Raw genomic sequence first — 60,505 nt, forward strand, 5'->3', positions numbered from 1 at the left:
GACACCATGTAAGGACGCTTCTCAGCCTCTTGCCTGCCCTGCCGTCATCCTCCTCCCTCCCTCCCCCTCCCTTCCTTCCTGCCCTCCCATAGCCTCAGGACTCCTGCCATTGCCTGCCACTGTGTCACCAAGCCAAGACTGGACCATATGGAACACAACTGCTCTTGGGTTACATTATCATCACCCCCATTGTACAGATGAGGAAACCGAGGCTCAGAAAAGGCAAGCGTTTGCCTGCTCCCAGGTCACAGAACAAGACAAGGGCACAACAAGAGCTCAACCTTTGGCTGCCTGGCTCCAATTTTTCGTGCTTCAAAAGGATCGTCTGAACTTCCCTTTCATATAAGTATTGGTCAAAGGAGTCCGTTTCTCCAGTGCATGTACAGTAGGATTTGGGTCACAAAGAAACAGGAGGGTTGACACACTTTGCTTAGAGTAAGAGCTACTAGGGCCTTTCCTGGCCACCTGCCACCCATGCCACAGTTTCCCTTAGCAGAGTGCTTGGGTTGCCACCAGATAAACTTTCCTATTAAACCAGAATCCTGGTTCAAGAGGCACCACCAAGCCCCAGCCCCCCAGATCTGCTGGATTGCCCTGGCATTGTCCTCTTTCTCCCCCACTGAACCCCGGAAATGAGCTGTCATCAGGAGAGGGTGGCCACCACTCCCCCACCCCGGGAACAAGAGAAGGGTGGGCAGACTGCCCAGGCTGATAAAAGAACCCAGAGCCACCGATGGATGTCTCCTTATGCACGCAACACATGCTCATGAACTGTGCACAGTTCCTCGGGCTTGCGGACCTGCAGGCAGGCACTGTCTCTGCCGTGACTGGCTGTGCTGCTCTGGCCAAGTTGCTCGACTTCTCTGAGTTCAGCGGGAGTCACAACACCAATGCCTTAGGATGGGAAAGCGTGCTTGTAGACAGCACGCTCTTGCGCAGGCATCTCCAAGCTGAGGTTGCGGGGTTGGGCAGGAGAAGGGACCATTTTCCTTCGGTGCGGGGTTGGGCAGGAGAAGGGACCATTTTCCTTCGGTGTCAGCTGTTTGTTTAACGGAGGGCTGCGACAATCCCCAGGACACCCTCGAGGTGTAAACGTAAATATTTACCCCGCAGGAGGCCCCGGTCCTGGAGTGAAGCGAGGTCCTAAAGAACATCCCCCAGGGTGGAGCAGAGGGAGGGGGGAGAGGTGGAAGAGGAGGTGAAAAGAGGAGAAATCGGGCTTCCCTGGTGGCACAGTGGTTGAGAGTCCGCCTGCCGATGCGGGGACACGGGTTCGTGCCCCGGTCCGGGAAGATCCCACATGCCACGGAGCGGCTGGGCCCGTGAGCCACGGCCGCTGAGCCTGCGCGTCCAGAGCCTGTGCTCCGCAACGGGAGAGGCCACAACAGTGAGAGGCCCGCGTACCGCAAAAAAAAAAAAAAAAAGAGGAGAAATCACACAGAAATATTTCTGAAGGAGAACAAAATCCACACGTGGCAGAACTATTTAACAACCGTTCTGCTTGCACAAGAGCTGGCCACGCCGGCACCAGGGTCACGGCCTGGAGAGCGGGTGACGGTGGCTCTGGAGCAGAAACACACACATAGGGCAAACCAGGAGCTCGAAAGTCGATGAAGAGCTGGGCTTCTGCTCCTGGAGGCTTCCTTGTCACTTCACATGTAACGCAGAAAGTTAAGAGCAACGGGTGTCATCATGGAAGCCCAGCCCCATGCCAGGCACCTTCCCACGTGGGGGCAAGTGTGATCCCTAGTCTCGCTTCTCCAGGGGGCACCTGAGGCAGCCACCGGCCTCTCCTCCAGCACGTGTTCACTGGTATGGCCCGATGCGCCTAGGCCGGATGGGGTACATGAGTGAGACAAAGTTCCCGTCGCACGGAGACAGACCTGACTCAGAGTGTGACACCAGCAACGGAGAAAGTGGACAAAGGGGCGTGATCCCGGCCAGCGTGTGAGAGGTGGAGGGGAGTGAGGTGTATAGAGGGATCGTGATCCGGGCAGGGGCTCGGCAGGTGCAAAGGCCTGGAAGACCAAGCTGAGGGTATTTGGGGAATCGGGGAGCAGGGCAGAGTCGCTGGGATGTCCATAGTTAAGGGGACCATGGGGGGAGCAAGGCGGGGTCATATATGCAGCCCACCGGGTAAGGCAGGCCCTGGGTTCAACCCTGATCTGAGTCCAAGCGGGTTTCACGCGAGGGTGGAGGACAGGATTGGAGCGGAGGCCAGGGACTGAGGCTGCCCGGGCTGTGGGACCAATCCCTCCCAAGCCAGACCCACCCCAGCTGCCCTGCAGGACGAGGTGCCCCGAAAGCGGATCCTGGTGGGGTTCAGACAGCCCCCCGAGGAGGCCAAAGGGCCTGATGGCCTCTAAGTGGCCTTGTCTATTCACAGATCGGATGGTAGCCTCTCTCCTAGTCACCCGCTGGTCTCAGTTTCTCCCTCCTTCTCCCGAGAGAGGTGCTCATTCTTTTAACCCACTCAGCAGCTGCTGCTGACAAAGCCAGGGTCACGTTCATCTGTGCTGAGAGCCCCCATCTGCTTTGCCAGGGGACAAAGGACAGACCAGTTAACAAGCGGGGGGGGGGGGGGCAGTAAGACGGTGACGAAAAGCGCATCTCAACACAAAGATGACCCAAAAGCCACCCTCTGGGAGCTCCATCCACCTGGAGGCTGCCCTGTGCAAAGCCACATGGGGCTTATCCCCTGTCGGAGGAAACCAGAGACAGCAGAGCAATCGTCTTGGCCCTTCGAGGCAGGCCTCCCTCCCCACAAATGCACAGCGTGGCACTGGCAGAACTGCCTGGCAAGGGGGCTGAGTCTGTATGACTGGCTAAGGGTGGTAATCTCCCCACACTGAAACCCAGGAGGTCCACTTAAATATTCCGGTTGCCATGGCAACCTTCTGGGCTGGCTCTTTCCCTGTCATTCTCCATCGCAAACTGTGGTAGGAAGTTTTTGCTTCAGTTGGAAACTTATGGTTGCCAAGGCAACCACCTTAGAGCACACTGAAGATGCAGGTGGGCTGCAGGTGAGGCGGGGATCTGTCTATTGGGGGCCCGAGATGGCTGCATGATGGGCCGAGGAGGGGTCCAGGGCCATGATGGGCGGAGGTGAACACGTCTGGGGTTCTGGAAAGAGAGGACGATGGGCCTCCACAAACACATTCATTCACTCCCTCGCTTGTAAGTCATTCATTCATTCACTCACCTGCACACTCGCCACTTGAGCATCCGTTCTGTTTTCTGGCCCTTTTTTGCCTGCGGGCTGGGCGGATGGAGGCGCAACCAACCCTCCACACGTGTACAGCCCACGTGGAAAAGGGAACAGAGAGTGCCTGGCTGTGGAACCCGGCAGAACTGGGTTTTTGTTTAGACCCTTGACTCTCTCCTCTTATAAATGGAGTGTAAGACTAGGACCTGCTTCTGAAAATGCTGGAAGTAACAAACACCCAAGTGCCCATAACAAGGCATGGAGACAGGTCTTCTGCCCCTGAGGAGCATGTGGGCAGCAACCGTGGCTCCGGCGTGGTCCTCCAGTGGCAGGGGAGGGCTGATCCCGAGGGGGGGCAACTTGGAAACTGGGACTGGGCCAAGTCAGAGGGCAAGGCTGGTGGGGTCCTCACCCACTCGGAGAGAGAGACAGGAGCCCTTCCTTCCTCCCTTGAGGTCGGTCCCAGAAGGAAGCGAGAGGGGGGTGACATTCCAGGAGGGCCTCCTGGCCTTCGCTTCATCCCAACGACCCCACCAGGCAGCCTTCCTTCCCCCAGTTTTGCAGATGAGGAAACTGAGCCCCAGAGAGGTGGAATAAGGTCAACCGGAAAGCAAGCAAGTTGATCCAGAATTCAACCGTGGGCTGCGCTCCTTCCAAAATCCCTCCTGTAATTCTCACAACGGTCCTAGGAGGCGGATTCCATTCTCCCCAGTCCGTGGATTGGAAAGGCCGACCAAAGTGAGGCCACACAGCTCCCCCCGTGCCCGCTCGGCCCAAACCCCCAGACCTGGGGCCAGAGTAGGCCTGTCCAGCCCAGAAGTCACTGGGCAGAGGGGCGGAAGGGGAACTGACATCCACCTATTATTTCTGCCCCACCCTCAGCCCTCACCAGCCTGGCTTCGCTGGGACCCGGGCCTGGCCTCTGGTCCCGGTGCGAGATGGGGGAGAGGGGCTTGGGCGGGGCCCGCCGAGCTCCTGCGGCCACACGGGGGTTCACACAGGCTGGAAGCCAGGCAGGCAGCTGGGGCAGGACAGCCCCGTGTCCTGCTCCTTCACTGGAATTGTCAACGCCAGATGTCCGGGCGGCGCAGAACTGATCAGAAGCCCCTTAGAAGTGTGAAGGGGGCGGGTGGGAGAAGGGGGGAAGGAAGAAGGTGAGCCGGGGAGGTGCGGGAGTTGCATCTCCTCCCTACAGAGGAGGAAACCATGGTTCAGACACATGAAGCAATGCATGCAAGGCTCCCAGTGACCAAAGGACATGCAGATCTGAGACTCCAGCCGGGCCTCTGCCTCACCTCCAGGGTCCCTCCGGTTACAGGGGGGATGCTTCTGTTTCTGGGCCCCGTTCCTCTTCCCCCCCACATGCAGCGAGGGCAGCCCCGGGCAGCAGACCTTCAGCAGCACATCAGGCCACCAGTTCTTCCTTATTCCTCAAACCCTCCAGGCCTCATCCTTCCCAGGAACTTGGCCCTTGCTCACCATCCGGTCCAGAACGTTCCTCCCCCAGATGGCCACTCACACTCCATGCCGGACTTTGCTTAACGTCCCCTCCTCTGAGAGGCTTCCCCTGACCATCTTACCTGATGCAAGCACCCCCTTTGCTTAAAATAATCAGCTTTGGGGGCGGAGGAGGGGGTGCCAGACGAATGAGGTGAGGCCACTGTGCTAGGTGATGGGGGTCATCGATCAGGGGGTCATCGATCAATTCTCTGGAACTTTCTCTATGTTTGAAATTTCCCATAATCAAAGTTTTTAAAGGGAATTCCCTGGTGGTCCAGTAGTTAGGACTCCATGCTTTTACTGCTGTGGCCCATGTTCAATCCCTGGTCAGGGAACTAAGATCCCACAAGCTGTGCAGCGCAGCCAAAAAAAAAAAAAAAAAATTTAAATAACAAATACTAGGGGAGTACCCTGGCGGTCCAGTGGTTGGGACTTCGCCTTCCAATGCAGGGGGTGCCGGTTTGGTCACTGGCCGGAGACCTGGGATCCCACCTGCCTAGCGGCCAAGGGGCTGAGGCATGAAACAGAAGCTATGTTGTAGCAAATTCAGTAAAGGCTTTAAAAAAGTAAATAGATAAAATAAAATAACAAATACTAGAAACTGACATTCCTTCCCCCGACTCTATCCCATCACCCTGTTTTATTTCCATCGTCGTCTCTGACTGCACCTGACATCTCATCGTGTGTCTAGCTGACCATTTGTAGGCGGCTCCATGACAGCTGGGCTTTGTCTTGTTCACATCTGAATCCCAAGGGTCTGTGCCTGACACAGAGTTGGTGCTCTGTAAATATTTGCCCAGTCAGCGAAAGAATCAGACACGGCAATGGAAGTGCGTTCTGAAGAACAGAAGCGCCGTGGTTCGGGCTTTGGGCCTGGGCCAGTTTTAACCATAGATGTAGGATTGAGAGAGGGATGGATGCATTCCTCATTTATTCATTCCACAAATGTTTAGGAAACCCCTTCTTGCCAAGTCCTATGCTGGCGCTGGATTCACCAGGCTGGGTCTCCAGGGAGTGTGTTGGAGATAGGCCAGGTGCTATGGGAACCCTTGGAAGGGAAGCCTCACCCCGTCTCAGGCATCGGGGAGGGCCTCCTAAAGGGAGTGATTTCTAAGTTTAATCTTAGGATGAGTAGCATTTCTCCAGGGAAAGAGAAAGGATGCTCCAGGCAGAAGACACAGCCCAGCCAAAGGCCCAGCGATAGGACGGAGCACGGGCCCTGGGAGAACTGCCTACATCGGTGTGACTGGGGCCGAGAGCGCCCGGGAGGCGCCCAGGGGGCCAAGGCGGGGGTGTTCAGCATGGACCAGCGTGTGGAGGCCTTGATGGGCGGGCAGAGGAACCTGGCCCTGTACCAAGGGTGACGAGGATGACAGAGAGGGCACTCCTGTCCCACCTGCCTTTTTTTTTTTAATTGAGGTATAGTTGCTTTACAATGTTCTGTTAGTTTCTGCTGTACAACGAAGTGAATCAGCCACATGTATACATATATCCCCTCCTTCTCCTGCTACTTGTCGGTGCCAACGATGCAGCAGCTCATTCTCACTCCTGGCGTTTCACGCTCGGTGTTCCCTCCTCCTGGAATGCTCTTCCCTGTCTGCACACGGGCTCTCCTCCTCCTCCAGTCTAGGCACAAGCCTGGGCTGCTCAGAGAGCCTGACCGTGACCAGCCATCAGAAGTGGCCACCTCAGGCCACTTTATCTGTCTCAGCTCCCTCTCTGCCTCTTGCAAAGCCTGGGACAGTTTCCCTCACTGCTCCCAGTTCCTCTCCCTGCATCCACCCTGTGTGTCCTGTGGCTTTGCAGGGTCTCCCCACCCCAGAGGCAGGGCATCTTTTCCCAGCACACTGATGATGGACTTGCACATGACACTTGCTTTGGCCAGTGGAACGTGGGCAGAAGTGTCCTACTTCTGAGCCTTAAGAGGCCTTCCAGGTTGCTCTCTGCCCCCTCACCCTTCTGCCATCCCCAGGAAGTCAGGGACGAGAGAGACCTATGGAGCAGCCCTGAAGCCAGGCCCCACTGAGCCCGGGGGAAATCCACTGAGCCCCAGCAGATCCGCAGACTTGTGAGTGAGAATAAGTGACTGTTGCTTTAAGCCACTGAGTTTGGAGATTGTTTGTTAGGTGGCATTAGCATGAGAGTAAGTGACTGATACACAGGACTTAACACTTTCTCATTAGTCTACCCATTTCACCATTGTCTTATCTTACACTAGACCACTGCCTTGTCTTCAGTGCCTGGCATGGTGTCTGATGCGTGGGAGAACTTCAAATACGTGCTGAGTGAGTGAATAAATGAATGTGATGTCTGGAAGGGTCTTAGGCAAAGGAGAGGCATGAGCGTACAGGGGGCCCAGGAAGATGATTGACTGCTATAAGAGGAGACAGACGTGGTGGGGGAGGATTTTGCAAAGGGGCCAGGGAGGAAGCTCTCGCCACAGTCCAGAAGGGGACCAAGGTGCCGGGACCCAGGAGAGAGCAGAGAAGGGTAAGCACAAAGCTAAGCCTGACTTAGCCTGTCCTGTAGGCCAGGTTCTCCCTACGTCTCACCTCATTAAATCCGCACAACCACCATACCAGGCAGGGACTTTGATAATCCCCATTTTCAAAAAGAGGAAACTGAGGTACGGAGAGAGTCAGAAACCTTCCCAGGCCAGGCAGAGAGTGAACGGCCGTCCAGCCCTGGCAACCTCGTGCCACGCCTCGCCACCGCCACTCCAGTCTCACGGTTCAGAGCAAACCTCAGCAGACCCGACACACTGAGGGCTTTGTTGGGGACCGAGAAATTCACCCGCAGCACACGGGGGACAAGGGGATGGTTCCCTACTGGAGGGAAACCAGGGAGAGTGCGGTTGCTTTTTGTGGTTTAATTCAACCTGCTGGGTCATGGCCCTGGATTGTTTACTGGCCACAGATGCCAGGCTCCAGAGGCCCCTGACCCCGGGTGGGCTGGAGCGAGGCAGAGAGGCGGAGGGCTCCACAGCCCACGCGGCTGCCTTTCCCGCCTGTTCCTGTTTCCTTCCCACTCCCGAAAACAGCGCTACTCATTCGTTCACTCATCCATTGACTTCCAGGCTGTCTGGCAGCTCCAGGAGCTGGAGATGCAACAATGGCTGGACGAGGTCTTACGTATGGGCGGCGTGGGGGCCAGCACGGGGCGCAGGAGAGAGGGCTTCTTTTGCTCTCACACCTGGGCACCTGACTTTCTCGGTGGCGAATCCAGGAGCTAGCATGTTCCAGCCAAGAACTGGTCACAGCGGCCCACTCTCTCCTCACGGCAGCCTGGCATTCCCCAAGCAAGGCTTTGCTCCCCTTCCTCCAGATGTCGCTCCCTGTTAGACCTGCCCACCAAAGGAGAACACACTGGCCTCTGTCCATCAGTGACCCCTGGTGGGTCCTTGGTTTTATTTGTTCCAGTGCTTAGTACAGAGCCGGGCACGGAAGGTCACCGTGGGGTGTTTGCTGACTGGATACAGACAAATTCGTCTGTTCAGTAAATATCTAGGTGATGCCTGCTATGTGCAAGGCTCCAGGCCAGGCGTTGAGCACACCAAGGTAAACCAGAAACATCATCGCAGGCCTGCAAGAACACAGGGTCTGGGGCTGGTGACAGGCACAGATCGAAACATCGCAATACGACGTGATGAGGAACCACATCTGTGTGGTCGCTCCAAGTTTCCGAGTATCAGGTATCACTAAGAATGTCTGCTGGGGCTTCCCTGATGGCGCAGTGGTTGAGAGTCCGCCTGCCAATGCAGGGGACGCGGGTTCGTGCCCCGGTCCGGGAAGATCCCGCATGCCGCGGAGCGGCTGGGCCCGTGAGCCATGGCCGCTGAGCCTGCGCGTCCAGAGCCTGTGCTCCGCAACGGGAGAGGCCACAGCAGTGAGAGGCCCGCATACCACAAAAGAATGTCTGCTGAACTGAATTCAGGGGCTAAACGCCCCAAACTTTTCCAAAACACAGTCAAATGCATCTAACACCGTATTACATTTTCCTTTATGGCCCAGAAGGACCATTAGAACTGTGAGACACTCTGACTGCCATTTCCCAGGTGAGACAACTGAGGCTCAGGAAGGCCACACAGCTAGGACATGGCAGACCTGGAGGGCAAACTCAGATCAGTGTGACCCAGCAGCTATATTCTTTCCACGACAGCCCAGTTCCTGTTTTCCAAATAGCCTGGGCTTTCTCCTGCCTTGTCTTCCTCTACCAGTTGGAGAAGAGACCCATCCGCAGCAGGAGGGAAGGAGCCCGGCACAGGGACCCGCAGAGCCACGAGGTGCAGACCAAACAGGAAAACGGCAGCTTTCCCAGGGCCCTCCTAGCTGACTCCCATTTGCATCTCATGGGCCAGAGGTAGGTCACATGGTCAACCGAGCTGCAAAGGAGTCTGGGAGGTGGGTGTGTTCCCAGCCCCCAACACACCTGGCCTTCTTTCGAAAGGAAGAAGGAGGATGGACGTGGCTGGGCAACTTTGCTGTGCCTGCCTCGTTCTGGAAGATGGTGATGAAGATGATCACTATGGTGATTATCATTATTATTATGGCCATTCCCTGCCTGTCCCCAGCACACCTCCCAGACCCAAGCCAGGAAGGCACTTTCCCCATCCCAGCCCACCACACACACACACACACACACACACACACACACACACACACACACACAGAGACCCTGCAGAAGGGACTCCCAAGCCCCCATCCCAGCCACTCAAGGCATAGGTCACAGGGGCTCCCTGCCAGGCTCAGGACCACAAGAGCCCAGGTCCCCAGGATGTGTCCAGCCGGGTTCCCAGCCCTGCCCCTCCCCCAGCCCCAGCCCCAGCAGGAACAGCTATTTTGAGAGCAGCTGGCTGGCAGGTGGCACCTCGTGACAGAGCAGTTTTCATCTGAGCCAGGCGGACCCTGGCTGATGCCCTCTGCTCTCTCTGCCTCCCCCTCAGGCCACCTGGCAGCCTTCACTCCCCAGCCTCATGCCCCCTCTCTGAGTCCTCTCCCTCCCATAAAGCTCTTCCCAAACTCCTTCTCCTCTGTCTCTCTCTCTCCCTCTTCCTCTCACCTGCCTCCCAGTCCTATTAAATCCAGCCAACATTCCCTGAGTCCCTAGCAATGACCACAGATCCGATGCTGACGAGGCCTGAGCCTTCACTGTCTGCCAGGCACCAAGCTCTTCTCTTATAACATCATCTCATTTCAACATCAAAGCCATTCTATGAGGCATCCCTGTCCGCACTTTACAGATGTGGACACTGAGGCATAGAGAGGCTCAGTAACTGGCCCAAGATCACAGATCTAGTAACAGCAGAGCAGGGATCCCAACCCAGGTGCCGCGGCAGCTTCACCTCTGTATCTGCATCCTGCTCTTCTCCCCAAGGGCCTGCATTGGGCTCGAGGACACTGGCCTGAGATAGAGCAGCAGCCACCCTTGAGCTCACCATCCGGAGGGGGAGCAGCGAGGACTCGGCCTCCTGGATGGACAGGGGGACCCCTCTGCGCCATCGCTGTGCGGGCAGCCGCAGGACTGGAAGGGAAGGAGAAGGTGGCCTCCTACATTGGAAGAGGCGGGCAGGAGAGAGGAATCCAGGCTGAAGGAACAGCAGGGTCTGGGCAGGAAAGGTGACATGGGCACAGGGCCGGGTGGGGTGAGGAGGGTGGGGCACCGGCTCAGCCCTGAGAGTGGGAGCTTCCTTAAATCTGCACCCCAGGTGCCGTGCTTGCCACACCCCCCTGCCAGCCCCGCGCACGCCACCAGGGGAACTTTAACCAGGGTGACCTGTGAAGGTGTGAGCAAGGCTGAGGAAGGCCGGGGCCCTGAGATCAGAAGCCACATCCACGGCTGGCAGGAGAAGGGTGCAGCTCCGCCCGGCCAAGGCAGGAGCTGTGGCCTCAGCAGGGATTCAGCCGACTAACAGCCCTGCGGGAGGGAGCCCAGAACACAGTCCCCAACCTCACTCCCCTCCACGTCCACCTCCAGCGTACCCATGATGCACACTGCTCAAACCCAACAGGAAAGCAAAGGCCAGGGAGCCTGTTGATGCTTCCATGGTGAGCAGAATGATGTTTCCCAAAGGTGTCCACAGATGCATCCCTGGAACCTTACATGGCAAAAGGGACTTGGCAGGTGTGATCCGGTTAAGGACCTTGAGGTGAGGAGATTATCCTGAATCATCCAGGTGAGCTCTATGTAATCACAAGGGTGCTTAAAGAGGGGGGCAGGAGGCTCAGAGTCAGAGAAAGAAGATATGATAGAGCTCAAGGGTCACAGAGAGACAGAGAGGCTGGAAGAGGCTCCACTGTTGGCTTTGAAGATGGAGAAACGGGGCCGTGAGCCAAGGAATGCAGGCAGCCTCCAGGAGCCAGAAGACAAGGAAACAGGTTCTCCTAGAGCCTCAAGAAGAAACCAGCCCTGCCGACACTTTGCCTAGCTATGTGGGGCTGATTTAGGACTTCTGATCTCCAGAACTGTAAGACAATAAATTTGAGTTTTTTGTTTTTTGTTTTTATATATATATTTATTTTTATGGCTGTGTTGGGTCTTCGTTGCTGCACGCGGGCTTTATCTAGTTGCGGTGAGAGAGGGCTACTCTTCGTTGAGGTGCACAGGCTTCTCATTGCAGTGGCTTCTCTTGTTGTGCACGGGCTCCAGGCACACAGGCTTCAGTAGCTGCAGCACGGCTCAGTAGTTGTGGCTCACAGGCTCTAGAGCGCAGGCTCAGTAGTTGTGGCGCACGGGCTTAGTTGCTCCGTGGCATGTGGGATCTTCCCGGACCAGGGCTCAAACCCGTGTCCCCTGCCATGGCAGGTGGATTCTTAACCACCGCGCCACCAGGGAAGCCCTAAATTTGTGTTGTTTTACGCCACTGTTTGTGGTCATTTGTTACAGCGGCCACCGGAAACCACCACACCGTCTCTGCAGGCCAGCCTCCCAGGACAAGAAGCAAGTAGGGAAAGACAAGGGCGGCTCTGGAGGGGCAGACAGTGTAGCCCGCACAAGAGCAAAGGTACAGTGGGCATCAAACCCCCCCCCCCCGCACGCGCGCGCGCGCGCGCACACACACACACACACACACACACACACACACACACACACACAACATGTGTCTAGGGTATGGTAAACTGTCTGCTGGGGCTGGAGCCTAAGACACATGGTAGTAGGTGGCGCTAGAGAGGGTGGGACAGGAAGGCCTTGAAACAACACCAGGAGGAGGAGCTTGGACTTCGTGCTCAGCCAATGGGGAGCCATGGAGGACTCCTGAGCGGGAGCAGCTTGACGAGCTTTGGATTCCATCAGATTCAAGAGGGACTGGACGGGAGTGGGGAGGCTGGAAGGGCAGAGGGAGGAAGCTAGTCAACACGCAGTTGTGATAAGCTGGCTGCCTGATAGGAAGGGCCCTCTGAACAAAAAAAAAGGGACCCTACCGGCGGTTTCGGGTCTCCTGTAGGCAGTTCTAGCCCTGGCCCATTGGTCCCCCGCCCAACCCTCACACGCATGCCATGTTCCCACATCCAGGCCTCTGTACCTACCGCTTCCCTGGCCTGGGGACACCCCTGCTTCTCCTCCCCACTGAGCTTTCCCAATCTGAGAGTTTCAGTTTGAGGGCACCTCTTCCAGGGAGCCATCCCTGATGAGCCTCTAAAGCCACAGGGGCCTCAGGAACCATCTCGCCCAGCCCCTCCCATGCTCTTTTTTTCAAATTAATTTTTTAAATTGAAGTATAGTTGATTTACAATGTTGTGTTAGTTTCAGGTATACAGCAAAGTGATTCAGTTATATATATATATTCTTTTTCCCATATAGGCTATTACAAAATATTGAGTAGAGTTCCCTGTGCTATACAGTAGGTCCTTGTTGTTTATTTTATATATAGTAGCGTGTACATGTTACTCCCAATCCCTAATTGATCCCTCCCCTCCTCTGCTGCTCTCCTGCATCCCCCTTCACCTCTGCTCGCATGGCCCACTGCCAGGATGTTCATCACTTGTTCAAATCCCACCCCCTCCACTTCCTAGCAGGTGACTCACCCTCTCTGCCTTGATCTCAGCTGTAAACTGAGGACGGTGGTAGCATCTACTTGGTAGGGCTGTTGTGAGGACTAAACAGACACGAACACACGGAGATCCGCACAGGGCCTGTGGGGTGCTGGATAGGCAGCCAGCAATGTGTGCATCTGCTGTGATGAGCCCCAAACTGAGGGCTCAGGGGTGCAGGGCTCCTTCTTGAGCTGAGCTGGGTGTAGCCTTATGCTCACTCCTCTTGAGGCAGGAGATAGATGGGCACCAGGCTGAACAGTTTCTCCCCTGTGGACAGGAACTCCATAATAGCAGAAACTCCATAAAAGCAGGATGATGGAGGAGGCTGGGCCCGGCCCAGATAAGAGATAAAAGACTACATATGCCTCATTCTCGAAGTCAAGGAGACCTCCCTGACTACACATGCGCAGAAAGGCTCCTTGGAAGTCAAAAAGGGAGGTGGTGCCACCCCATAGTAAGTGATGTCAACCACCCATAGGCCTCTTCACTAGAATCCATCTTGGCTAAGAGATTCACCCGCGTACATACGGACTCAGAACCAGGCAAAGCAAGATGATTGGCCAAAGGAAACCCGGAAGAAACGCCCCTTAAAAGTGATTCAAACTACCACGAGGGCGCGACTCTCTCTCTGAGCCCACGCCTATGACTATCCCCACGTACTCTACTCTTTTTTTTTTTTCTCCTAATAAAACACTTTACTTGTTTCACTACTTTCCATCTTTGTGGGAATTCTTTTCTGCAAAGCCGAAGGGCCAGGGCCTAGTCACTGGCCACTAGTCGAGTGGCTAGCATTTGGTGCTCTCCCCGTGGCGACCCGACCTCAATCTCTGGCAGGGGAACCAAAACCCTGCTTCAAGCTGCTGCAGGCCGAGGTCACCCGACATCACTCCCATTGGCCCCAGCCCTGCCCCTAAGTAGGAAGATAGGAGAGTGGGAAAAGGACAGGTGGGGAATTACCACTAACTTGCTGTGTGTCTTTGGGCAAATTGCTCCCTCTCTGGACCATGCCTAGGAGATAGTATAAGGCCAGGACTTCCTGTGGGTGGGCCTGGTTGGGTGGGCAGTGGCAAAGGAACAGTAAGAACACGGGGCTGCTCAGGGAAAACGGGAAGCCATGGGTTTGGGTTCAGTGCAAACCTTCCCACCATCACTGCCCTCACCCCGGCCTTCCATGAAGTCTGCTGCCTCACACTGGAGACAGGGGTGTCGTAGAAACTGAGGAAAGGGCTGACTTCCACATCTAGGGTGAAGTCACACGTAGCAGAGGGAGCTCAGTGACGCCATGGGAAGCTCCGGAAGCTGGGTTCAGTCAGAGAAAGCAGAGCCACGGGGCCCTGAGGAAGGGGAGGCAGGAAGGGCGGGGGCCCAGTCAACACCTGGATCACACAGCACTAGACATTTTCCTTCTGTCTGGGGAAGCCCAGCAAAAACATCATTTCCTTTTCACTCTCAAGGAGACAGAGGCCCCAGAGGTCACCGGCAGGCCCGCAGCAGAAGCAGGCCTAGAACCCGGGCCTCAGCCTCCAGTAGAGGCTGGGGAGGCCTAGTCAAGAGGCTGACGGGAGGGAGCAGCGAGGGCTGAGGCAGAAGCCCAGAGGGGCTCCCCTTTCCTCCACCTGCCCCTCCTGGCCCAGGTATCAGAGGACAGGCCCACGGGACACAGGCTGCAGCAGGAGGGCCCGGGAACATCGCCACCACTGTGTGGACCAAGTTCTAAAATAAGCCCCAGTCGCGAGAGTGTAGTCACCATGGCAACAGGAAAGTTGTTCCACAGAAGGAATCAAGCACAGCTGTCACCGTCAGTGTCACGGGGAAGAGCCTGCTGTGGCCAGGCCCTGGGGTAGGCACTTGCACACACACGCTGTCCCACTGAAGCCGTCGTCATCCTCATGCTGCACATGAGGGCACCTGGGCTGAGACAGAGGCCCCGGCCAGAGTCACCCCGCAATGGATAGGAATTGGGAGGCCTGGATCTAAACCCCCATCTCCTTCCCTGTCTCCTTGCCTCCCAGGCACACCATTTCTTCTGAGCCTCAGTTTCCCCCTCCCCACCCAAAGCACTGTCAGGGGTAAAGATGGGGGTATTTCTGCATCCCTCCAGGGTGGCAGGGTGGGGGGAGCAGGCATGATCACCCATGAGCAGGGACTCTGGGACTCCTGTAATAATCTCCTGCCCTCTGGGCTTACTTACAGCAATGGCCCTCGTGGGATTCACTAATAGTGCTTCCCTTTGGCAGGTAGTGTTAAACAGACTTGTTAGTTAACACTTTATGAGTGCCCAAGCTTTCTCATCCCCTTCTGGGGACCAGCCCTGTCCTCTGGCCACAATGGCAGGAAATGAGCCAGGTCTAACCAATCAGTCATTGACCCCATCTGACAACTATGATTGGTCCAAGAGAGAAGGACTGGCCCAGCAGAGCCAATCAGAGAGCTCCCCTGGGACTGATATGTGGCTACCAGGAAAAGGAAGCTCTTGCTTTCCCAGAAGGTGGGGGAGGTTGCTGAGCTGGGACTTCCAGTGACCTTGCCCCATACACTGGAGAAGATGTGACTATTTCCCAGGCTTCAGTGACAACAGATTTTATTCTAGCTAGTCTAATCAAAGAGATTTTGTTTTAAAGCATATTAAGTGGCCGAGCATCCAGGAACAACTGCCCAAAACACACTGCAGAACTGGGCCACCAATGGGGCTGCAGCCCCTGCTTCCATCAGGAAACTGTGGAAGTCACCACTTGGCTGCCAGCTCCAGAACCATGCCTGCTCGACTTCGATCCATGCAGGGAAACGGGTGCTCCGTGCTCTCTTTCCACACAAAACTCAGTTCCAAATTCTAGTCCATGCAAGTGTTCTTTATGGCAGGATTTATGTTACAGCTGGATTGCTACCTGCAGGAGAGCCTGGAAAATGTAGTCGTGGAGTTTTGCAGCTTCTGCAGCACAGAAGGCATGCTACGTGGAGGGTGTGGCCAGTGTGACACATGTCACAGGCAAAGACTGACTCTCACCATCGTCACTATCACCCGAGGAAATGCTGTCACCACTTCCCACACGGCCCTGAGCTGGAGTCAGGGACCTCGCCTGGGTCCTGCTGTTTCCTCACTGTGTGTCCTCCAGCAAACCATCTCTCACCATGGGGCTCAGTCTGTTCTTCTGTCATTTGGGGATGTGGAGACCTGTCCCAAATACATCTCCAAGCAGTTGTGAAGGTCAAGGTGAGAGAGTAGGTGGGAAAGGCCCTGTCCACTGCACAGACCTGAGCACCTGGGGAAGTTATTACTAGTCAGTAAGTGGCTTTAACCAAGAGGAAAATAAACCCAGAGAGGGTGAAATGACTTCCCCAAGGTCAGGTCAAAGTCAGGCAATAAAATGTGGAGGACTAGAACTTGAGACTGTGAACTCTCCCTTAGGTCTCAGGGGAGTGGGAGGGAGTGAGGAGGACCAGGGAGAAGGTTGGGGGGTGGCTCCAGGAGGTGGTGGTGATGGGTTGTATTAAGTTGTCCATGACTGTACATCAAATTTCCCCAAAACGTAGTAGAGCAAAACAACATACATTTATTATAGTTTCTAGGATCAGAAATCTGGGCAGAGCTCAACTGGGGTCTCTGGCTCAGAGTCTCCCATTGAGGTTGCAGTCAGGGTGTCAGCCAGGGCTGTGGTCTCATCTGAAGGCTCATCTGGGGAGGGGTCACTTGCAAGCTCACTCCCACAGCTGTTGGTCGGCCTCAGGTGCTGGCTGGCTGTTGGCACTACCAGGCAGCTCATGACATGGCAGCTGGCCGCCAGCAAGCGAGAGAGAAGGGGGGCCACTCCCGACACAAGCCACCGTCTTTAGTAACAAAATCTCAGAAGTGATATCCATACTGTAAGTCCGCTACGTAAGAACAAGTTCCATTCCGACAGCACGTTTATAAGTCCAACAAAGTTAGCCTAGGTACACAACTAACACAATTGGCTATATAGTCCTGTACTGTAATAAGTTTATAATAATTTTCACACAAATAACACAGAGAAAACAAAGAAAGAATAAAGAAAACATTTTGAATCTTACAGTACAGTCCCTTAAAAAGTACAGTAGTGCATTATAACAGCTGGCATACAGGGGCTGGCATCCAGTGAACAGGCAAGAAGAGTGACTGACTGTTGGAGGGAGGGGAGGTGGGAGATGGTAGAGCTGAAGGACTGTCAGCAATAGGAGACGGAGGGCGAGCTGCAGTTCCACTCACGCCTGACGTGGATGGCACTGGTTCTGGTTCCTTGCTGGATTCAATTCTATCTACCCTCTTGAAAAATCGATCCAGGGATGTCTGGGTAGTACTGTACTGCGCCAGCTACATCACTGCTGCTTTTCGCCTGCTTCCAGACATCCTGGGCTTGAAGTAAAGATACTGTACTACTGTACTCTATACAGTACTGTACAGGAAAGTACACAGAAGCACAGCCTCTTGTAGAGGATGCACGCACGTGACAATGTACGCCAGACACGTGAACTGAACGTGATTGGACATGCAAACGCATGTTCGCATCTTTGAAAGATCGCAACTTGAAGGTTAGTATGTAGGGGACTTACTCATTCCATTTTTAGACTCAAGTCTCTAGATCAGCCCACACTCAAGGGGGGAGGATGACACAAGAGTGCACGTACCAGGAGGTGGGGTCACCCAGGCCATCTGAGAGGGCACCCACCACAGAGCTTGAGGGAGAAGCCCCACCACAGGTCCCTGCCCCGCAGGCCCAGCCTGCCTCTGAGAAGAAGGTGGGTCGGTGGGGTAAGGGAGGCTGCTCCCAGCTCCTCTGCACCAGCCCTGGGCCGAGGGTGGAACAGCTGAACGGAATCTGCACTTGCTTGTGCCCTTTCCCCTGAGGGGAGAAGACGGAGGAGGGAGAACAGGACGGAGTGCAGGGTTACACACATCAGCAATGGCAGCAACGTGGCCCCCCTCAGATTAGGGTTTTCCAATAAAACAGGAGGCCCCGAGGCCCCAACAGGCGGCGTGGTATCATGTGAGGAGCACTGGACTAAGAATCAAGAGGTCTGGGTTCTGACTCTGGGTAAGCCCCTAACTGGCTGTGTGTCTGTGAGGAAGTTACACATCCTCTCTGGGTCTCAGTCTCTCCAGCTGTACCACAGGGGTGGTGATCTGATACTGCCCAGGTGCTCTTGGGCCCCAATGGTCAGAGTTCCCCTCCATGCAAAGGGGCTCATGATCAGATGGAGGCAACACAGGGGTTTGGCCTAGGCTTCCACCACCTGCCCCCAAGGCACCCGCCCCCAAGGCACCCGCCCCCAGCAGCCCTCACCTTCCCCTCCATCCTCTCTCCCTCTGCCTCCCTCCTTAGTGCTGGTTCCCTGGCCTTCCTTCCTGACCCACCATCTGTGTGTTCACACAGCCCAGCCTGCTCCCAACCTCCTTCCCTCTCCTCCAGCCACCCCAGCCCTGCTGCCGCTGAGGGGCAAGGTACGTGTTGGGACCGTGAACAGAACCAGCCGAGCAGCACTCTGACTCCCAGGCTGGGGGCTTCCGTAAGCGCTGCCGGCCACCCCCAGCCCCAGCCAGCCCCCGTGGCTCCATCTCAAAGCACAAGGCCACCCCAGTCCCCACACACCAGGCCTGCACGGAGTCCCTTCCTATTGGAAGATCCCCTAGCGCTCTGTGCTTGCTGACAGGCTCGGCACCCTTACACTGGCAGCAACATTCTTTTCTGGCCTTACCCCTCCAAGGTAGGAAGGAACAAGTTCTGTTCTCTCTAGTCCCAGGAAACCCAGTGGATGCTCAGTAAATTTTCTTGAATGAACTAGAAAAGACTGATAATAACAATGGAAACATTTATAGAGTATTCACCATGTGCCAACCACTCTAGGAACCTTATACACATTAATGTATTTAATCCTCATCACAATCTTATATTGGAGGTACTATTAATATCTCCACAACACAAATGCATGAATGAGTGAATGCCATATTCTTTCAGTGGGAAGGCACTAACCCACGAGAGATCAGACACATCACCAGGCATAAAGCATGAGAGGGTGTGAGGGTGAGTGATAAGATAATAATCTATTCTCTGTTACATACATCTCTTTTGATTATCACAACTCTCCAGGGAGGTATAAAGGGCAAAAATAAACAAGGTCCTACTGTATAACACAGGGAACTATATTCAATATCCTGTAATAAACGATAATGGAAAAGAATATGAAAAAGAATATTGTATGTGTGTGTATGTGTGTGTATAACTGAATCACTTTGCTGTACAGCAGAAATTAACACACCATTGTAAATCAACTATACCTCAATAAAGTAATTTTAAAAAAAATACCGTCATAGGGCTTCCCTGGTGGCGCAGTGGTTGAGAGTCTGCCTGCCGATGCAGGGGACGCGGGTTCGTGCCCCGGTCCGGGAAGATCCCACATGCCACGGAGCAGCTGGGCCCATGAGCCATGGCCGCTGAGCCTGCGCGTCCAGAGCCTGTGCTCCGCAACGGGAGAGGCCACAACAGTGAGAGGCCCGCGTACCGCAAAAAAAAAAAAAAAGGTTTATTTCTCACTTGTGCAACATATCCAGTAGAAGGGTGGGAACAGGGATCTCTGTTCCCTGCTGTCCCCGCTGAGGAACCCACCTGGAATTTCCCATCACTGCTCAGGGGGAGGGCAGCAGGAAGAACCATGCACTAGTTCTGAAAGGTCTCCACCCGGAAGTGACATGCTACTTTGGCTCTGATTTCATTGGCCAGAGCACGTCACATAGCAAACTCAAGGGGCTGGGATGTGTAGTCTTCGGTGGGCCCAGAAGCAGGCGGAACTGTGGGTCTGGGTGGAAAGTATTGGGTTAACTGAGTCATCTATGGAGTGTCTGCTCTGTGCTAAGCAATGGGAAGAAACACGAAATTTGGTAGGGCCCTGTCCTCCCCGAGCACACCTTCTAATGCGGAAACAGATAAACAGAAGAAAATCACAATCCAGTGAGACTAGAGCTCTGACAGAGGAGAGGGATGCTCAGAGGGGTCCCTGACCTGGCCCCGGGGAGGAGGGCTTCTGAAAGAGGAAATAACAGCTGAGTAAGGCCAGCCTTCCAACCCCGATCCCAGGTGGAGAAAGGACACGGCAAGGCCTGCCCTGCGTGGACCCACCACCCTAAGCCCCCATCTTGCAGGGTACCCCATGGGGACAGGGGTCTAGCCTCGGTGCCCAATGCCTACCATGTGACTCTGGGCACTTCCGCTCTTCCCTCCACAGGGGGCAAATAGAAAGTGGGTCCACACCAGGAACAGGGGGGCCTTTCTGGGATGAGGACCCCTGGAGGAGGAGGGGCAGAGACAGAATGCAGGACCAACTTCCTTTGTACTGGTGGGGACACTCTTCTAAGTACCACTGCCCCTTCTAAAGGGATGGGTGGACTTGAAGCCGGGTGTCGGGGGGGATTCCAAGAGCCAAGAAAGACCCTTTAGATCACCTGGGCTGTGACAGAGACACCAGTGGGAGCCTGAGGGCAGGGGGCTAAAAGCAGCTGGGGCCCAGGAGACCAGGTCACCCAGAAATCCACCGAATTCTAACATCTGGGAAGAGACCCAAGAAACTGTAACAGTGGTCACCACCAGGGAGGGAAAGTGGATGGCTGGGGCCAGGCTGCAGAGAAGGGGGACTGATTCTTCCTTTTGTTTTTTCAACCAGGTATTACCTAAGTGGAAAAAAAATTAAACAAGTATATATTTGACTTGAATAAAAACTTCTATGGGTCTAGGCTTTATAAACCTCTAAGATTGTAAGATCCTTCTAAGACTAGGGTTCTCAGAGGCAGCTGGCAAAGACATGGGGGTGAGATGCCCCTGGGTTTGAACCCTGGCTGCACCCACTGCTGTGACTTAATCTCACGGTGCCTCCGTTTCCTGGTCTGGAATCGGAGACAAGGATACCTCCTTCCCCTGGAACATTTTAAGATTAAATTAGATAAAGTATGTCAGGTGTCCTCCCAGGGTCTGGGACACCACGAAGCCTTTGTCTAAACAAAGCACTGGTGAATACCCAGAGCCTAGAGGATTCTCCAGGCTGAGTCCCAGCCAGGGCGTTTCCTGATTCCCAGGGAGGAACAGGAGGTCCCTGGGAAGCCGCTGGTGACAGCAGGTGGGCAGGGAGGGAGGGAAACAGACACTGCTGCTGTGGCTGGTGCTCTGGCGCCCCCTCCTGGACACTGTCCTCCTTACACCCCTGGGAGAACGGGAGGCTTCACTTTTATCAAAAATCTCCCTTTGTTTGGGGTTATTTTTTAAAAAAGGACCAACGCTAGGGACAAGGTAAGAGGCCCACTGGCTGCTTTGGGGCCCCAGCCCAATATACAGCACTTGGCAAAAGTTCCGCAGCTCTTGTCAATGACTTAGTAAGCACATTATTAACCACAGGCACCACCTGCTAAGCCAAAGGTGATGCCCGCACTCTCGAACGAAGTGCTCTGCCTGCATTGTTTCACTTCAAACTCCTCACACTTACTCAGTCTGCATGACTATTAACCTCTTCTAAAATCTGGGGAAACAGCGGGCTTCCCTGGTGGCGCAGTGGTTGAGAGTCCACCTGCCGATGCAGGGGTCACGGGTTCGTGCCCCGGCCCGGGAGGATCCCACATGCTGCGGAGCGGCTGGGCCCGTGAGCCGTGGCCGCTGAGCCTGTGCGTCCGGAGCCTGTGCTCCACAACGGGAGAGGCCACAACAGTGAGAGGCCCGCGTACCGCAAAAATAAATAAATAAATAAATAAAAATAAAAATCTGGGGAAACGGAGGCCCAGGGAGATAAACTAAACTCAGGGCACACAGCCAGGCTGTGGCGGCATTAGGATCCAGGCTCAGGCCTTTCGGCCTCCACCTCGCACTCAGGAAGGCTCAGTACCTGCACCTCCCATTGATCGAGCACTGGCCCCGTGACGGGTACCGAGCTCAGTGCTTTTACACATGCCGTTCAACTCTGATTACAACTCTTCGGGGTAGCTTTTTATTTCCCCCATTGCAGGGTGACCGACTGTCCTGGTTTGCCCAGGATGGAGGGAGTTCTGGGATGTAGGACTTTTGGTGCTAACACCAGAAATGCCCTACCCACGTTACAGACAAGGAAACTGAGATCCAGAGAGGGCGATACACTACAAGCAACCATATGCCCATAAAATGGACAACCTAGAAGAAACGGACAAATTCTCAGAGATGGTGATAGACAGCACTGCTATCAGGCGTGGAGCCTGAAGTCTGGATCCAGAATAAGGCAGGTCAAGTAGCTCAGAAACACAGGCTGAGGGACTTCCCTCGTGGCGCAGTGGTTAAGACTCCGTGCTGCCAAAGCAGGGGGCCCAGGTTCAATCCCTGGTCGGGGAGTTAGATCCCACATGCATGCCTCCACTAAGAAGCTGGCAAGCTGCAACTAAAGGAGCCCACCTGCCGCAACTAAGGAGCCCACGTGCCACAACTAAGACCCGGTGCAACCAAATAAATAAATATTTTAAAAATCTTTAAAAAGAAACACAAGCTGAGGGACTTCCCTGGTGGTCCAGTGGTTAAGACTCCACGCTCCCATTGCAGGGGGCCTGGGTTCGATCCCTGGTCAGGGAGCTAGACCCTGCATGCCGCAGCTAAGACCCTGGCACAGCCAAATAAATAAATATTAAAAAAAAAAAACCACAGGCTGAGCTGGTTCCATAAGGAAGAACAAAGTGAGAGGGTGGGAGGGGGTGAGGAGAAACAGTGGGAGAGACAAGAAGCCCTTGAAGGCACTAATAAGACCACCCTAGGTTGGTAACCTGGACCCTCCACTTACGGGCTGAGACCTTCTTTTCCTTAAAATCCGAGCCTCGATTCCCCATCTGTAAATTGAGGATGTGCTGCTCATTCACACAACGGCTATTTACTGAGTCCCTAAGGCAAACCCGGCACGAAACAGAACGTAAACACAGTAACGTGTAATTAACGGGTGTGAGTCCCTGGCACAAAGTACTGATTAGTCACCAGGGAGAATTCTAGACCCCCAGACCTGGAAGACCACGCCCTGCAATGGGTCCTTGACTGCCTACAGAGACAGGGCGCTTACTATCCCACAACACTGCCAATCTTTTAGCACGTGCCAATGCATGTCGGTTCCTGTATGTCTACAAACGTTTCTTTTTAATAAATAAATAAATAAATTTATTTATTTACTTTTGGCTGCATTGGGTCTTTGTTGCTGCACGTGGGCTTTCTCTAATTGTGGTGAGCGGGGGGGCTACTCTTCGTTGTGGTGCGTGGGCTTCTCATTGCGGTGGCTTCTCTTGTTGGGAGCACGGGCTCTAGGCGCTCGGCCTTCAGTAGCTGTGGCTCACGGGCTCCAGAGCATGGGCTTAGTAGTTGTGGCCCACAGGCTTAGTTGCTCCGCGGCATCTGGGATCTTCCCAGACCAGGGCTTGAACCCGTGTCCCCTGCACTGGCAGGCGGATTCTTAACCACTGCGCCACCAGGCAAGTCCTATCTATGAGGCTTTTTTTTTTTTGGCCGCGGCTTGCAGGATCTTAATTCCCCAACAAGGGATCAAACCCATGCCCCCTGCAGTAGAAGTGCAGAGTCCTAACCACCAGACCACCAGGGAATTCCCACGTTTGATAAGCTTTTACTCTGTGCCAGGAGCTTCTAAGTGTTTTCCATGTTTTAACCCATTTAATCCCCACGGCAGCCCTCAGTATCTGGGCAGGGTTTGGGCTGGAGCAGTCTGTGCCAACGGAGAAGAAAAAAGCTTTCCGACCAATTTGAGATGTGGACTCCTCCTCCCTCTCTCTGCCTCTGCGAGGGTTCTGCCTGAGTTGGGGTTCACCCTCCTGATATCACCTGACCCCCCTGATTACTGATCTGCTTCCTCAGGCAAAGATTTCACTGGCAACCTGGCCCAGCCCCAGCAGGACCTCCCTGCCCCCAGGGCTCTCTGGGAGGGGGAGGTCTGGCTGTGAGCACCCTCCCCACTGCAGCGGTGGTGGCATCATCAGCCCCCGCCCACCCACCCTGCTCCCCGAACTGACCCAGGAAGGCATTAACCCGGAAGGCAAGCTGAGCATTTGGGCCTTCCAGTGAGCAGCAGCTCCGGCCCTTCCAGCTTCCGAGGTCCATCCTAGCCCCAGGCCTCCCACCCCATCTGTGCCGCAGAACAAGGCTGAAAGTCACATAAAGTCCTCTCTGGAGCTGCAGGGGACTGCTTGAGAAGAGACCCTGGCAAAGTCTCAGGGGTCTTCCGACACTATGGACACCACAACATCAGACTTGTCTTTGGCTGATACATGTATCAGGCAGCTCATCTGTACGTGAGAGTCCTCAGTGTGATGCCACTGCTACCACTCTTCAGCTGTGTGACCTTGGGAGACTTACTTAACGCCTCTGTGCTCAGTTTCCTCATCTATAATATGAGGGTAATAAACCACGAATTCACGGGGTCTCAGGGAGCATCAGGTCATAGAATGTACAAGGAGTGCCTAGCACACAGCGGTGCTCAATAACTGTGGGTCACTGCATTCGTTCATTCATTCAACAAGCATTGTGCTGGGGAACTAGACTCAACCTACACATGAACTGCCAGGGAGCAGGCCAGGGTAAAGGAAAGCACCAGAAAACCCTGGTCCCCAGGTGAAGCCTGCTCCCAGTAACCCCTCCGGCCTAGACAGACCATGTGAGGCAACGACAGGAAGGCAGGCACACACAAGCCACGGAAAGGGGCCTCGGAAGAAACCAAACTCTCCAACCCCTGGATCTTGGACTTCCGGCTCCAGAACTGTGAGAAAATCAATGTCTGCTGTTTACGGCGCCCAGTCTGTGCTATACTGTTATGGCAGCCCTAGCAAACCGCTCCACTCCCCCCCACCCCGCCCCCCAAACCCCAAGGACAAGTTACAGGCTCGCCGGAACTGGCCTTTGGCTGAGTTTGGGTGGAAGGTGCTGGTTACCAGTCGACTGCTCCCAGCCAATTCCACTTCCCACTAAAACAGCTCTCGAGACTCAGAACATGGGGGTGGGAATCATAACTGCCTCTTGCAAAGTTTCCAAATGATAACTTGCTTATTCAACATTGTGCTCGAATGTTCTAAATGCTCAGAGGTGGCCGATCCACTGTCCCCAGGGCCTGCCACATTCTCCAGCTTTTTTTTTTTTTGATTCACAAACAGTAACATGTGCCATGAACTTGGAATCCACTCTGAAATGTTTATGCTTTTTATAAGTTTAATATTAGCACATACCCAGAACACTTCCTGTGTACCAGGCACAGTCCAGTGTGCTTTATAAACACTAACCTATGGAATCCTCACATCTCTCCTGAAGAGACAGTATCACCCCCATTTGACAGGTGGGGAAATCAAGGCTCAGAGAAGTGCAGTTAAGTGGCTCAAGGTCACGAGCTAGAAAGCAGCAGAGCAGTAATTTGAGCACAGGCCACCCGGCTCCAGGTCCATGCTCTTAACCACTATGCCTTATTGCCTCACAGTGTAGGAGAAACATTGTTCTTTTTGATCTATATCCTATCAAAAGTTGTACTAGAAATCCTTTTAATGTACTCCCTGGCCAGACCATAATGATTAAAACAAACATCAGGACTTCCCTGGCGGTCCACTGGTTTAAGACTCCGCACATCCCAATGCAGGGGGCATGGGTTCAATCCCTGGTTGGGGAACTAAGATCCCACATGCACGGCACAGCCAAAGAAAAAAAAGTCTACTTTGGCTCCTCCAGACATGAAGGTTCCATTTACATCATTTATTGTCAAATACAAAACTGACATACATACTTTTATGTTTAAATACCTAAATTTGTTATGGCATCCCAAAATATAAAAACTCCTTTCATGAGCTGATAGATGGAATGCTTGTCTCTAGTATTTTTTTTAAATCCAGTATTTTTTGTGGTTTTATTTCTTAAAGAGTAGAGAATGCGTTAGGCTGCTACTCACAAGCACTTCTCCAAAATCACACATTTCAAGTGGGGACTCTGTTTATTTCCAATGCAAAAAAAGCCAAACTCACATAATCTTCACTACACTTTCCTTTATAATATGGGTCTTGAGCACATCTGCACCGTAAGACGTCTGATCCAGTGCGTGTGAACTGACAGGGGAAGATCACGTTGAGGGTTCCCACTGTGGGTATAAGTTAAGCCGTATGTGACTAAGGGCAACTGCAGCGGTGTCAGTCTCCAGACCACGGGCAGAGGGCCTCAGTCACAGATCCTCATCAGCTCTCTCCTCACTCATGCTATTTCTCCTGAATTTTGGACTGGAGATGGGGTTCTCTTAGTGGAAACAGAAGTTCAAAGACCCACAGCAACCGGGGATGGGTGGGGGACAAGGGTGCCAGGAGAGGCGCTCAGCCATCTGGGTAGGAAAAGGTGGAGACAGAATGCAGAAGCCAGAGGCAGAGAAAACCACAGATGCCCAGCCCTTCCTGGGATCCCCTCCTCTGTACCAGGCACAGGCCCGATGGGATATCGGTCACCTCATGCGTCCTCATAGCCACCCCAGGAGGGAAAGACTACTTGTCACCTCCTTCTTACAGATGAGAAAAGGGAGGTGAGAGATTACGGGACTTGCCCAGTGGAGGAGTCTGCAGGAGAGCTCTCCTTGGGCGAGGGGAGGGAGAGATCTGAGAGCAGTGAGGTCTCAGGAGAGGGAGCTGCCTGGGACGGACCCAACCTGGGCCAGGACCCTTCTGCTCAGACTTCACCAAGACCCTGGGCCCAGTCCCGCATTGCTCCCACCCTGGATGCATCCACACAGCCTTCCTGCTCCTCCCTCCAGTCTCTGTGGAGGCTCCGTCGGCTTCCCCAAATGCCCACGTATTCCACCTTCACAGCCCCTCTGCCTGGAAGGCTCGGGGCTCCACGACCTGTAGCTGTCCAAGTTCTCAGCATGAGCCCCACTCCCGCCCCTACCAGCCACAGCCAAGCTAGTCGCACCCCATCCGGTCCCTCAGCCCTCCGCCTGCCACAGTCGGGCCATCTGCCCCAGGGGACAGTGACTACGCCCGGGAGGTCTTGCCCCTGGACCGGCACCTCCGCCAGGCTGTGGTCCAGGAGGCTGCACGGTGGGCAGGTTCAGAGCACAGCCGGGTCTGAATCCTGACCCCGCCCTCACTCGCTGTGACCCATCCTCTCCGAGCCTCAGTTTCCCCATCTGTAACAGTAACAGCAGCCATGACTGCTGGGGGGAACAAGTGCATCCCAGCTTACAAATGTGGGGTGATGGAGCTGGAAAATCACTGCTTTGCAGTCTCCATGGCTTTGGGCACCAACCCTCACTGGCTGAGACCTCCAGTGAGCATATTCCTGGGAGAAAGTTCCCTCTCCATCCCCAAGAAATGCAAACCCAACCCGGCTGCAGGGTTAAGGCTCCCACACTCCTCAAACAAAGGAACAGAAGGGTGGGTCCTGCAATGAATGTAGCAAACACTCAAGTGTCTCCGGCTGAACAAGATGAAAGGTAAAGAGGAACCGGAAATGCTCTGATGCTCTCAGGAAGGTCGGCATCCAGACAAGACAACAAAGCGCCGTGTGAAAGGTTCTCCTCCAATTATCAAAGCAGAAATGGGCTTTGAACACGAGTGAGTCAGAGGAAAGCTGATTTAGCCCTTCTCATCTCTCCATTTCCCGCAACGGTGCCGTCTGAGAGCTTGAAGCAGCTGGAAATTGTGGCACAAAAATACACTATGATTCAGCAATGACCACACTGGGGCATCAAGTCTTCCTGTTCAAGTCTTTAGGAAAATCAAATCGTCTTACTTTGGGTTTCTCATGATTGTCTTCATTTTTATATGGTAGTTATTTTTAAACACTTTAATAATTTATTAGAATAAGATGTTTAACATATACTGGTACATTCGTGCTTTGCTTGAGGTTTTCTATTTCCAAATGTATTTTAAATATCAAATATTTTATTTCACTGATATGTTGTTAATTTTGTGAATTCTACCTTTTTAAAAACAAAATATACTCATATTAGTATTTCAGTATTAGGCAAAATAATGACCAAAAAACTGGCACTGGGCTTCCCTGGTGGCTCAGTGGTTAAGAATCCACCTGCCAACGCAGAGGACACAGGTTGGAGCCCTGGTCCGGGAAGATGCCACACGCAGCGGAGCAACTAAGCCCATGTGCCACAACTACTGAGCCCACGTACCACAACTACTGACCCTGTGCTCTAGAGCCCACGAGCCACAACTACTGAGCCCGAGCACCACAACAACTGAAGCCCATGCACCTAGAGCCCGTGCTCTGCAACAAGAGAAGCCACCGCAATGAGAAGCACGTGCACCTGCAACGAAGAGTAGCCCCCGCTCGCAGCAACTAAAGAAAGCCCGCACGCAGCAACGAAGACCCAACACAGCCAAAATTAAATAAATAAATATTTTTAAAAATGGGTAGATCTGAATAAACATTTTTCCAATAAGACATACAGATGGCCAACAGGTCCATGAAAAGATGCTCAACATCAGTAATTGCCAGGAAAAAGGAAATCAGAACCATAAGGAGGTTATCACCTTACACCTGTTAGAATGGCTATTAGCAAAGACAGTAAGTGTTGGTGAGGGTGTGGAGAAAAGGGAGCTTCCCCTTGTGCACTGTTGGTATGAAGGTAAATTGGTACAGGCACTAGGGAAGAGTATGGAGGTTCCTCAGAGAATTAAAATAGAACTACCGTATGATCCAGCAATCTACTTTTGGATATTCATCTGAAGAAAACACACACTAACTCAAAAACGTATCTGCACTCCCATTTTCATTGCAGCATTACCTACAATAGCCAAGGTACGGAAACAACCTAAGTGTCCATCAGTAGATGGAAAGATAAAGAAAATGTGGTGCATGTACACAACAGAATATGATTCAGCCTTAAAAAAAAAAATAAGGAAATCCTGCAATTTGTGCCATGGATGGACCCTGAGGGCATTGTATTAGGCACACTAAGCAAGACGCAGAAAGAGCAGTACTGCATGATCTCACTTATAATGTGGAATCTAAAACAACAACAACAACAACAAAGCCAAGCTCAGAGATAGAGAACAGGTTGACGATTGCCAGAATCGGGAAGAGGAGGGGGCCGGAAGGTACAACACACAAGGGAAGGGGTTTAAAGGTACAAACTTCCAGGTATAAGATGTGCCATGGAAATGTAATGTACAGCACGGGGACTATTAGTTAATAATATATACTGGGTATTTGAAAGTTACCAAGAGAATAGATCTTAAAAGATCTCACGACAACAACAACAAAACAGTGTGTAACTATGTATGGTGGCGGACACTAACTAGACCAGAAAAAGAAAGAAAGAAATGGCAAAATTAATTACAGCATATCAAAAAGAACAAACAAACTTGGGAGTTCCCTGTTGGCCTAGTGGTTAGGATTCCAGGCTTTCGCTGCTGTGGCCCGGGTTCAATCCCCGGTCAGGGAACTGATATGCTGCAAGCCGCGTGGCCAGCCAAAAAAACAAAAAACCAAACTCAGGCCCAGAGAAGTCAGGAGCCTCACCCAAGGCCACACAGCTTGCAGGTGGCCCACCAGGAGAGATCCAGGCTACTGAATTCCAGCACCCCTCTCTTACCTACTTTGCTCTAAGGCTCAGTGAGAATCCACCTCCCTGAATCCAAATGCCATCAGTCTCCCCACAATGCTGGTCCTTCCTGGACACTCACTACCAGTAGCTCTCTTCTCCTAAACTCAACCCTGTGTCACCCCCATTTACAGATTAGGAAACTGAGGCGTGGCAAGTCTCGGTGAATCCAGTATGATGCAAACCCACGGCTGTCACCCACACATTGGCTGCTGGAGAACAGCTACGGACTTTCCCAAGCACCTCCGCACACTGGATCTTGCTGAACTCTCACCAGTGCTGGCGAGATGTGGGCTGGACCCTCCCCACTGAGCAGCTGCAGAACCTGAGCACAGAGGTGAATGCCCTGCCCAGGAGCCCAAGGGGCAGATGTGGGTCAGAAACCCAGGTCTGTCAGATTCCAAAGCCTGTCCTTGCCCCGCATGAGGGCAGGATGGGGGTGACAGGCCACCCAGTGCAGAAGCCCACAGACATCCAAACACAACACAGCTTTATTATTTCAATAAACTCCAAAAGCACCTTTCCTGGATCTGCACACTGAGGCAGAAGCCAGACGCAGCGAGGCAGGGCAGCTGGGGTCCCTCTGTCCAGAGCGCGTGGGGGGCTCAAGGAAGTGGAGGCGGGGTGACAACAGCATTCCTGCGGCGGGAGGCGCAGCTCACTTGAGGCGGTAGAGGACCTTACGCTGCATGCGATGCTGGATCTCGCCCCGCCGCAGCATGAGCTGCAGGACCTTGTGGATGGCGTGCTCCGGGTATTTCTGCAGGACACGGGGTCGGATGAGGGGCGTGCCTCCCACGGAACCCCAGACACCCCTCCCTCCGGAAGCCCAGGTGTCCCGTGCTCATGGGGGACTCTCCAGCCTTCACATCCTACCTCTCTGCATCCTAAGACAAGCTCACACTTCCTGAGCGACTACCACGTGCCAGGCCCTGTTCTAAGTCTTCACATACTTGAACTCGTTCTATCCCATAACATCCTCACGCAGCTGGTACTGTGATCATCACCTTTATACAGAAGAGGAAACTGAGGCACGGAGAAGCTAAGTCACTCACTCCAAGTCACACAGCAAGTAAGTAGTAGAGCTGAGACCTCAGCTGAGCCCACGTGACTCTAGAACCCAAGCTCCTGACGCCCCTAAAGCCCTGTAAGCCTCCGTCTGCTCGTCTCTCAAGCCGGCGTGGTATCACCTACTGCATAAAACTGCTCTGAGGATCAAGAGGAGATGACGCACATGAGGGGAGCTGAGCCCAGAACCTGGGATTGTCCCTGCGATTTCAAAGACGGTGACAAGTTGCGCACAGCTTCTAGAAGACCCATCCCTTCTCTATGGGGTCAAGAGCACTGTCCCCAGCGAGCTGGGTGGCTCATCCTCCTGGCTCTGCCCCTCCCTTTCCCCCACACACAAAGGCCAGGCAATGAGGCGAAGGGAGAGATGGAGGGCTGGGGAAGCCTGGCAGACTCCAGCAGGACCTCAGCCACCTCTCCTCTCCCCACAACATGACAGAGAAAGTCACAAGGGGAGGCACGCTGGGGACGGGCCCGGGCCGAGGAACAGCTGCCCCTTCCCCATCCTGGGCCTGTCTGCTGAGCAACAGGACGCAGTGTTAGGTGGCTGGGAACCAGGCCACAGGGAGCCCGCAGGACTCCCACCGGGACGCCGGGGAGGCCCACCTGCTTGGTGAAGTCCTGGATGATGCTGTGCTCCGACACCTGGGATCCAATGGCGAAGCGGCGCTTGAGCTGCTTCTCGATGCGGCTCAGCAGCTCCTGGTCCTCCTGGCTGGTGAAGCCCTCCACCCCTGTGGGTGTGAGGAGGGAGACGGGTGGGTGGGGACCACAGTCTGCCCACAGCGGGTAAGAGTGAGCCAGGCCCGGAAGAGAAAATGAGAGGAAGAGGAAGAGCGTGCCCGGGGACAACCAGGGCCTGACTGAGATGACCGACAGAGACCCAGGGTCAGGGATGGGGCTGACGTGTGGGAAGGATACTGCAAGCAGAGGGGACAGCAGGTGCAAAGGCCTGGAGGTGGGAAATATGCCCGTCTCAATCAAAACCCGGTCAGCAGGCCAGGGACATGGCCAGAGTGGGGGCACGTCCTGTGGGCCCTGGAGGCCACGGCACAGGTTTTTCTTTGATTCTGGTGAGCAGAACAGCCACTAGAGGGCTCTGAGGACGGCCACGAGCTGACAACAGCACCTGGCCCCCAGGCAGCTGGACAGGCAGCAGCAGGAAGACTTCCAGAGGAATCTATCTCACATGGAGAGCTGGAGGGGACCCAGCAGTGACCCAGAAGGGCGCGCAGGCTGCCCCGGAGACCACATCTGTGAGGCACCCCAGCAAGCAGCCCAGGCAAGCAGGCTCGTAATTTCCAACTATTGCCCCAGGATGGATCTCCCCTGCTGACCCAGGCCTGCAAAGGCCTTGGTGTTTCAGCTACAGAGAGGGTTGGGACCGTGGTGGGGGAGCCACTGAGAGGGACGTCAAGGCTCCAAGTTGAAATGAGTCTGCAAGGTAAACTCCTACCCAGCCTGCGAAGCCCAGCTCCAGTTTCGCTGCCAAGAAGGCCCTCCAGGGCAGAGGCTGAGTCATCTTCACCGAGGGGACGGCGGGGCGATCAGACACCACCCACCTCCCTGGCTCCAGCCACACAGGCCCTTGAACACACCGAGCCTGCTGTCCTTGGGGTCTTGCCACTCAGCCCTCGCTCTACGTGCGGTGCCCAACCCCACACTCTGGGGAGCCATGTGTCCTCACTCACGCCAATCCCTGCTTCCTGCCACCTCCTCAGAGCCCACCCGGACCACCCGAGGATGGTCCCCAACATTCCTGACCTGCTGGGCTTCCCCCTCCGTGCTCTTTACCCCGAGCTTGATCTGTCTGCCTCTTTGCTGCGTCTCCCCCGTGGAGAAGGGGGGCCTCACAAGGCGCGGACTTAGAGATCTGCTCACTCCTAGACTCCCAGCACCTAGAACAGCCTGGCAAATTCTAAGCACTAAGTACCTGCTGGGGAAGGAATGAATTCGTCCCAGGGGAGCCTGGCACAGAATCAGCGCTCCAGAGGTGCTCAGAGGCTGAGCCCGAAGCAGGCAGCAGGACTTAACGGCAGCCTGAACCCCGCTGGCCTCGGGGTCAAGAGACCTGCATTCTAGCTGGGCGAACGGTGACCTTGGGCACTGTGAAAAGGCCTCTTTGGGTGCCAGTTTTCCCATCTCTAAGAGGTGAAGGGCTAAGTGCCCAGCCTGGCTTCTGGGGGTTTTGAGGGCAGCTGTAAGTGAAACGGAGGAAGAGCTCTGGAAGCACTCCAATGGTTATGGCTCAAAAACAGGGGTTCATGCAGACTTCCCTGGAGGTCCAGTGGTTAAGTCTCCATGTTTCCACTGCAGTGGGTACAGGTTTGATCCCTGGTCAGGGAAATTCCATATGCTGCATGGTGCAGTCAAAAAAACAGGTGCCAACTACCATTCTTAACGGATGATAAAATTGTGAATTATAATAATGAACTGGGTCAAAAGAATTGTGCTCCAGAGTCTGGAGAGAGGCTGTTCTTCCCATCTTGGGGGAAACTGGCTGGTGGGAGCTGGGGACAGGAGACGGGCTTATTCCCAGGAGGAAGCATGGAGAAGCAATGCAGAGAAGCAACAAGCACAGCAGGTGTCCAGCATGAGCCCTGCCCACGGAGCCCACAAGCCACCCGAGCCTGGGTCCCCGCGTCTGCTCACCTGACAGGGTGCCGGACAAGGCGGCATCCAGCGTGGACACCTGGAAGAGCCTCAGAGCCTCCTCCACATCCGCCTCCGTGGCGAAGGGCTGCAGCTTCATCTTGCTGAGGGCCTCAGCAATGCGCACGACGGCCTCCAGCTGCCTGTGTGGGAGCGACGGGACGCCAGGGCGGACTCAGCCCATCTTCTCTCCTCATCCCACCCTGACCTCCAGGAGGTGCCTGCCCCAGGCACTAAGAGTACAGGGGTGACTGCTGGCTGTCCCCGTGATCCATCTCCCTCAGTAACAGAACCCCGACTTCTACTCTAGCAAGTGGCGCCCACCTAAAAGACATTTCCCAGACTCTCTTGCGTCTAGATGTGTCTGTGTGACTAAGATGTGGCCAGTAAGCTGTAAGTCCAAATATTTTATGGGAACTTCAGGAAGTGTCCTTAAAAGATGGACCTTTCTTTTTCTTCCTCTCCAGCCACGTGGAATGTGGAGGTGATGGCTGGAGTTCCAGCAGCCATCCTGGACGATGAGGATAAGGGTGAACCTGAAGGAGCCCAGGTTGCTGATGACTGAGGAGCCATCACATAGGTAGGACTACCTACCCTCAAATGTTTTTACAGAAGAGAGAAATAAACTCCCAATTTACTTAAGCTACTTCACGTGGGTTTTCTATTACATACAGCCACTTCTTAGTTACACTTCTTAGTTACTTCTTAGTTACACTTCTAACTAATCAGTGCTGGAAGCAAGATTCAAACGAGGTAGGTTCAAGCTCTTAGTCACTCTACTGCGTAAACTCACAAGAGTGACAAGAACTAACAGCTGAGAAAACTGTGATCCAGAAAAGGAAAGCAATTTCCCTGCAGTCACACAGTGGGCTGGAGGCTAGGACCAGGTCTCCCTGGACCCCAGGTCCCAGCCTGGACCCTCCTTCACCCTCAGGCTTCCCAGCGATGAGGGAAGCTAGACCGAATTCAGAAGAAAGGGTTCCAGATTTTCTCAACAGTAAACGAAACAAGAGATACAGATGATCAGGGAGGCCACTGTTTTCACTCCCAAAGGAGTGCTCCCTGCCCAGCAGCCCTGACCACGGCCTGCACCACGTAGTCAGCAACAGCCCCGGCCCCAGACTTGCTGGGCACATCGTGCCTTGTAAAGCGAGGCATCTGCCCAGCCCGGCCCTGGCCTGCCCGCCTGCTCACCGCACGGTGATGGGGATGCTCGAGCGGCGGTCACTGTCCCTTTCGTGCTGACGGGCCCCGCTCCGCATGATGATGTACCGGTTCTTCAGCTTCTCTGCAGCCTCTGCTGACAGCCGAGGGCCACACTTCCTGCAGGATGGGGAGTAGCTGCCATGAGGCCAGGAAGAAATCTTGGGGTACTCACCCCATCCCCGGCCCTCTGCTGGCTTGCAGACATATGCTTTCCGGGCCCACCAGACGGTGGCCTCTCAGCGGTCCTCCCCCCAACACATTCAGGGACAAGATGCACAATGACACCCACAAGAGGCTCCCAGAGACCAGCTCACAGCTGTCCAGGGCAGGGAGCACGCCAGGCTGGGGGTGGGGGAGGGGAGCAGCAGGGGTGTCTGCTCAGGATCTACCCCCACCACCCCGCAGCCCCCCCCCAGCCAACTGAACTGTCACTGATTTAAGGCAAGCCTTAGCTCACCTAATCCAACCCTCATGCTGTGGATGAGGTGAGCAAGGCCAGAGGGAGGGAGGAAACTCCCCATAAGCCACGTGGGACCTGGCGTCAAGGGAGGACTAGAATCTGGGGCTCTCAGACTCACACCCAAGGGCCCAAGCCTCTGAGGACAGGGCCATGAAGAGCTCAGGCATGACAAAGACCCAGGTACCAATGGGCACCGCACTACCCATCACCCAGGAGGAAGCGGTGAGTAGGGAGCACTTCACCTCCCATTAGAAAGGCACTCAAAGATCCCTCCACCCTTGGGTTTTAGTTCCAATAAGAGACAGCTGAGGTGTGTGTCCAGAATCTTGGTACAGGGGCTAAAAGCACAGCCTTTGGAGCCAGGTACCTGGGTTCAAGTCTTGGCTCCACTACCTCCTGTCTGTGACCCTGAACAAGTTACTTAAGCTTTCTCTGCCTCAGCTTCCCCATCTGTAAAATGGAATAATACACCAACCTCATAGGTCTGGGGAGAGGGATGGTGTTCACTTATACATAAAACTCTCAGGATAACATCTGGCACAGACTAATTACTATGTGTATGACTATTGTCATTGTCTTCTGTGAGAACAACAATATTTAAGGTTGCAGCTGCCATTTACTGAGTATTTACCTGGTGCAGGGCTGTGCCACTCACTCATCATTTTGTGTGATCCTTACAAAAACCCTAGGACACAACCACCCCGGGAAAGCGAGGCTCAACTGACTTGCCCAAGGTCACACAGTGGGGGCAGGAGTTACCCAGAGCCCATGTCCACAAGCCTCCCTGCACACCAGAGTCAAGGGGGTCTTCAAGACCATCTGAATTCTTTTTATTTTTTTGGCCTCACCGTGCAGCATGCAGTATCTTAGTTCCCCGACCAGGGATTGAACCCATGCCCCCTGCATCGGGAGCGTGGAGTCTTAACCACTGGACTGCCAGAGAAGTCCAGAGACAATCTAAATTCTCCACCTTCGCTTCGGAGATGGAGAAACTGAGGCCAAGAGCCACTGAGCAACTGTGCAGGGTCAGGAAGGAGCAGAGCTAAAATCCTCAGGGCCTGATCTCAGGCATCCTGAATGGGGCCCTCTCCCACTCCAGGGGAGCCGGGCAGCCCCACCCCTGTGGGGCCTGCATCCAGGACTCACGCGCGGCAGTAGGCGATGAACTTCTTTAGCTTGGTCAGGTCGATCTCGCCCTCCACGGCCTGGGTCTGTGTCAGCGCGCTCACGTGCAGAGTAATGACGTGTTTGGCCAGCATCTGGGAGGCAGAGGGGACACGGGGTCAGCCCACAAGCCTTCCCAAGCCAGGTCCCAACACAGAGGTGGAGCAGGCAGGGAGGGAAGAGCTGCCAGGGCTAGAAGTGGTGGAGAGGAGGAGGCCCTCGCTTTTCCTGCGGGTTGTCAGCTGGTAAGACGACATCCCAGAGCTGCCAGGCCCCTCTGCCACCACGAGGTGCAGCTGCCTGAGAACAAGCCTCCACTAAGGGAGGCCAGGCCGAGAGGCAGAGACAGCGGCGCCCAGACGACCCAGAGACCTGACCCAGCCGAGCCTCGCACCTCCAGGCTTGTCCATTACGTAAGCGCTGGAGTTCCTTTCAGAAGCTGACTGACCGGAACTGGGGTTCTAGTACTTGCATCCAAAGGCCAACCCCCTCATTTCACACAGAAGGGACCGACACCCAGGGAATGACTGACCCCAAATCTCACGGCACATCGAGCACAGGAGAGGTAGGACCCGGGACGCCCAGTGCAGCGCTCCTGGAATCCACAACCCCGCCTCCTTGGTGGCCCACTCACGGGCCGATCTGGGGGCCAGGACTTCGGGTCAAGCCCCTTGTCTGCCCACCCTCGCCCCCCAACCCCTAGAACCGCGGGCCTGGCTGGAGTCCAGCCCCCCACGCACCATATCCCTCTCCTCGTTGTGCTCGTCCTTGACGATGAAGATCATGTCGAAACGGGACAGGATGGTGGGCATGAAGTCGATGTTGTCCTCCCCCTTCGTCTCGTCCCAGCGGCCAAACACTGAGTTGGCAGCAGCCAGGACTGAGCAGCGGGAGTTGAGGGTGGTGGTGATGCCGGCCTGACAGGGAAGCGTGGGGGGAAGCAGAGGACAGGGAGATGGGAACGTGGGGTCACAGCCCTCTCAGGTGCGCACACCCATGTCTGCACGCACACACGCACACACACAGGATTCCAGGACCACTGCTGCGGCCAACAGAGGTCGGGCCGCTCAGGGCAGCCTGAGGACGGGGCCAGAACCCGGCCCCTCCCAGCACCCCGGAACACCTCTGCCGGGCTGGACCAGGGAGGATGCTCACCTTGGCGATGGAGATTGTCTGCTGTTCCATGGCCTCGTGGATGGCGACGCGGTCGTCTTCTCGCATCTGTGTAGGAGATAGAAACGTCCACTAGACCCAGGTGAGGGGCCGGGGCACGGTGGCAGCAGGAAACCCTACAGGAGCTACCATTCCCAAGTCCCGACCCTGTGCCAGGCCGATGGCAGGAACCGGGTCACCTCTAGTCACGGGGACAGTGTGTGGGCTTGGCTCTCCTCTCCCCACTCTCAGGTGCGGAAACTGAGGCTCGGAGAGGTGCAGCTACTTCCCGATAGTACCGGGAGGTCTCCACATCACAGGTGGTTTCTGCCGTCCAAGCACAGAAGGCCACACCCCCAGCCCGCGGCCAGCAGGCACCACCACCACTGAGCCACCACCTCACCCTGCCAGGCTCACCTTGTCAAACTCATCGATACAGACGACCCCACCATCGGCCAGGACCATGGCTCCCCCCTCCATGATGAAGTTCCGGGACGAGGGGTCCCTCATCACCGAGGCTGTCAGGCCAGCCGCGCTGCTGCCTTTCCCGGACGTGTACACCTGGGGGAGGGAGGCGGGAGGGTCAGGGCCCATCATGGCTCCATGCTGACCCAGTAAGTCAAGGGGCCCCAGGAGCTAGGGCTCAACCAAGGTCACACATCACAGCTGGCTGCAGAGCACAGACAATCTTAGTGTTCCTCCTCTGATGGGGGGACCACCCCAGCCCCAGCCTGGCGGCTCTCCCACAGGGGAGCGTTCACATCCATCACTCACCTGAACCCCACGACTGTCCCATGAAGCAGCCCCTGGGGGCCCAGCTCACGGAGGAGCAAACTGAGGCCGAGAGGAGAGCAGTGACACTGTTCCAGGGGGCCTCGGGGCTGGGTCGACTCCTGACTCCCAGGAAAGGCATCCCCACCCTGAGTCCCTTGTCATCTATTGCTATCGATGTTAAGACTTAGCGGATGGATAAACTGAGACTCAGAGAGATTGGGTGACTTGCTCAAGGCCCACAGCCAATTACCAGCCAGGCTAAGACCAAACAAACCCCATCGAGTCCAGCACTCCGCCTGCTGCCCCAAACCTACACATGCCGTCGGCCCCCTTCCTCCTCTATCCTCTGCGGCCTCGCCCGCAGCCTTCCTCTCCGCGGCGCAGCTAAGGCGGACAGAGGTCACCCTGGGCACTCACTCCGATGGGAGAGCACTTCTCCACAAACTTCAGCAGCTGGGACTTGGCCGTCCCGGGGTCCCCCAGCATCAGCAGGTTGATGTCTCCTCGGCGAGTGAGGCCGTCGGGGAGCCTGGGGGAAGGCGGGAAGGCGGGCCAGGTGAGCAAGGCGAGAAACCCAGGGCTGGTTGGTCACAGTGGTCTGGCTGGCGGCCCCCCGACCTGTCATGAGCCTCAGAGCAGGCGGGGAGGCAGGGGCTCTGGCCTGAGAGCCACGTTCATAGCGAGCTGTGTCCCCTAGCCTCATCCGTGGTAACTTGCTTCCAAGGGAGGGGAGGTTCAGAGGAAACGGCACTTAGAGCTGGGCTTGGGCACACACAGTCAGCATCTGATAAACACCCCCCAACCCAGCTGGAAAGAAGGAAAGAGAGGGAGCCACCAGCGGGCTGCACGCGGTACTGTGGAGGGGACACCGCGAGGGCAGGCTCCTGGCCCCAGCGCACGTGCCTGTGAGCAAGTCCCTTTAGCTCTCTATGCCTCAGCTTCCTCATCTGTGAAATGGGCTCGATTGTAGCTTTCTCACAGGGCTAATCTGGGGACTGACTGGGTTGGAAACACATAAAAGCACTCAGAAGAATGTCTGGCACGTGGTAAGAACTCAGTAACTGGTAGCTGCTAATATTATTACTTCCTCTACCTCTACTATTTTATTTTAAAAGGACGGGACATCCCCTGAGTAAGAGGCTTTCACCCGTCTTATTCATGTGGAGACTTGGGTTCAGAGAAGTGGTGTCTCTTGCCCAAGGTCGCAAGGTAAATAAGCAGCCCTGAGAGATGTCACCCCGGTCTCAGACTCCAAGCCCGAGCTCTCCCCGGCACTGGCCAGGCCCCTCACACCGCCAAGGCCCCGGCCTAGCCAGGGCCGGGTAACTGCTCCGGAGGAAGGGTGTAGGCCAGCCCCCAGCCGGCTGGCAGCCAGCCTGGGAGGCAGGGAGGGTGCCTGAGAGGGGCAGGCGGGGCTGAGGGTCCTGGGCAAATAAATGAAAAGGGCATTCATGTCCTGACCACCTGGCAGCTGCCCTCCTGCAGGCAAGTCACTAATTCCCCTCCCCGGACCTGGGGGGCCTGGACACCCACCTCTTTCGGGAACCCCCGAAGAGCAGGCAGGCAATGGCCTTCTTCATGTCTGTGCCCCCAAAGATGGAGGGGGCGATGCTCTTGGAGATGACCTCGTAGACGCTGGGGAGGGCGGCCAGGCGCCGGAACTCCTCCTCCTCCTGCGGGGTCACGGCCCCAGCAAAGCTGCGGCCTGGGCGGGCAGAGCAGGGGCCTGCGTGAGCGCCCTGAGGGAGAACGTGCTGCCTGCGGCCCACCGCCCTGGGCCGGCCCAGGGCCTCCCAGAGCAGGGCCCTCAGAGCCAGGCAGCACAAGCGTCAGTCTGAGCAAAGACAGAACCCCAGGTCTCCGCACCAGGCGTGGGCCTGTGTGTTCCAGGGTCCAGTGAGCAAGTGGAAGAGTGTGGAGGGCGGGGGGGTGACCTGAGGAGGGCCAGGTGACAGGGGCCCTCAGGGACATCTTCCATCTTGCCGACGGGGGTGACACGGCGTCTCTGGTGAGAACAGCACCGCTCACCCGGCTGCCGTGGGGGACAGAGCGCAGGGGCAAAGGTGGACACAGGGAGACCAGGACGAGGCCCACCGACAGCCCAGGGGAGGGACGACGGGGGTTCGGCCCAAAGCACACTCACTGGAGCCATCTGTGTCCACCTGGATGCCCAGGACCCGAATGTAGGCGCTCCGGATGCCCACGCCCACCCTGTCGCGGCCCCTGCTGGTGGTCAGGCCAAACTTCTTGATGGAGTAGATGCCCATGATGGTGACCCTGTTCCCAGGGACGACCTTGTCACACAGGTACCTGAGAAGAGGATGGGGAGGAAGAAAGTGAGAGGCTGGTGGGGGCAGGGAGCCCCCAGCTCCCCCGACCCCGTCACACTCGCCGTCCATCCACCTCCCCATCTCTACACAAGGCCCCAGCACCGTGGGCTCCAGCCCCCGCACCGCCCAGGGCCCTCTCCCTCTCACCACAACCCAGCCCATGCTTGGACGGCCCAGCTGCTGGAAGGAAGACAGGCCTTGGCCTGACCTCTCCACGGGCCTCAGGAGCTCATCCATTATGCTGGTTGGAGTTGGGGGGCACCCACCCCAGCCCCTCAGGTGCCCCGCCTCCATCTCATCTGCTGTCAGACGCACTGCAGGACCCCCCCCTCGGCCATCTCGGGGGAAGCCCCCTTCCTCACGCCCTCCCAGCCTCCCTGCAAGGGCCGCGCGCCGCTTCTGCCTCTTTCACGGCTCCACGAGCTCAGCCAAGTCATTCTGCCTCTGGATTTTAATTTCCTCTTTAAAAAAAAAAAAGGTGTTGAGGGACTTTCCTGGTGCTCCGGTGGTTAAGAATCCGCCTTCCAATGCAGGGGACACGAGTTCGATCCCTGGTCGGGGAACTAAGATCCCACATGCCGCGGGGCAACTAAGCCTGCGCGCCACAACCAGACAGAAGCCTGAGCGCCGCAACAAAAGATACCACATGTCGCAACAAAGATCCCGCGTTGCCGCAACTGAGACCCAGCACAGCTAAATAAGTAAATAAATACTTTAAAATATATATATATATATATATGTAGAGAGAGAAAGAGAAACAGGGAAGTCTCTGAGCCCCTCCAGCCTGTGCAGCACAGAAAGGACACTGGGGCATGTATCCGTACTCTGCTGCTTAGAAGCTGTGTCACCTCTCTGAGCCTGGGAGGGGATGATAAAGTGATCTGACCTGCTGGGTTACTGTGGGATCAAGTGAGGTACGAGACCCAAAAGTGCTTTATCCACTAGAGTCATATCCTCTAAAGGACCCTCACTGTCTTTGTTAACGTTCTATGACTCCCCTCTTCCCAGACCCCACTTCCTCAGCTTTGAATAATCTAATCATAGACCATTTGAATAATCTAATAAATACCGAATATTTAGTCTGTATTAAGGAATTGTGCTAGACACAGTGTAGAGGACAAATGTATGGACACCAAGTGGGGGAAAAGGGGGGTGGGATGAATTGGGAGATTGGGATTGACATATACACACTAATATGTATAAAACAGGTAACAAATGAGAACCTGCTGTACAGCACAGGGAACTCCACTTCTCTATACAGTAGAAACTAACACAACATTGTAAAACAACTATATCTCGACCAAAAAAAAAAAAAAAAGAAAGAAAAAGGAACCGTGCTACACACTGAACATGCATTTTCCAATTTAAAGCTCCCAGCAGCCTGATGAGGTTAAGGCCTGTCCCTGTCCCCGTTCTCCTGGTAAGGAGCCCATGTAACTTGCCCAAGAGCCTGACCTCTACACCTTCCACAGCCACTAAGGAAGCTAACGACCTACGGAGCCCCTCCTCCGAGAAACGTGCAGCACAGACCATCTGCACGTGATGTCGGGGTGCAGGAGCCCAGCTGTAGAAGCCCAGTCCACAACTCCACACCTTCCTCCCAGGTCACCAGGAGGGGACCGGGCTGGCCCAGTACCCTCTCCCCCTTTCCAATCACCCAGCAACATCCAAGGAAGAATCTTAACAGAAAGCCTGGGGTGGCCGTCAGGCTGGAAAGAGGCTCCCCCAGCTACTGGCTGTCCAGCTCTGGGCCTCCCAGTTCTAAGAGGGCTGCGGAGACTCTGCAGGAAGAACGCAGGCTGGCAGCCCAGCCCCTCCACTCACTGAGCCGGTCACACATCCTCGTCTGCAAAGAGGGGTGGACCCACCCCTGCAGATTATGGGGAGACGAGATGAGAGGAAGCATGGGGGCGGCACCAGGCACAGAGCAAGTGTCCTGTAACCAGCCACCCTCCCCCGCACCCCACTGCGCTCAGCCAGCCACTCGCGGCACCCAACGCAGGGGCACGGCCAGGGAGCCCGCTCACCTGTCGCAGTAGAGCTGCATGTGTCTGGGCATCTCGCCGTGGGGCACCGCATCCGGCAGCTCCTGCAGCTTCAGGGTCTGGAAGTCCACGCACTTGCACTTGTCCGGCATGATGAAGTATGGATCCAGCGGGCACTTGGGGCGCCCGGCCTGATCCCTGTCGGTGGGGAGGAGAAGGGTCACCAGAGCTGCCCCCAGAGCCCCAAGGCCAGCAACAAGCTAGGGGTCTCCGGGACCCTGGGAGAAGGCCCTAAAGGAGGGCAGCTCAGCGGGGGATACCCACAGGGCTAGGAGTGGGGAGACCTGCACACAAACGGTATTCAAAGCCCGAGACAGGCAAGGGGGTTAAGTATAGAGAAAAGAAAGGTGGCTGAGGCCTGAGGTCAGGAAGCTGAGGGGAACCAGCAGCCGGAGAGGGTAGGGGCCCTTGCGATCAGGGGTCAGCAATGGTTTTCTGTAAGGAGCCAGAGACAAACATTTTCAGTTTTGTGGGCCACGAGGCCACACACTCTGCCTCCGAAGCGCAAATGCAGCCACAGGCAATGTGTAAACGAAGGAGCCTGGCATGTTCCTGGACCTTCCCTCCAGACCTGCCCCAGAGAGCCAAGGTTTGCTGTAGAAGACTCCCGGTGGACTCCCAACCCTGGTTCCCGGCACAGGTTGTCTGGGCGCCCTGGAGGGACAGAACTCACCACTGCAGAGGGACGCCACCGCCCCAGGGCATCAGGTCTGCCCCAGGCCCACAGGGCACACCGCTGCCCCAGCCCCTCCCTGCTGCAGGTGGTGCAGGCCGGGTCCTCCTCCTTCACATCTCCGCTGAGATGTCACCCTGTCACCCCCACCGTGCCACAGGGCCATGCAGAGCCCACTCACGTGTTGCACTTCCTGGGCAGGGCGTAGCCCTCCAGGCCGGGGCGCATGGCGACGTTGGTGAGGGTGTTGCGGCAGCTGCGGCACTGGACGGAGATGCGGGTGGCCTTAGCACGGACCCCAGAGGCGGCAATGATGATGCCGGGGATCTTCACCAGGTGTGACATCGTGTCCGACTGCAACAGAGCCACGGGGAGGGTGGCTGGTTAAAGGGAGCCGGGAACACCTGAGATCACGTAAGAGAAGCTTTTTCTAATGTGTACTGAAGTATTCAGGGATACAGGACCATGTCTGTAACTTACTTTAAAATACTTTAGCAGGGGGCTTCTCTGGTGGCGCAGTGGTTAGGAATCCGCCTGCCAACGCAGGGGACGCGGGTTCGAGCCCTGGTCCAGGAAGATCCCACATGCCGTGGAGCAACTAAGTCCTGTGGCGCCACAACTACTGAAGCCCATGCGCCACAACTACTGAAGCCCATGCGCCACAACTACTGAGCCCACGTGCCACAACTACTGAGCCCACGTGCCACAACTACTGAAGCCCACGCGCCTTGAGCCCATGCTCTGCAACGAGAAGCCCGCGCACAGCAACGAAGAGTAGCTCCCGCTCACCACAACTAGAGAAAGCCCACACACAGTGACGAAGACCCAGCACAGCCAAAAATAAATAAGTACATAAATTTATTTAAAAAATAAATAAAATAAAATACTTTAGCAGAAAAAAGAAGAAAGCAAATAAGGCAAAATGTTAACAGCCATTAAATCTAAGCAAAGGTAGATGGGGTTCATTACACTATTCTCACTACTTTTGTCTGTGTGATTTTTTTTCTATAATAAAAAGCAAAAAATAAGAAAAGCTCCTTTCAACATAATCTCTTCTTCCCCCTCCCAGGAGCTTTTCTGGGACAGACAGGCAGGCTACAGGTTCGTGCTGAGGCCCCTCAAAGCCCAGAAGGTGGGGAGGGGAGGGGAAAGGTTCGGGAAGGAGGCTGCCCCCCCAAGAAGTGAGACCAGAGGCATGTGTTGCTGCCACGGCCCGGGGACCCCAGACCTGCTGAACCCCCGCCCCACCCCGCAGAGCTTGTCTTCTGGAAAACTATCTACAAGCTGCAGGAAGCCTAGCCCTCCAGGACCCCAGGGTTGGAAAAGACTGAGGCCCATAAGCCACCCCGACAAGCGATCCTTCTAGAGAGGACCCCTCCTCTACCACTGGACACCCGTCACCCGAGGCAGGCCAGTCACTGGGTTTTCCAGTGGGTCTGAGAATAGGAAGCTCGTCCCGTGTGGTGCTGAGCTTTGCTTCTCTGAGGAAACAGCTGCCTCGCAAAACAAGTCCAATACCGCCTCCGCAGACAGGCAAATGCGTGATGCTTGGGTGAGTTCCACACACGGTCCCAGGTCCCCTCCCCGGTGCTGGGCACACAGACGAAGCCAACACGCTCCACAGCCTCGAGAGCCCACAGCCCAGCCCTGCTTCTGGAACAGAACTGCCATTGTGCTAATCAAGGAGGATTTGGCAGGGACCCCAGCCAAGCTGCAGGACACGGGGATTCCTGCAAAGACCAGGGCGTGGCCTTCTGGTAACACAGAGGTGACACTACCTGGGCCCACAGTTCAAAGGCATAGCTACACGCATCCTTTCATTTGCTTGTCACGACAGCCTCGTGACAGAAGAACCAACGTCAGGCTCTCACTTCCTCCTCAGGAAGCTCTCCTGTCCCACCCCTGCCTGTTGTATCAATTCTTTCACACGGCAGCCCAAGGGAACCTTTGAAGATAGAATCGGCCCATCCTCCTACCTAACCTTCGACTCAAGCTGCTTTCCACAGCAGCCAAGGCCCTGGCCATCTGGCCTCTCTACCCACTCCCTCCCTTCCTCTCCTCCCACCCTCACTCCCTGAAGTCCAGCCACACTGGCTTCTTTCTGTCCCTTGAAACCTGCTGCTGTCCCCACCCCAGTACCTTTGCACCTGCTTCTCCAGGAGCTTGGAACGCTCCTCCCTCAGGCTGTCACGGGGCTGCGTATCCCTCAGGTTTTCGCGCCAATATCACTTCCTCAGAGGGGCCTTCTCCGACCACCTCCCGGACCCCTGGCCACTGTCACATTGCCTGTTTCCTTTGCTTCATGACTCGTATCACAGGACCTGAAATCAGCTCACTGCTCCTTGTCTGTTTCTCCCACTGTAAGCTCCATGGAACTAGGTCCTGTCTGTCTACAGCGAGGGTCGGTCCCCCAGCACTCGGCGAGGGGCAGCCACTCCATAAGTGCTCGTTGAATAAAACCAAAAAAGACTGGACGGCAGACTGGCTCTGCCAAACTCTCCCTCGGCCTCATCACTCTCCAGCCATGCTGGCTGTCCTTCCCTCGGCCTGGCACACACCCTGCCCCCCTTGCCTCGCAGGCTTTGTACCAGCTGTGCCCTCCCTGCCCGCCCCGAACATTCTCTCCCAGCTGTTTGCGTGCTGCCTGTTCTCACCCTCAGATCTCCCCTCAGACGTGCCCTCCTCAAAGCAGCCTTCTTGATGTTTTCCAGAGGGGCCCCCACGTTTCCTCATCGCCCTCCTGGTTTCTCCCATTGCTCTTACGGTCATCTACAGTGACCATGGGTGATGTTCACCGGCTTATCCAGTCTCCCCGGGGACAGCAGCTTGTCCTGAGTTCACCACTGTTTCTCCAGGACCCAACTCACGCCTTGCCCACAGGAAGAACTCAGCAAACATTTGCCCAATGAGCTAAGTTTTCAGGGGCACAAAGAGGCTCAGAAAGGTCGAGTGAGTTGCCCAGGGTCACACAGCTGGCACCCAGGTCTCTCTCCAAAGCCCCTCCTCACATGCAGCCGCCACCACCACCCTTCAACTGGCCTGAGTGGACCCACCTTCAGGCTACGGATGCTGGACGGGCTGGCATCCGACTTGAGCATGACTTGGATGTCCTGGAGCACCTCGTCACCAGCAGGCCGGGGCCGGGTCACCTCATCGGCCACCTCCTTGGCAGCCTCCTCCAGCTGGAGAGGAGGAGGGGGGCAGGCTGTGAGTGACGAGAGCAGGGCCAGCCCTGGGGGTTCGGGGCGGGGGGCGGGGAGGTCCCACTCACCAGCTGCAAATGCTCAGCCGGCTGCTTGTACAAGTAGTCGGCCAGGTCCTCGTCGAAGCTGGCAAGGTCCTCCATCTCCACCTCGATCCAGTACTCCCCCAGGTTATAATGTCGCTTGAGTTCATCCCTGGGGTGGGGGTGGGGAAGGAGAAGAGGAGACAACGCTGGCTGAGGTGCGCCCGCACCCCGAGTCTCCCACACCACTGCCCCGCCACCCCGCTTCCCAAACACATCTAGTTCCAGGCGGTTCTGTTATTTAACCCTGCAGAGGTCCCCCCACTGCTGAAAGGCATCCTCCAGAGAAAGCTCCACGGAAGGGGTCCAAGCAGTAATCAAAGGGCAGTTCAGCGCTCACAGACAGGGTTCTGTGCACAGGTGTCTGGAAGACTCTCACTGCAAACCAGTCCTTTCAGTGGACTCCTCGGAGCCTTTAATCCTCTCTCAGATACTAACAAGGCACACGGCTAGAACCTGGAGACTGAAGGCAGCAGAGACCATGCCTGTCTTGTCAACCACCAGAATCTTTTTACAGAGCATCCTATGGGACTATTATCCCAAAAACACATTCGGGGGCCACTGATCTCCTCGGCCTCACCCGTCTACCTCATGTCTGGAGCCGCATATAACAGCCAGCCTGGCCCCGAGAGCCCGTTGCTGTAACACGCCACCCCATACCCTGCCCCTGCGTGCAACTGCTCCTATCTGAAATGCCTTCCATGCTTGACACTCTCCTCTCAGCTCAAGGTCACCTCGGCTCCCCTGGAAGCCTCCCTAACTCCCCTTGTACATTCCTCCTTTGCGGTAGTTATCACTTTGTAATTTATTTGTAGCTCCCTATGCCTCATTCCCACTGCCTTAGAAGCTCCTTGAGAGCAAGTAGTATGAATCTTTTCATCTTTGCATCTCAGAGTCCAGCACATAGATGCTCAATGTCGGCTGATGCATGAATAAATGGAGGCAGGAGGGGCTGTGCCGTTTTACTGATGAAGAAACTGAGGCCCAGAGAGACCGTCACTTGGAAGTCACTCAGCTAATAATCAATCAGGCCCAAGCCTGGACCTGCAAACTCACGTTCTCTGCATTTTAACAGCCTATGAGGATCTGGTGCGACGGCACCAATGTACAATGACTAGGAACAGGGGCCTTGCCCAGCTCATTCAGTGCTGCAGCCCAGCACCTGGAACAGTGCCTGGCATGCAGCAGGTGCTCAGTCAATAGGAGGTGACTGAGTGGAATGAAGAATGAATGGATGAGTGAAGTAAAACACAACTACCATTTTCACCTTTTGCACCCACTGAGAACTTGGTTTACAAGATATCGCAGACATTACACGAAAGGACAGCAACAAATAAATGAACAGGAACAAATCCTGGACGAAGAACCCAGGTGAGTCACTCAATCGTTAACTTTAGATGTGAAACGTACGAAACCATACGCCACGGGGGTGCGGGGCCCCAGTGAGTGGACGAAACACCGCCGGGACCGCACCTCCCCTCCTGCACCGCTCCGGCCCGCACCTGTACTTGAAGGTGAAGCCCGTGCGGTCCGTGCCCACTCGGTACTGCCGCAGGAACTCCTTGAAGCGCCTCTGCAGCTGCGACTTGCGGGCCTGCCCCTCATCGGCCGCGTTGTCGCCCCCGAAGCTGTCGCTGTAGAAAATGCCGGGGTCGTCGAAGCCCGACATGACTGCACCTGGCGCGGGGACAAGGAGATGGAGCAGATTCATGGGGGGGGGGGGTTTATGGGGCCACGCGGCGTCCCCTCCGACACCTGGGTCCTAGGCTCCGAATGCGGGACGGGCGTGAGCCCGGTTCCGCCTCCCGGACCCCTACCCCAGTTCTCCCACGAGAAACCCCTGCTGCCCAGACCTACTGCGCCCCAAATGCAGATGCCTGTCGACCCCTGGGCCCGGCTCCGCGGTGCCCACTCCCCAGCCCCAGTGGCCTCACCTCTCCCTTCCCGCGCTCCCTGGAACCAAAGAGATAAGAACCCCGACAGTCCACCGCCGCCTTTCGCGGGAAAAACCAGACGCAGCGTTTGGACGCCGCGGCCGCTGCGCCCTCATTGGTTCGCCGGGACCCCGCGGCCAGCGATTGGACCGTGCTGCGCCCGCGAGTCCCGCCCCCCACGAGCGGGCCGCCGGAGAGGATTGGCGGCAGGGCGCATGACGTCAGGCCTCCTGGCCTCCTTCCGGGCTCCATTTTGTGTTCTGGACAATTTGGCGCGAAACTGACCCGGAAGTAGCGGCGGGGCGGGGCGCAAAGATGGCGGAGGGGCGGGCCGAGGGCCGGCGCGGGCGTGCGAGGGCTTTTCTGTGTACTCTTCTTAAACGTTTTTCAAAGTCTCAGGAGGAAACGACCCCTTTCAGAGCTATAGGTCCCTGAGAAGTACCCCTTGCCGGGTGTGAGCCTGCTTCCCCCTAGCGGCTGGAGGGGGCGCTGCCTGCCTGCGCTCCCAGCTCTCACCCTAAACACGCTTCCAAAAGTGGGGGATTAATCATTCAGAAGCCACCTCTGGTCTCGTTAGCGCCTCTAGGACGAAACTCAAACTTGGGACTCGAGGGATGTTTCCTTAGACCCGATTGGTGATTTTTTTTTTTTTTTAGTTGTATAAGAGTTTTCATTATCTGGCAATGCTGAAAATTTGTGAAAATTCATGACCAGATTCCCAGCCTAACTTTAAAAACGGGAAGATCTGGCAAAACTTGACGGATTCTCAAGCGGCAATAAGGACTGCATAATCTCCCCTCCCTTCTTTTCCATTCTCACTGGCAACATGAACTATTTTTTCTAATATTTATTATTTATTTGGTTGCACTGGGTCTTAGTTGCGGCAGCCTGGCTCCTTAGCTGCAGCACGTGGGCTCCTTAGTTGTGGCATGCAAACTCAGTTGCTGCACACATGTGGGATCTAGTTCACTGGCCAGGGATTGAATCCGGGCCCCCTGCACTGGGAGCGCAGAGTCTTAACCACTGTGCCACCAGGAAGTCCCACAACCTGAACTGTTGGAAAGAACTTTTTATTCCATAGGCTACATTGGCACATACTTACGGGGAGTGTTTAAAATATGAGTCTGTTTATAGGGTTTCAAAATTAGATCAAACGAATCTGAACCTTCAGGGAAGTCCCTCTGCATGGAGACATAGCTTTAACTCATTCTATTTAACAGTTCTTTTATTTTCCACCGTGTGAAGAGAATACAAATTATTCAGCCATTTTCCTGTTAGTAGAATTTAAGATGGTTCTCTCTCCTCTCCCCTTCTTCCTTCCTTTGTCACTACAAACGGTATCAATGCTCTTGTCACGAAAAAACTGGCAACAGGGCCCAGGGTGGGAAGAGCTAAGTCGCTATTTTGAGTGCCTACCCTTGGCATACATATCTCATGAACAGTGGCTCCTGGACCTGGTTGCACCTTGGAATCTCCCAGGAAGCTTTTTTTAAAAAATAAATTTATTTTTGGCTGCGTTGGGCCTTCGGTGCTGTGTGCGGGCTTTCTCTAGTTGCGGCGAGCGGGGGCTACTCTTCGTTGCCGTGCGCTGGCTTCTCATTGAGGGGGCTACTCTTTGTTGTGGAGCACGGGCTCTAGGCGCGTGGGCTTCAGTAGTGGTGGCTCGCGGGCTCTAGAGCGCAGGCTCGGTAGTTGTGGCACACGGACTTAATTGCTCCGCAGCATGTGGGGTCTTCCCCGACCAGGGCTCGCACCCATGTGCCCTGCATTGGCAGGCAGATTCTTAACCACTGCGCCAAAGCTCTTCATAAACAGCGATTCCGGAGTCCTGTCCCAGATCTCCAGAATCAGCGATTCCAGAGTCCTGTCCCAGATCTCCAGAATCAGAACCTCTCTGCATGGGGCCCAGGATATGCGGGTGTTGTGATGCCACCATCCACAGACTGGGGTTTGGAGGCCACTGGACCCTCCTAATAGCTGTAGGAGGCAGGTGTACTGTTAGTTTCAAGGAGACTTGAAGTGACTTAACCAAAGGTTCCAGACTTGATGACAAAGCCAGAACTAGGGAGAGGTCTCCAGGCACCCAATCCTCAGTCACATAGAAGTCGTATAAGGAAAAGCCTTGTCCCCTGCTTTGCTAAATACACCTCCAGCCAAGGGCTTTCACTCTCCCAGAGTGGGAGGCTGCATTTCTACCACTTCAGTGGCTTTCGGGACTTCGGAGAGTGGAAAAGACTTGGGTTTAGAACTGGCCGGACCGCATTTAAATCCTTCCTGACCCTCAGAGAGCGTTAACTCTCCTCACAGCTTTTCTCTGAGGATCAAATGAGATGATATCATGGGTGAGATGGTTAGCAGGAATCACAAAACACTGATCTCCCTTGTTTCATGATAGTATTATACACTGTTGGTATTTTACATGCATCTCATTTGCTTCTCAAAACAGATGAGCTGGGTCTCACTGTATTCATGTTAAAAGTGACAGAACTGGGCCCCAAAAAGGTTAATAACTAACCCCAAAGGCAGAGCTACAAAATGGAGCAGCAGGGATTTGAACCAGGGATCGTACTCCAGTCCCTAGGGTTCACTGTACAGGACACAAATTTTACCCCCGAATCTGCTCATTTCAGCCTAACAGGGAATCCCATCCTCAGTAAGGCTGAGTCTTGCATCAAGCAGCGTTCACCACGAAGATCTGCCCACCGACTGCTTAAAGGTCACCACCCCCCATCCTCAGGGCAGAGCACAACATCCCAAACCAGCTCCTGTCATCCCCACCTTCACCCCTTCTCCCCACCAGGCTTTCAAGAAACAAGTGAGGACAAGTCAGCTCCCCAAAGGTAACAGAACCCAAGAAAAACACTTCAGGTTACTATTAAGCCATGTAGTTTATTATTTCACATAAAAGTTAGCGACCAAGGCCACAGTGCTGTTAAACCCCTCCCTCCCACCCCAACCCTGTTATAAAAACAAAACAGAACACAACAAAATACCACAGCTCAGGCCGAGTCAGGAACGAAAAGTGGCTCCGACGAAAACAAGACGGAAACACGAGACACAACATCTTTGCATATTTATACAAAAACTGCCACGGCCCAGGGGGCAGGCGGTCACAGCATGTCAACAGGGAGACCGGGGACCCAGGGCATTTGGAGGTTCACGACAGCGGTCACTTCTGGCTACATCTTTTGGGCTCTACTGCAGGAACGGGGTGGGGAGGGTGCCCTCAAGGCTGGGCAGGACCCCTCGTCCCACTCTAAAGTTCAGGTCATTGGCTGGACGTGCTTTTGGTTGGGGGAGATGCCGCAGACTCCTTTCTTCCAGAGACAGAGGGACGCAGGGAGACGGCAGGGACCCCGACAGCTGCTCCCACCCCCCATGCCCAAGGGAGGGAAGTCGGCCAAGAGGCTGTCCCTCTCCAAAAACAGTTCACGGCCAGGAGCCAGCATGCTTACATTCACAAGGTGTAAAGCCCCACGGCAACCGTTGCCAACAGAAAGCTGAACATGAGGACCCATCGCATGAGCGGCACCTGGGAGAGGATGCTGAGCTGGGGCTTCCCCCTGGATGCCTCTGTGGGAGCAGAGTCTGAAAGAGAAAGAGGACAGTGTCAACACCAGGAGGACAGAGATGGGCCCGTCTGACATCACAGAAAGACAAAGCAGAGGGGCCTCAGCAGGGTCTAGTACAGTCCCGCTCAACGCAAACCAGTAGCCCTCCGGCCACTGCTTACATACCTCCGAAGACAGGGAGCTTACTACTTCTCCAAGCTCTCCAGTCTTCCATTTTCGGCTACATTGTGAGGAAGTACCCTCCAGGGATACCCAGGGGACCACACTTTGAGAACCAGTGCGTTAGGGCCAAGTCCCCTCACCCCCACCAGGTAGCCAATCCCACCAGGACTGGCCACATTCCAATGTTCCCGGGCTCAATCCCGCCAACAGAGGGGTCGACGTGGGCCTAGCACACATGAGAAAGCCGCAGGGCAGGCGGGCGAGGGCGGCCCCGGGAGCAAAGTCCTGAGGTGACCTGCCAAGCAGGTGGCTGAACCTCACCCCTCCCCTCCCCCAACTCCCGAAGCCACACTGCCACCCACCGGGGTGTCAGGGGACATTGGGTAGAGCACTCCGGTGCTTTTGGAAGTTCCCAGATGTTCTCTCAGCACAGCCACCCCGTCGAGAGCTGTCTGAGAAGTGTGAGGGACGGACTGACACGAGACACGACCCCGAGGTTACGTGTCTTCCCCGCGTCCATGGCAGGGGAAGAGCTAGCAGCTGTCCTGGGCTCCCTGCCCCATGTCAGGGCGTCTCTGTGTGGGAACCATTAAAAGGTCCCCAAAGGAACCTCAATTAAGAGGGGAGAGGGCTTTGCCGTGACTTCTGAGGGTCCTTGGTGTGCAAGTCTTCCTTTCGAGCCAGTGACCTAGAACGAGCCCAACCTCCCTGATTCTAGAACTGGGGAGACCGAGGCGTGGAGGGGTCACCCACGTGGCTGCAGTCACCCGCTGAAGGCTGGCCCCACGCCCTCTGCCCACGCCCGACTTCGCATTTAAAACATTGAGGAGACAGAAGAGTCAACAGGTGCTGGAGCCAGAGAGCTGCGCCACGCTCCCTCCAAATGCCGCCCCCTGGAAGCCCTCACCTTGCGCCCTGCTGCCAGCCCGCCTGCGAAGGCCTGGTGCCTGCGAGGGGCTCTGGTCCTTGGCGTCCTGAGTCAGCAGTTCCTGCAACTCCTCAAACAGCTGCAAGACAAAAGATACATGTCTCTGTGAGAGGTGGGGACCGGCCAGCTGAAGGGAGGTTTGAGGTGTGTGGTTGTGAAACGTCAGGACATACCAGAATCACGGGAAAAGATACTGAACATCCATGGACCTTTCACCCAGCTTAAGAGATAAGATGTCACAAGTCCATCTGACCCGCCTGCCTGCTCCTCCCCAAATACTCCCCAGTAATAGCCACCGTGAATTCAGAGTTCACCGTGGCCACTCACGCCCTTATGTTGCATCCCTCTGCAACTGATGTCATGAGCGGTACCCTAGCAGGCACTCCATTCTCTTGGTGAGATTCGCCCCTGCTAAGTGTGCTCCATGGTATTCATGAGCCAGGGTTTACAGATGAGAAAACTGCAGCTCCCAGAGATTCAATGCCTGGGGCCGAGGCTATCCCAGAGGTCAGGCAGCACAAGCCAACTCTCCCATGGGGCTCTGGCTCCAAAGCTCCCGTTCTTTCTATACCACCTCTCTGAAAGACAGATTTTCTTGGAGGACTGACCAGGTTTTGTGGGTGATGATGTTGTTTTTTAGGGGAATGCAAGGAAGGGGCATTGCTCCATTAAGGAGTGCTCGGACCAGGCTCTTCTGGGGTCCCAGGCTGGGAATAAAGAGCCAGGGAGAGCATAAGCTGGGAACCCCAGTCCCCGTGGGGCCTCCAGGTGGGGGGAGAGCGATGGGATTCTCAAACATCCGGATTAGAAGAAACCTCACCCGCCCTGGGAACACACCCACCCCCAGCCCTGCCCAAGAAGTCATCCTTCAAGGAAAGGCCTCGCTTGAAGCTCACCTTCCCCTAGATTTGAGACACTTATAGAAAGACACACCCAGCCTCCCTGGCTGGGCTGAGGCCCAGAAGGCGGAGGCCACGTCTACAGCACCCATAACCCCTGCAGTGCCAACCTGGCTACACACAACTGCACAGGCAACTTGTACGTTGTCACAGAGGATTGCCACAGAGTGCCACAATGGTGACGCTCACATCCCACAATAACCAACCATAGCTAATATTAGACAGGTGATGCCATGCCAGGCCGTGCTATTAGGACCTGATTGATTTAAATTCGCTTAAACCTCACAACTCTTACGAGATAATGTCATTTCCCCATTTTACAGACAAGGAAACGGAAGTACAAAGCGATTAAGGGATTTGTCCAACATCACCCAGCCAGTAAGTGGCAGAACTGGAACCCTGGCCCCCGAGCCCCTGTCCCTAACCGTGACCCTCGGCCCCCACCTCCCCTGCTCTGCGTGAAATGTCCCTGGAGGAGCAGCTGGGGGACGCGGCGGCCACGCAGGGCAGCCAGACCCTCACCTGGATGTTGAGAAGGAAGGCAGCCTTGGCCTCATCGAGGGCCCTCTTCCTGACCTCGGGGGTCATCTCCAGAGTGTTCATACGGGAGCGGTACAGCTGCTTGAACTTGGTGGCACTGGCGATGTTGGGGAAAGTGAAGAAGGCCAGGCCCTCTCCGGAGCTGGGCAGGTCCAGGGCCTTCTGAGCGATCTTCTTGAGGACCTGGCCCCCGGACAGGTCACCCAGGTAGCGGGTGTAGGTGTGGGCCACCAGCAGCTCAGGCTCGGCGCGCCCCACCTCTTGGAGTCGCTGCACGTAGCGCCTGGTGGCCTGCGTGTAGGGGATGGCCTCCTGCCAGCGGGACCCGTACCAAAAGGCCATGTCCTGCTCGAGGGCCCCCCTTCGGTGCAGCTCTTCCGGGAAGTAGAGGGGAGTGTAGACCGGGTTCTCCTTGTTGCGTTCGATCTCCTCCTCCAGGGCCACATAGATGTGGTACAGAGACGCCATTACCAGCTGAAACCAGAGCGAGCAGGTCGGTATAAGAGCTCCCCATCCAGCCCCTTCACACTACTGCCTTCAGAGGGACCCTCGTCACCTCCCCGGGCCAGGCCCCCACCTCCTGCCAGCCCCTCCGATCTCCTCCACACAGCAGCCAGAGGGAGTGTCACCAAGAGAGAAATTCGATCATGCGCTGTCTGGGCCTAAAACCCTTTTATCACACTGCATAAAACACGCAGCCTCACTTCGTCCTTGGAAAAATCCAACAAAGGCATAGCTATGCCCATTTTACAGAAAAGGAAACTAAGGCCCAGAGAGAGTATGTGACGTGGAGGTCACACAGCTAGTAAGAAATGGAAATGGAGCCAAGCCCAGGCATGGCTAGGGGGGCCATCCTGGCTCTGGAAAACGTACGTGAATGAAAGTACTTATAGGAGATGCCAGGCACCTCCGGCCTTTGACCTCTCGATGACCATCTACAGGGCATGGTTCTCCTCCCCAAAGGACGCCTCTGGAAGCTGAGCTGGGGGACAGGGCCAGTGCTCCTCGGTTCGGGGAACTCCCGTTACACATTAATTCTCTAGTTTGAGTTTGAAAGAGGACAAAGGATAAATGCTCTGGTGGAGGTTTCCAAGATGATTTCTGAGCCATAAACGTTCACGGCAGCGCCATTTCTCACCGGGGCAGAAAGCCAAGCAGCCTGGTACAGAACAGCCTGGGCCTTCGACTCTGACCGGCCTGGTTCTAACCCGGCTCAGCCAGTCCTCAGCTGTGTGACCATGGATAAGCCACTCGCCCTCTCTGGGCGATGTGAGGTCTGAGTGGCTCTGCACAGGTCAAGCCTCGGTTCCCTTCCCTGCAAAGAGGGGTAATCCAACCACACAGTAACGGGCTGGTGTGCAGGTCCAGCAGGATGACACAGGTAAAGCGCTAGGTGCAGCCGGGCACGTAGCCCTTGAGTCAGAGGCCATGGTGATAAAAAAATGCTACCTCCATCAGCATGATCCGAGTGAGCACTGGGTCCTCTCGCGGACCTTTGTGCTGCCTTTGAACTCAGCGGCTGAGAAGAAAGACCCAAAGTCTACAGTGGCTGGGGATGGGACACTCCAGCAGCCACGTCCCCACTGCCTCTGCCCCAGCCTCATCTCAGCAACTGTAGGTCAGCTTTTTTTTTTTTTTTTTGGGCGGGGGAGGACAAGGGGGCAAGGGCATAGCCCAGGGCCCCAACCCCTTAGAGCTGTGCCTTAAATCTCCCTTCACTGAAGCACCTCTCATGTTGGAAGTGGGAGAGGCTCCCGAAAGCAAAAGGCAGGGGTGTCAGGAGTGGAGGGCTACAGCTCCCCAGCCCCACAGCTCAACCGGAACGAGCCTTTCCTCACACCCAGCACCTGCCTGGTTCTTTGCCACATGCTTTCCTTCTATTTTTATGAATTTCACAGTTGTACTGGGAAATAGCAAAACCTGTGCCTCACATACAACGGGCACTTAAGAAAACCCTGCAGGGAATTCCCTGGCAATCCAGCGGTTAGGACTCTGAGCTTCCACTGCAGGGGGCACGGGTTCGATCCCTGGTCGGGGAACTAAGATCCCGCATGCCATGCAGCACAGACAAAAAAAATGAAAAAAAGAAAACCCTGCTGTTGAAAAATCTCATTTCATGGATGAGAAAAAGGTACCTTAGGGAGGATAGATGAGGTGTCCTTAGTCTTACTATTAGGAAATGGATGTGCTCGGGCTCGAACCCACATTCCCCCTTGCCTTCAGAGGCAGATGAGAACTATATCAGAAGCATAAGCTCTGAAATGAAACCAGCCTTGGTTCCCTTTTGGCCTTTCCCATTTACCTACTGGCTGTGTGACCTTCTGGTAATTACTTAGTCTCTCTGAGCCTTCCCTTCCTCATCTTCCTTATCAAGACTGAGGCACTAATTAGAAATTAAGTAAAATGCCAAGCAGAGCCTAGGTGGTCAGCTGATGGTAGTACTGCCCCAGCCCCTCCACAACACCACATAGCAGGCTGTGAATCTGCTGTGTGACCTTGGGTAAGTCACCTCCCCTCTCTGAGCCTCAAAGTCACGATCTGTAAAAAGATTCCCTTGAACATGCCCATCTGGCCCCTCAGCATCCCTGGTCCCCACCCCCACTTAAACCACTGCCCTGAGCCTTGGGAGCACCCACAGCCAACATTCCCTCTGCCAGGGCTGGTACCACCAGGCCACATACCTTAAAGCCTTCTCGGGTCACCTCGCCCTTCTGAAAGTTCTTCATGAACTGGGCGTTCTCCGCCAGGGTGTGCACCTCCTTGGTGGCCTCCTTCAGGGCCTCTGACAAATCCTGGGGCATACTACAGAGAAAGGGAGGGACGTGAACAAGGTGGGGGGCTCTGAGCAGAGTTCTTCCCAACGTTGAGCTTCTGAGGGTACCCCCGCCTGTCAGCAAGACTTAAAGAGATTTCAGCTTTTATCAGGCTTCTCTGCAGAAATCCAGCCTCCCACTTAATAAACAGCCATGTTCCCAACTGCCTTAAGATGCAGCCCCATCCACACTTTTCAGTCATTAAGATACTATGTAACACGGTCCCCCCCAAACCAAGAGGGAAGTCCTGGTACCAGTTATTCTCAGTGAAGGAGAGGAGGCAGCAGCACCACCCAGGGAGAAGCAGCAGTTGGCAGGATGCCCATTCAACTTTGTAAGTGCTTTGATTGGCTTTTAGATCCAAGATTTAATTCATTAACTTTGTTGAGCTCAGATACAAATCTCATGACCCCTTATAATATGTTGCTCATCACAGAAGTGTTTGAGTTTAAAAGGCTAAGTAAATTCAGCTTTACTCAAGAAAAACTCCCTTTCGGCGAGTATTTCTGCCGTATGTCTGCGACCGCCTCCCGAGAAAAGGGTCATTTCTCCTTTCTCTCCCACACCTCTTCCAGAAACATCATCCCCTCTTCTGTATGTGCTGATCAAATTCTTGGGAGAAGGAAAGGAGCCAGACTTGGAGGGGGACAAACCAAGGTTCACATCCCAGCTAGCCAGGGAACCTTGGCCTTGCTGCCTCCCCCAGCTGTGCCATTCTCATCGGTAAATGGGGACACAGAAGCCACGGTGATGTCCTGCTCCTGCATTCAACAGGTAGTGAGAGGTGGATGCGGCCAAGAGGGGGCTCTAGTGAGAAAAGCAGGCACTCACAGCCAGCCTTGGACAGCCCCCAGGATCTCGGATTCAGCACACGGCCACCTTCAAGCACACACAAGTCCAAAGCCAAAAACAAAGTTGGATCCCACGGCAACACTCCCATCGGGTCACCCACCCGGAGCCAGGCATGTAATTCATCTTTCATCGCCCCGACTACCCCACCGGGCGGGACTGGAACCCCGCTCCTCCTTATACCAGAGCCCAAGAGACCGGCCGCCCTGCGAGGTCGCTTCCTGCTTCCCGGCTGAGTCTCGGCAGCTCAGCAGGAGGGCAGGGGCAGGGGCAGGGGTCGCCCCTCCCGGGAGAGGCCGGTCCCTCGCCCCGCGCTTGCCTGTCGGGCTGCGGGCGCTCCATCCTGCGGTGGTGCTGGTGCGGGGTCCGGTGCTGGCTCCGACGTCTCGGGACGGGCTCTTGGAAGCGGGAGAGCGACTGTGCAAAGCCCGGACCGTGCCGTCTATTTATCCCCGGGGCGGGTCACGTGGCCGCCGCCAGACAGCCGATCCACACTTACTGGCCCGACATTGCAACACCCGCGAGGGCCGGCGCCCCGCCCGCCCCTGGCCTGCGGGGGTGGAGTAGGCGCGGTCATATGACCCTTGGAAAACAAAGCTATTTAAAACAGGACGTGAAAAGGAAAAAAAAAAAAAAAAAACCAACAACTTCTGGAAATCTGAGCAGCTGTGTGATCCTGCCACTTCCAGAGCCTCCCACCCAGTGATGGGACTTGAACGCTCCAGGGGTCTGAATGGTTCCTGAGGGCTGGGAGGCAGCGCTTCTCAGAGCAGGAGGTGTGTGTTGGGGGGGTGGCAACGTCAGGGACTCTCCGACCCCAGAGCCTGCCTGCAGTTCCCCGCTTCCCCTCCCCAGCCTGCTCCCTAAGTATCACCTCCTCCCGGGTCCCTCAGCTGGCAGCCTGCCTCCTCATACACCCTTTAAATGTCCACTTAGGGCCTTTTTTTTTTTTCTTGAGAACCTACTACGTGCTAGAGACTGCTGTTTCCATGGTTCATCCCTCCAGTTACCCTGTGGGGTAGATCACTACCATTTTACAGACAGTGAAACTGAGGCTGGGGAATGAAGTGGCATGCCCAAGGTCACACATAAAGCAGGAAGACGGGACCCAAGCCCCAGGGTGAGTCCAGGTCGCTGCCTGCCTCCTCCAGGCCTTCTTAGCACTTGGTACCCAACCGGACAGCAATGCTGGTCATCCGGACCACCTCCCTGCTTACCTGCGTAGGGCGCTCTTCCAGGACTCATCAGGTCTGATTCATCTCACCCTCAGTGCCTGCACCAGGCCTGGAACGGAGCTGGCTCTCTGATCAACTATGGAATTAATTATGCAGGAAATTGATCCCTTAGGACTGGGGATAAGTATGTCACTGGGTGAGCCCAGATGACAAAACAAACAGCGAGGATGATTCCTAAAGCCCCTTCCCAATGCTGCAATACTGGATTCTAGATTAAACAAAACAAACAAAAAAGGTAATTTTGGCTCATTACAAGGATGTTGTTTGTAAACAGGGTAGCAAGTGCCCCCTTTCTGAAGGAATGTGAGTACAGGCTTGAGGACTGCCCGTCAAGCACGGATTCCCCAACTGGGGGACTACAGTGGCTGAGGCATTCCTTCCCAGCTGTACCCCTATAGGAGTCTCCGATGTTTGGAGGAAGTCTGGAAGAACCAGGCAGGTATGGGAGGTCAGTGTGTCCATCCAGTCCAAAGTCAGAGCTCTGGCCCATGATCCACACTCTTCCAGGGTCACTGACCTGAATTTCAGTCACCAAAGCAATCCAGTGACCTGGGGGTTGCTGCGCCTCCTAGATAGAAGGGCTATACGCCAAGGAGTTCAGCTCTTGGTATAAATTATATACCCACCGTCTGCTTCAATGAACAGTGATAGCAATACTAACAGCTAATGTTCACTGAGCACTTACTGTGCGGCATACGCCGTACTGAATGCATGTATTAACTGATTAAATCCTCATAACACCTCCATAAGGTTGGTACTGTTATTGTCCCCGTTTTACAAATGAGGAAGCTGAGGCAGAGAGGTTAAGGGTTTGAACCCAAGCAGCGTGGCACAAAGATTTCAAAATTCAAGGTGCAGTGTCATCTCCCAGAATACAGCGGAGGGGGAGACCACCCGAAGGAACATGGTTATCCCACTACAGCCCAGAAGTCATCTCCGAGGTTGTCCTTGAAAGGCTCATTCTACAGAGGGTGGCATTTACTGGTTCACAAGATTCACAGAGGTCAGACCTAGAACTGGAGCTGCTAAAAGATTTCAAAAAAGAGTTGCCAAGAACTTTCTAGAAAGAACAACTATTAGAAGCAGATGCCCCCATTAGAATGTAAGCTCCAGGAGGGCAGGGGCTTTGCTTTGTTTTCTGAACTCTCCAGAGACTGGAACCATGCCTGGCAAGTAGCAGACAACATCGAATGAATGAATGAATAACTAAATAGTTGCCACAAGATCTCTTTCTGGTAAACATGATATTGCTAGGCTGCCAGAAAGGGCTGGAATCAGGCTACAATTATGAATTGCGATCTGAGCCAAACTTTATTGAACACTTACTATGTGTAGAACCTTTACGTGCAAGATTGCATTTAATCCTGGCAACAGCTCTGTCATTTTCATCTGCGTTTTGTCCATGTAAATATTAAGGCACAGAGAGGTTAAGTAGTTTTCCCAAGTC

General features: G+C 55.1%; 2 protein-coding genes across 2 annotated transcripts; both read right to left on the bottom strand.

Annotated features, from left to right (window-relative positions):
- Window positions 1-29,795: 29,795 nt before the first annotated feature.
- MCM5 (minichromosome maintenance complex component 5) lies at window positions 29,796-48,190 on the bottom strand. The gene is made up of 17 exons (XM_079937426.1): window positions 48,061-48,190; window positions 47,629-47,803; window positions 46,112-46,238; window positions 45,894-46,022; window positions 43,022-43,194; window positions 42,150-42,305; window positions 39,936-40,102; window positions 39,326-39,497; window positions 38,210-38,321; window positions 37,436-37,579; window positions 37,022-37,087; window positions 36,607-36,783; window positions 35,849-35,961; window positions 34,231-34,359; window positions 33,037-33,179; window positions 30,991-31,118; window positions 29,796-30,076 (listed from the first exon to the last, which is right to left on the bottom strand). Exons 2-17 carry the CDS (start codon window positions 47,793-47,795, stop codon window positions 29,975-29,977), a joined length of 2,205 nt encoding a protein of 734 aa, XP_079793552.1. The 5' UTR covers window positions 47,796-47,803; window positions 48,061-48,190; the 3' UTR covers window positions 29,796-29,974.
- Window positions 48,191-51,020: 2,830 nt separating this feature from the next.
- Window positions 51,021-58,701, bottom strand: HMOX1 (heme oxygenase 1). The gene is made up of 5 exons (XM_079938159.1): window positions 58,143-58,701; window positions 56,843-56,963; window positions 54,144-54,635; window positions 52,702-52,801; window positions 51,021-51,648 (listed from the first exon to the last, which is right to left on the bottom strand). Exons 1-5 carry the CDS (start codon window positions 58,163-58,165, stop codon window positions 51,518-51,520), a joined length of 867 nt encoding a protein of 288 aa, XP_079794285.1. The 5' UTR covers window positions 58,166-58,701; the 3' UTR covers window positions 51,021-51,517.
- Between the last annotated feature and the right edge of the window lie 1,804 nt (window positions 58,702-60,505).

The sequence above is a fragment of the Stenella coeruleoalba genome, assembly GCF_951394435.1.
Source record: "Stenella coeruleoalba genome assembly, chromosome: 11".
Classification (NCBI taxonomy): domain Eukaryota; kingdom Metazoa; phylum Chordata; class Mammalia; order Artiodactyla; family Delphinidae; genus Stenella; species Stenella coeruleoalba.

What these genes read in the sequence shown, in the direction of transcription:
- HMOX1 (XM_079938159.1), bottom strand. Translation starts at nt 58,165, where the DNA reads ATGGAGCGCCCGCAGCCCGACAG. An exon ending in CCTTCCTTCTCAACATCCAG is followed by an intron (nt 52,802 to 54,143) that starts GTGAGGGTCTGG and finishes TTTGTCTTGCAG; the next exon opens with CTGTTTGAGGAGTTGCAGGA. An exon ending in GGCTGGCAGCAGGGCGCAAG is followed by an intron (nt 51,649 to 52,701) that starts GTGAGGGCTTCC and finishes TTTCTCTTTCAG; the next exon opens with ACTCTGCTCCCACAGAGGCA.
- MCM5 (XM_079937426.1), bottom strand. Translation starts at nt 47,795, where the DNA reads ATGTCGGGCTTCGACGACCCCGGCATTTTCTACAGCGACAGCTTCGGG. An exon ending in TTCGGGGGTTCCCGAAAGAG is followed by an intron (nt 38,322 to 39,325) that starts GTGGGTGTCCAG and finishes GCCTTCCCCCAG; the next exon opens with GCTCCCCGACGGCCTCACTC. An exon ending in ACAACGAGGAGAGGGATATG is followed by an intron (nt 35,962 to 36,606) that starts GTGCGTGGGGGG and finishes TCTGCCTCCCAG; the next exon opens with ATGCTGGCCAAACACGTCAT.